The sequence below is a fragment of the Lotus japonicus genome, chromosome 5, assembly GCF_012489685.1.
Source record: "Lotus japonicus ecotype B-129 chromosome 5, LjGifu_v1.2".
Classification (NCBI taxonomy): domain Eukaryota; kingdom Viridiplantae; phylum Streptophyta; class Magnoliopsida; order Fabales; family Fabaceae; genus Lotus; species Lotus japonicus.
The window spans coordinates 58,775,667-58,846,790 of record NC_080045.1 but is presented as its reverse complement, the minus strand read 5'-3'; the positions used below and the strand labels follow the sequence as shown (position 1 = coordinate 58,846,790).

Genomic DNA, 71,124 nt, shown 5'->3' with positions numbered 1-71,124 from the left:
CTCTTACACAAAGTTAGGTTTTAACTAGAGAAAAAATTGCGAGTAATCCGCTTTGAAGCGGGTAGGGTGGGTTGGTTTGCTAGTAAATGAGGGGTTGAAAAAACCAACTCGCTCCACGACGGGTAGTTTCACAAGGAAAATTAAAAGAAAAAGAAATTTTTATGGAATCATTTGTTACTGATTACTGGGTTCACTTGCGATTAAGTCGACCTATTAAAATTCTCCCTCAACACTTAAAATCATTTGAAAATATATTTGTTTCAAAAATAAAATAAAGTTAATAGGCGGATTGGCTAGCTCTGCAATGAACTACCAAATTATATGTGTTAGATTGACGAGTTTAAAAATTGTAATTTGTCTAACTCGCCGAACCCCACTTTGGCAGGTTGGCCGGGGGTTAAGTTTGCTTTACCAACTCTAGTTTCAACTTTCAACGGTAAAATAAAGCCATGTAGTAGTTACATTATTAAGGCAACATAAACTAGATTAATTATTATATGAAGATTGTGCAATTCCTTTGTATAAAGAACCTTCTGGCTCCCTCCACATTAGCAAAAAAAAAAAAAAAACCTTCTGGCTCTGTTTTTCTTTTTGTTACGGAGTGTGTGTTTTCTTTTGAAAAATAAAACTATTTTTGGAAGGAGAGAAAAGAAAAAAGCATAAAGGTTGAGAAATGACAATTCATTATTTAGAGGGCTGGGACAAAGCGAATGATGATAACTGTTTAATCATTGGACTTGCAATGAAATGATTATCTTGCCAGCGATATTCTTATCATAAGATTAATAAAATAAAAACTAAATAATGAGAAGATTATGTTCCGCGTATAGTTAATTAAATGTGATTACGGGATAAGATTGTTCGATTAAAATAGAGCATTTAGTTAGCACGACATATTGATTACTAAAATCAAAAGGAAATTAAATTAATCACTTTGTCCACCAACCATAGCATGTTTTATATGTCTATGTGATTTTCACCAAGAAATTTAGTGTGTGTTTGGTTACGCGTCACACACCTCCAAAATCACGTATGGATGAGCAAACGTGGATCTTCAGCAAAAATTGATGTTTGGGTGCTCTATTTTGGAATCGATTTCAGCAATCAGACGCAGATCTCATTGATGCTGCTCTGAGTTGCTTCTCCGTCACAGAGACGGGATTCTCTCCAGATATGGGTTCCATCTGATTTTTTATTTCGTTTATACCCCTTTCTTCTTGCACCTTGGACTCTGCTTCTCATCCAGGTATGTGGGGATGATTTTAGAAGAGAAGGGACTTGGAGAAAAGAAAAGCTACATGACTTCGTTCTTTACTATTTCTCATCTCACTTCTGTTTCTTTTCCTTTCTATCCTCTGTCTTTTTACTCTGGCAGCTGCATATCTCTTCTTCTTGACTTGTGTGTTGATGACCCTATTTTAGTAGTGTTTTTAGGGTCATTTCTTTGGTTGTTTTGAGTCTTTTTGTTGAGTCTCATGTAGTGTTTCATGCATTCTCATGCATTTTTATTCTTTTCTTTAGTTTTTATTTCGTTTTGGTAATTTGGTAGTTTTATAGGTAGTTTTCTTGCATTTTAAGTAAAGTTTAGGACTTGCATGGTTTTGTTGTGTTTTATGAAGGACTTCTTGTGCTAATGAGCTCTTGGAGCTTCTAGAATCTTCCTTGTCTTGTTGGCTAGGTTTGGAGTGCAGAAACTGAAGGAGAAAGAAGGCCAAGAAGCATGGAATTGATGAAGAACATAAAGAGGATTGAAGAGAGGAGTTTCAGAAGCCAAAAAGTCATTTTCAGGCGAGCTTGAGCGCCTAGGCGCTGGGAATGGGCGCCTAGGCGCCAATAGGGTCAGAGAGCATGTTTTTCAACATGCAATTGGCGCTTAGGCGCTATGAATTGGCGCCTGAGCGCCCAGTTTCGTTCATTTTGCCTATAAATAAGGCTTAGGCCAATTTCTTTGATACATTTTGACATTTCACTCATTTTTGGTCAAGTTTGAGAGCTGAGGAGAACTTTGGGGCCAAGGGAGGCTTCCAACTTGTACTTTTCCTCAGGTTTTATTTACATTTTCTTCATGAATTCACTAGCCATGAGTGGCTAGTTCTCTTTTTGCTTTGGGTTAAGAGATTCTATGAAATTTTAGTTTGTTAAATCTTATCTCTATGCATGAGTCTTGATTCAATCTTGTATTTCAATTCCTTATTGCATGTTTAGCTTTGGTGCACCTTTGCTATAGACTAGATTATAATTGAATGGAAATTTGTTATGATTTAGGGACATGAATTGGAATAGATCCTTCTATACTTGCTTCTAGGAATAGAGTGAGGGTAGGGTTTTGTTGGCCTGAATAACCATGTTTTTTTACCTCTTATGAATGTTTAAGTACACAAGGAATTGGGCTTATCTTTCAATTTGAGAGAATTACTTTTGTGAGGAATCAACTAGTAAGTACATAGGCTATAACAACAAGATATAAATCAAGATATCACATGCATAGGATAGGTGGACTAAAATGGATTAGTTGATCAAAAACCCAAGGCAATTTTCCATCATTGTTATTTACTCACAAACAACCAAAACCAATTTCTGAATTTTACTGCTTTAAGAACTTACAAACTTTGGACTTAAATCAACAATTCTCACTCACAATCCCTGTGGTTCGATATTTTAAAACCCGGAGGTATTCGTACACTTGCGAATTGACCAACAAGTTTTTGGCGCCGTTGCCGGGGATTGTTTGTGGTTTTCGGTTTAAGTGAAAGAGTTTGTTTGTTTGTTTTACTAAGCATTGCATTGAATAGGTGTTACTAACCTTTTCTCTGTTTTTGTGATTTCAGTTTATGCACAGTAGGCTTGGCACGGATCCATTGCTGTTTGATCCGGAGCCTGAACGTACTCTTCGCCGTCGTCGAGCCCAACAAAGGCTCGAAGCCATGGCTGCTCAAATGACGGAAGAGGAGATGCAAGCCCACATTGAAGAAAGAGTGAATGAGGCTCTTGCTCAAAGACTTCAAGAGCAAGAATTGGAGAATACCAATCGTTCTCTCAGAGACCTCACCTCGGCTACCATGAGCTACGATTATCCGGGCAACATAGTTTCCCCCGATGGCACGGGAAACTTTGAGCTGAGGCCAGCATTCATCAACTTGGTGAGCCAAAATCAGTATGGTGGAGGTGCTCTTGAAGATCCTCATGCACACATGGAGCGGTTTATCCGCAATTGCAACACCTACAGAGTTCAGAATGTTTCAGCGGACACCATCCGCTTGAGTTTATTCCCTTTTTCATTGAGGGATACTGCTGAAGAGTGGTTGAATTCACAGCCCCAAGGTAGCATTACATCTTGGGAAGACTTGGCTGAGAAGTTCACCACAAGGTTTGTTCCAAGAGCCCTCTTGAGGAAGCTCAAGAATGACATCATGACTTTTACTCAATCCACCGATGAGAATCTCTATGAAGCTTGGGAGAGGTTCAAGAAGCTCTTGAGGAGGTGTCCTCAACATAACCTTACTCAAGCTGAGCAAGTAGCAAAGTTCTATGATGGTCTCCAATATTCTTCGAGGTTTGGTTTGGATGCGGCTTCAAGTGGAGAGTTCGATGCCTTACTTCCACAAGTGGGGTATGAGTTGATTGAAATGATGGCTATAAGAGCCATGAACTCTAGTAATGATCGCCAAGCCCGAAGAGGAGTCCTTGAGGTTGAAGCTTATGATCAACTTATGGCCTCCAACAAGCAACTCTCCAAGCAAATGAATGAGATTCAAAATCAAATGAAGACTACCAAGATTGGTGGTCGAGTTGCCAAGGTGGAGTGTGTGACTTGTGGAGGGCCACATGACAGCGAAGAATGCACGGAGACTAGACCGGAGGAGGAAGTGAAGGCCATGGGTCAAGCTCGGAATGACCCATTTTCAAATACTTACAATCCAGGATGGAGGAATCACCCTAATTTTTCTTGGAGGCAAGGTAATAATGGGCAAGGAAATGGCTTTCAAAGACAATTTCCTAGCCAAGGATTTCAAGGCCAAAGCTCAAGACAACCTCAAGAGCGAGGGGAAGGTGAAAGTAGTGGTTCCAAGAAGAGCTTAGAAAAGTTGGTGGAAACTTTCATCAACCGGACGGAGAACAATTACAAGAATCAAGAGGCGGCTATCAAGAATCTTGAGAATCAATTTGGCCAGCTGGCCAAGCAAATAGCCGAGAGACCTCAAGGTAAATTTCCTTCCGACACTATCCCCAATCCTAAGCAAGAAAATGCCTGTGTTGTAGCCACTAGAAGTGGGTGAGTGATGAGTGAATTGAAGAAAAAAACAGAGGGAGAAAAGAGAGAGGAGATAGTGGGAGGAGAAGTAGTTGTGCCTATCAAGGTGAGAGAGGAAGTTGATCTTACTCCTGGAACTAGCAAGGTTCCGTTCCCTAAAGCATTGGCAAAGAAGAGCTTAGATAAAAAGTTTTCAAAGTTTGTTGATGTTTTCAAAAAGCTCCACATTAGTATTCCTTTTGCCGATGCTTTGGAACAAATGCCTATTTATGCTAAGTTTATGAAGGATATTCTGCATAAGAGAAGAAGGTTGAAGGGAGTAGATGAGTCGGTGTTAATGACGGAGGAGTGTAGTGCCATTTTGCAGCGGAAGATGCCTAAGAAAAGAAGGGACCCCGGAAGTTTCACTATTCCGGTGGAAATTGAAGGCATGGCGGATGTGGAAGCCTTGTGTGATCTTGGAGCGAGCATCAATTTGATGCCGCTCACCATGTTTGAAAGGCTTAACCTAGGAGAGGTTACTCCAACCATGCTTTCCTTGCAAATGACGGATCGATCCCTCAAGACTCCATATGGGATTGTGGAGGATGTAATGGTGCGGGTGGACAAGTATGTGTTCCCCGTGGACTTTATTGTGCTTGATATGGAGGAGGATGAGAAGATTCCTCTCATTCTTGGTCGACCTTTCTTAGCTACTGGTAGAGCTAAGATTGATGTTGACAAGGGTCACCTCATTCTCCGTGTTGGTAAGGAAAAGGTACGGTTTTCTGTTTTTAATCCTATGATTGAGACTAACCATGATAATGACTTTGTCTGTGATGTGATTAGAAGCAGGTCAAAGGTTTCAGAAGAGATCCCCAAGGTCAATGCCCAAATTGATGAGTTCCATCCGGCTCTCATCAAGCTTGTTAATGGTAACAAGTATGGGGGGTCCAAGTACGAGAACCTACATGCTCATATGGTGAAGTTTACCCAAGCTAGCACCCTTGCTCAGATTGAGGGCGTTTCAAGTGATGAAGTGAAGATTAAACTCTTCCCTCATTCTTTGACAAGGGAGGCTAGAGCTTGGTTTGATGAGCAAGAGGACATTGCCTCATGGGAGGATCTACTCCAGAGGTTTTGTGCAAGGTTTCTTCCTTGCACTTGTGGTAAGTTAATCAATGGAAAGGAATTTCCTTCCTAACACCATCGGAAGGAGAGTCCACCTAGGACTATAACCTAGGGCTAAATGGGAGACAACCCATTCTTTTCATTTTGTTATTTATTATCTTTTAATTTTGTAGTATTTTAGGTGTTTAATTTCAAAAAAAAAAAGAAAAAAGGAAAATTTTTGTGAAAAAACTGGGTTGAGCGCCTAGGCGCCAATTCATGGGCGCCTAGGCGCCAATTAGTGGCAGAGGCACTGCCTCTGTATCTGGCACGAGCGCCTGAGCGTTCCCCTCGAGCGCTCGAGCGCTCCTGTACGTTGTTTCTGCCATATTTTGCGTTTTAAAACCCCAACCTTTCATTTTTCCCACTCTTAACTCCCATTTTCCCATAAAAAACGCACCCCACTCTCTCCATACCCCATTTCCACTTCTCATTTCACACTTGCACACACATTAGCTCTTCCTTTTGCTTCAAAGTTCTGCATTGCATCAAGTCTATTCCACTTGCACCCACTCACTCTCAAGTCAAGATAAGTTCCATTTTCCACTTCCCTTCACCATAGTCATGAGTTTTGCAATGCATGCTTCTTTTGGGTAAGGGTGAGTGAATTTGTGCTAGTGCAAGTTGGGTTTGGGTTGTGTATGTTCATTATGGGTTGGTTTTGTGCTTAATTAGAAAGGGGTTGTAAATTTGTGAGGAATGGGTAGTTAGGATTTTGTGGGTTAGTTTAGTTTAGCTTTTGCTTATAAGGTGTTTGATAGAATGCCTCAATGGGTTCTCTTAGTCGTTTTTTGGCAAGTGCTTGTGGTAGTGTTTCTCTCTTTGCCAAAATCACTAAGAAACTTGTTGGGTGCTCTTAGGTTATCCTATTTTTGTTTTTGTACAAAGTTTCTTATTTCTTTTCTTTTTCTTTTTGAACTAACATTTCTAACGTTTGTGGCTTGTGTATGGGCTAACAACTTTGCAGATGCCTGTGAAAAGAGCAAGAACCAACACAAGAGCTGCAGCTTCTTCCTCCACCTCCCGGAGTTTTGATCGCTCCCGCTTCCTATCAGCGATTAAGGAGGAGTTTTACCGAGCTTACCTAGCACACAAGGAGTGTGTGAAGGAGCGGGGAGTTTTGTATCGGGAGGGAAGGAGAGACCTCTTGGGCATGCAAGAAGCCATGGAGATTAGGAGGTGGAAGAATTGGGTCAACCCCATTCCGTTTGCTTGTGAAGTCATGGTTAGGGAGTTCTACGCGAACACCTACTGTGACAATCAAGAGGACAGGTCCAGGCCACCGGTGAATTCATCTTGGTTCAGGGGAGATGTGATTGACTACAATCCAGCAGTCATTCGCAGGCATCTTGGTCTCCTCACGGAGGACCAAGAGAAGGAGCTTTTCCCCGAGAAGGCCACTTATCATGAGCTCTTAAAGGAGAGGTCACCGGAGATTTTGGAAGACATGAAGGCAGTGATTGTTAGGCCTGGGCGGAACTGGGAAGCAGTTGAAGATGAAATCATTTTTGTGAGAAGGAAGGATATGACACCGCTGGCTAGAGTTTGGGCTGAATTTTTGCAGGATTCCCTCATTCCTAGCTCTAACAAATCTGAAGTTAGGGAGGTTACATTGGTTGCTATCTATTGCATCGTGAGAGGTCATCCTATGGACGTGGCCACCATCATTGCTGGTCGGATTTATTCCCTCTACAACAGGAGTAAAGACAAGCATCGGCCCATCTTTCCTCACTTGATTTGCTCTTTGATTCATGCGGTGAGGGACAGAGCTAGGAGGCCAGTCCATGTTAGTGAGAAGAGGTTGCCTGTGGCACCTCTGCTCAGTAAGGAGAGGATCACTCAACTTTATAAGGAGTGGACAGCAAGGATGCCTCAAGAGGATGAGGAGGAAGAGGATCCTGAGGAGCCAGCGGAGGAAGAAGAAGAAGAGGAAGAAGAGGAAGAAGAAGAGGAGGAAGAAGAAGATGTTGAGGTGGTGAATGAGGTAGTTACTCCACCACGTGCTGACCCTTCTCCTGCTTGGATGGAGGCCGCTTTCGGGCGGATGTTTTTGAGGCAAGATCGCCTACACAGGGATCTTGACCTTCATTGGAGGGGAGGTAGCACATCAGACCCCAGGTATAATGGGCCCTTGGATTTTAATACCTTGGAGCAGGGGATGATAGACTTGAGCTTGATGCATGATGCCGGTGTTCATCCGGATTATGGCGATGGAAGGGGTGATCATGACCCCATGGAGTGCCTATGTTGAGGTATCTCTACTCTTAGTATAGGTCATGCATTTTTTTTAGCATATTTTCAATTTGTAGATTTTGTTTTCTTTTGATCATGCATTGTTTTAGCTGGTTTTGTTTTTATTTTTGGGTCTTTACTTCCCTATACTCATATGCTTTTAGCTATAGTTTTGCTTCCCTACTTGTGCCGTTTTTGAAAATGCTTTTGTGAATACTTGTTGTTGGTTTTGGGGATGAGTGGCTGCATGTTGGGGTAAGAGAGGAGGAGACTTCGGTCTTCCGAGTGTCTCTTGAGAAAGGAGTCGAGGTGAGTCCATTAAGGGTCTATCTTTGACCCTTTACCATAAAAAATTTCTGGAGGATCCTGACTCACTTGCAATTCTTGGTTCTGCGTTAATTTCACTCATAGCATGCTTAGTGATTTCTGTTTTATTCTTGAGACTTGTAGGATTTCTTGAGATTCTGAATTTGTTGTGTGAGCATTGCCCTTAGTGTCCCATTTGAGCCTTATTGGAGAATTTGTTGTAGCCAAGTTTTTGGGGCGGATGTTTGGTTGGAATAGTGGGGAGTGATGGTCCTTGTTGTGTTATATGGAGCTGGAAAAATAAGAAATAGTCTCTTGCCCCAAAGAAAAAAACATTGAAAAAAGAGAAAGAAAAAAAGAGCTCCTAACCAATAGTTGGAGTTGAAAAAAAAAGAAAAAAGAAGAGTTTGAAAAGGGGGTGCAAGAGACTTGTGCTAAAGTGTCTGTTGTGAAGAGCTCCAGGGTTATTAGAAGAGGACCACACTCAATGTGCTTGAAAGCCTAGATTTTCCTTAGGGACCAACCACCATCATGTTTGACCTAGCCAATGTTTCAACCCTTATGGAAGTCTCTTTGAATATTTGCATGTTTGATCTTTGTTGCTATTGAGTGAATGACATTCAGGACCTATGAACTTGCTTGTGTGCTCAGTGCACTAAATTAACATCTCATCCTAGGATTTATAGATCTAAATGCTTCTCATGAATGGACTCTACACTCTTCTCTTTTCAAAGGATGCATGAAGTAGGTTGTTGGGTCTTTCTCTTGGAACTAACTGTGATTACTTTGTCCCCCTGTTTTTGTGAAGTATTCCTTGTTTTGAGCACTTGTGTGGGAGCATTTCTTGCGCTTGAGGGCAAGCGAGTGTTATTTACGCTCGAGGACGAGCTGCCGTTGAGTATAGTGGTGTGATGACCCTATTTTAGTAGTGTTTTTAGGGTCATTTCTTTGGTTGTTTTGAGTCTTTTTGTTGAGTCTCATGTAGTGTTTCATGCATTCTCATGCATTTTTATTCTTTTCTTTAGTTTTTATTTCGTTTTGGTAATTTGGTAGTTTTATAGGTAGTTTTCTTGCATTTTAAGTAAAGTTTAGGACTTGCATGGTTTTGTTGTGTTTTATGAAGGACTTCTTGTGCTAATGAGCTCTTGGAGCTTCTAGAATCTTCCTTGTCTTGTTGGCTAGGTTTGGAGTGCAGAAACTGAAGGAGAAAGAAGGCCAAGAAGCATGGAATTGATGAAGAACATAAAGAGGATTGAAGAGAGGAGTTTCAGAAGCCAAAAAGTCATTTTCAGGCGAGCTTGAGCGCCTAGGCGCCAATAGGGTCAGAGAGCATGTTTTTCAACATGCAATTGGCGCTCAGGCGCTCTGAATTGGCGCCTGAGCGCCCAATTTCGTTCATTTTGCCTATAAATAAGGCTTAGGCCAATTTCTTTAATACATTTTGACATTTCACTCATTTTTGGTCAAGTTTGAGAGCTGAGGAGAACTTTGGGGCCAAGGGAGGCTTCCAACTTGTACTTTTCCTCAGGTTTTATTTACATTTTCTTCATGAATTCACTAGCCATGAGTGGCTAGTTCTCTTTTTGCTTTGGGTTAAGAGATTCTATGAAATTTTAGTTTGTTAAATCCTATCTCTATGCATGAGTCTTGATTCAATCTTGTATTTCAATTCCTTATTGCATGTTTAGCTTTGGTGCACCTTTGCTATAGACTAGATTATAATTGAATGGAAATTTGTTATGATTTAGGGACATGAATTGGAATAGATCCTTCTATACTTGCTTCTAGGAATAGAGTGAGGGTAGGGTTTTGTTGGCTTGAATAACCATGTTTTTTTTTACCTCTTATGAATGTTTAAGTACACAAGGAATTGGGCTTATCTTTCAATTTGAGAGAATTACTTTTGTGAGGAATCAACTAGTAAGTACATAGGCTATAACAACAAGATATAAATCAAGATATCACATGCATAGGATAGGTGGACTAAAATGGATTAGTTGATCAAAAACCCAAGGCAATTTTCCATCATTGTTATTTACATCATTTTCAACATTGCTCTTTTGCAAAACTTTACTCACAAACAACCAAAACCAATTTCTGAATTTTACTGCTTTAAGAACTTACAAACTTTGGACTTAAATCAACAATTCTCACTCACAATCCCTGTGGTTCGATATTTTAAAACCCGGAGGTATTCGTACACTTGCGAATTGACCAACATGTGTGCTTCACTAACTAGGGTTATTGTTTTTTTTCTTGGGACAAACTTAGGGTTAGTGTTAAATTAGATAGTGGTATTGATTGGGCTGAGTGACCCAAGTGCCCAACCGTACAAGGAATTTTTTTCTTCTCATATTCTCATTAAATATGATTCAAATTAATTTATTAATACAAAATTTTAAACACTACGGTGTTTAAATGAAATGAAATTTTAAACACTAAATATTCATTAATTTAGTGAAATGAAATTAACAATTCTCCTAATATTATATTATATATTATTCTTGTTAATTTAGTGAAAGTAAATTAATAAATTAATTCATATACTGTATTCATTATAATATTTATACCCATTTTGGTCATTATACAATCAAAATCAATTCTAATCAAAATTATCCAAACAAAATTCTCTTAGAAGAATCACATTGCTGATAATGTATCCAAACATAAATCACGTCACTCAAACTCATGTTTACCGAATCCAATTCTAGCCAGATTTAATTATAGTCAGATCCAATTATGCTAACGCTGATCTAAACACACACTTATACTATTTTTATGGTGTTATATAGTAGTAATTAACTAGAAATAAAGTATAGAACGCCAAATTTTAAATTCAAGTTAAAACTGCATGCGTCATGCGTGGAAGTGCATCATTTTGTGTCATTTCTTTTCCCAATATAGACTAATTTTTGTGGCATTCCAAATTAGACTGATATGAATATGATATCCGTTCACCATGTGCTCCGGTTAAGACGTAATGGCTAATTTCAAGAAAACTACAAATCCTGAAAATCTGATATGCAAGCTAGACACTCCAACTCAAACCAACCAGGATCCAACGAAGAAACCCTTAAACTTTGGGGTCACATTAATTCACTTGCATTTCTAAGCTTTATCTATTATCCACAATCGTTTTTTCATGAAAGTGATTGGCTTATATTGGCCACATGAATCTTAACGTGCAAAGATTCTTTATTTTATGATTTGTCGATATATGTCATCATAATTCCTAACAGTTTAATCAGCCATACCAATAAGTCCTGATATATATTGCATGCCAAAAAATTAATAACAAATAAAAAATCATATGGATAAGCAGTACTTTGAGGACACATTTCATTTGGCCTTTGGGCTTTGGCACACACAAAAGATTAGCATATTTTAGTTTAATTAATAACAATTTTTTTGTTTCAACTTTCAGCGAATATTCACAGACAACCAATCTTGATTGGGCACTGGGTGCTGAGACAGCAAAGCACATTGAACCTTTCCCTAAACATATATTGCAACGCAGAAGCTACCCTTTACCTGCAGAGTGTTTGTCCTCAACCATTTATTTGTTTATTTATGACATTTATATTTATCAATATCCTTTACTTAAAAAATAAATTTGATCCAAGGTGCATGGCTCAACAATGCTGTACCAATGTATGTTTAATTAAGTCCAAAAAAATCATTAAAGATACCTAGCTAAATTAATAATTTATTGGCATTTCTTTAATATTTTTGTAATGTATATATGTGCGGTAAGTGATATGCATATGGCGCGAGCTTATTTGCACGTCAAGTATTTTTGAAGTGGAGTGTAAATTATTTATAAGAGCATGGTAGTTTAAGATATATAATAATAACTTCAAATATAGTGTGGTATAACTTATAAGGAAAATTCTCCTTCATGAATTGTGGACCAACTTACTAAAAAAGGTTATCAATATGTCAGTGCTGTCAGCATGGCTTTATGTAAGAATATAAATGTATGATGGGAAACAATAGTTTCTGTAGATAAGAGTATTTCACTCCAGAAAGTATATAGTTCAATTTCTTTAGTATATTGATGGAGACGCAAGACTTATTTTAAAGTTTACAAAGGACCTGCGTTTATAATACATATACCTTGTGTAGAGTTTTATTTTATAAGCCAGAAAGTTTATTGAATGAAAGTATAAGAGATTAACTATAAGAGAAAGAGATGCTATTAAGTACTAAACCGCTGATTTATCAAGGGTTTGAACTTTGAAGTGATATGGAAGTTAAATAAAATTAGACAGAAAATAAAAAGAAATGAGACCGAATTAGAGAAAATAAAAGAGCGATACATTAATGACAAATGATAAATAGAGGAAGGAAAAACAGAAATGGTATACGACTCTAAAAATCAGGACTGAAATAAAATTTGTGTTGTGTACACTAGAAACAACACAGTACTCACCAAATCTATTGGGGTCATAAACACTGAGTAGAAAATCAACTATGGCGACTCACACTGAAAAAATAGCTTAATAACCAATGCAATATCACCACGTGTGAGTCACGTCCCATCAGAATCACCGTCCTTACTATCACCATCATCGTGACCCCTTTGATATTCACCGCCCCTCCATTGACTGTCCAAGTTCGATCATGATGCAATTGTTTTATGCAACTTTGTTTGTGTATGAACTGATGATATCAACATATAGTGAGCTAGCTAGGAATTGATGAGAGTGGAGCATGATTTCTATTATTATCACATGAGTTTCATGTGTTCCTGGTTTCAATTTTGAATTGAAAGCAAAGAGACGTGGAATATGTATATAGCTTCGTGCATTATTGTATATATCTTGAGTAGTAGTACTTCAATTTTGCTCAGAAAATGAAACAGATTACACCATGAAGCGCAAAGTAATAAACTAATAATCAACGGATTTGGCTCAGTTATTTATTTTTTGGATTTGGCTGACCATTTTTTTTTTTTGTTAAAATGCAATCTCAATTCTAATTTCTGGTGTGACGAATGCTAAAAATCTCGTTGCGGAACATAGCAATCAAACTTTTAATATAGGGTTAAAACAACAATTTTTTACTTCTGAAACCGACACTTGTTGGACCGACTAAAATAGTTCATCATAGTTCGTACCATTAATAGTATTAATTTATGTAACTTTTTTTTTGAACATATTAATTATATAATTTAAAAAGTCAACAAAAATAAATTAACCAATTATAATAAGTTAATAACTTACTTTGTCCCTAAAAAATGAGTATTGCCCCACTTGGATTCGGGCCATAATCAATTGACACTTAATTAGTTTGAGTAGCAGTTCAAAAAAAAAAGTTTGAGTAGCGCTAGAGAACCAAGAAGGTATATCAATTCAGAACCCATAGTTGTTGTTATCGGGCTTGGGTCCACTAGTTCCTTGGGCTTTAATTTGACCTACAATTCAAGATCCGAAGAAAAACCCATAGCTCTATTTTTTCGTGTTAGGAATCAAATAAAAAAACTTTCTATTCAAAAGCTCTAATCATAATTCAAAGGTGCTGGTTGCGGTGATAAAAAATGATTGTTTGAACTCTAAAGTTGAGAGTTTGAATTTTAGGAGCCGCACTCTTTGAAAAATATTTGGCATTAATCACACTCAGGCGGAATTAAGATAGCAATAAAAAAAAACTCTGATCATAAGCTAGATGTTAATCCAAACTGTTTTTACATTTTACTTTTTACATTCCAACCACAAAAAGGAGATAACCATGTGCCTTAATAAAAAGCCAGCTTGTTTATCCTTTTTTGCACCAAACAGTGTTCATCTATGTCGAAGGCACTGGTCACAAATAATTGATGGTAAAATAGTGTGAACACTCAACTAATCATACAAATTAAACATATCCAAACAACATAAGCATGCCTGCAATTGAGCACAAGATGTGCAATATTCTCTGTATGAGAAGATCACAACAATCAAATAAGACAGCCCAAATTTCCCTTCCACATTCCATCATTTTTCATAAGTAGCTAGTTATATCGACCTCCATTATAAATTGAACCATTCTATGTTTTTAATTCCATGATCTCTTCATTTTAATTGAACCATCCACATTGAGCTTCATCTCCTTTAAAAGAGGTTTATCATCTCTAACAACAATAAAAAAAAAGTTTATCACTAACTTTTAAATTTTAAAATAAAAGATAAATCTCACCAACCTTTCGACTAATCTTTCTATCTACACTACTTAATTAAATCGCTTTAGTTCGAATTTGTTAAAAAAGATAAGAAAAATAAAGCTTCTTCCAAACCACAATATCAATTATCATCTTTACCTGATTTGCAAGTTGTTAATCATTTTAAATATATTTATTTATTCATTAATTTCTTTTACTCATCAAATCCTAGTTGACCATAAATTATGTTTATTATTTCCAACCTAATTCTATTTCACCTAAAATAACAAAAACTATAAGCACTCCTGGTCTCATAGGAACCCAGTTTCGCCATCTTAATCTAAGCAAAACACTCCGTACTGCTTCTTCCGACATATCATCATTCGATTTTCTTCTTCGCTCCAATTCCTGTTCCCACATACACAGGTTCATTCTCAAATCATCTTTTCTTTATTTATTTCTAAATCTACTCAACACTTTTTCTATGTAACATCATTTTCATAGTTTTGGATACTATAATGGTTATCATTGGATTCATCGAAAAACTCATGTACAAGATCAAGTTGTTCATTCCTGTTCAATTTGGCTTAATTTGTTAAACCCCATCTGATATTTTTCCACCATTGATCAATGAATGAGTATTCACCATGACACCATCCTAATTTTCTTTGTGGGTAGCTGTTGTTGACCTGTTACATGTTATTGCTAATTTGGTTTTTGGTTTTCGCTTGATCAGGTAATCGGTTCGGAGAATTCGGTTACAATGCGGAAGAGGCGTGAGAATGCTCCACCAGCATCCAAAGGGTCAAGCAGTGGTGATGCAAGTACTGAAAACTCTACTAGTGGTGGTCCTGAAGTTAACACGGTTGTTCATGTTGGAAACTCAAGGAGGTCTTCATATGTGTGGCTGGCATTGTTCTTCATTATCACTTATTGCTGTTCAGCCATTTATGATTACCAGTTTCAGAACATGCCTGTGCCTCTCACTGTAGAGCAGGCTGGCAAGAGGGGTTTCTCTGAGATTGCAGCATTCAACCATGTCAAGGCCTTGACTCAGGTGGGCCCTCATCCTGTTGGTTCTGAAGCTCTGGATCAAGCTTTGCAGGTTGGTTCCTCAAGTTTGCTGATTTTTACTTTCCTATAGTTTAGTTGCATTTTTTCTGACTCCAAGTTGTTTTCTTTACATTGATGTTAATTTGGACAAGTTCACTTAAGGTTTTATGAAGTGTTGTTTATGAAGACAAGATTAGTGAACTTTAAGCGATTCTTTGGTTCTCAATAAACATGAGTAAGATGTGGTGGAGTACATGAAAAAGAAACAAATAAGAGGAAACTGTCTATCAGTTCACTTTCTCTTGCCAGCATTTTGTAACTTGGAATTGAAATTTCTCAATAGTAAAGCTAGGTGTGCTTATATTCTGGATTTAATGTACAATCTTTTGAGTTCGTAATGGTAGATTATTATATGTGTGAACTGTGAAGTGTGAACTACAGTTCAAGGATCAGGACAATTTAGATAACCTTGCTAATATTATATGTGAATGAATAGGAAAATAATTTGTAGGTTCTGTTGATAAGTTATCTAATAAGTATGATCCTTAGATTAGAAAAATATGATTTAAGAATCTTTAGGAACTTGATTTACTGCATGTTTGGAAGTTCTTCTACAATTGATTCTAAAGTCCGAAATGATTATGGAGAGAAGCTTTTGTGAGTAGCTTCTGTCTGAGGAAAATGAAGCTGATCCAAACATGATACTAACTTTGTTGCTTGTTCCACTTTGTGCCTTTAATTTTGTTCGGCCTGAAGGGTTCAGGGTTTTAAGGCTAAAAGTTAGAACAAATGGGTGTAACAAAAGATTGGCATCTATTGCCATCACCTAAGTTACTTATTTTACTAGGAGACCAATGGGCGTAACAAACAACAAGCTTTGTAACTGATTGTAGTTATTTATTAGTCTGTTGTCTGTTCAATTTACATTTATTTTAACAAGCTTCCAACTGCAGTATGTTTTGGAAGCTTGTCAAACTATTAAGAAAACAGCTCACTGGGAGGTGGATGTTGACGTGGATCTTTTTCATGCAAAATCTGGTGCAAATCGGCTGGTCAGTGGCTTATTTACAGGGAGAACACTTGTTTATTCGGATCTGAGTCATGTTGTTGTAAGAATCGTGCCAAAATATGTATCTGAAGCAAAAGAGGAATCCATTCTTGTGTCGTCTCATATTGATACTGTTTTCTCAACGTATGTTTTCTTCATCTATTTGCTCCCAAATTTCTATTTTATGCAATCATTGGTTTGTCTGTTTTTAATGTGACGCTAGCAGATTACTGGGATGCATTTATCACTGTGACCTGAATTTCTGATATAATTAAGTTGTGCAGGGGATATGTATGTGTGTGTAAGTTATGTCTATCATAGATAGACGACTAAAATAAAACTGTATGTCTTCTTTTGTGATTAAGATCCTCACACCTATCATGAGTTTTAACACGTTCCTGTTGAGGATGATTTCTTCCATCGAATATTTAACTTGTTCACTATTGGAGACATTACTGCACATCTAATATTTTGGCTTTAATATTTCAAAAAAAAAATTGGGTTTAATAATATGGATTATTTTATAGCTTTGGCTGGAACATTGTAGCTATGCATTAAAAGGAAATAGTATTTGTGACTTCCGTTGCATAGGCCAAGAGATAAATTTTACTCGTTACGCAAGCCTTTTGATTTTAGTTACTTTTTTTATTAAAAAATGACGAACTTTTATGTACATGGTCTCATAAATTGAACTTGTAATATCTATACATTGTAAATATGGCTGATTTTATGATATGATTGAACATTGAACTAATATATTGTTTCTTATATGCTAATATGTATCTTTTGGCTTATTATTATTCCTATATGCTAATATTATTTCTTATATACTAATTATTATCTTTTGGCTTATAAATGTGCTAGAAGAGCTTTGCCCCTATCAATGGTTTCTCCCAAGTCTTGACCTGACTAAGATTAGTCTAGGTCTTATGTGGCTTTTAGATACTATGGGCCTTCAACTAAAAAATTATCAGAACTTCAGTTTATAAATAAAAAAATACTTATTATGAATACTTTCTCCCAGGGAAAACTTTCAATTCAAACTTTGATATGATGATTCCGTGTGTCTTGTGCTTGTTTAAGTGGATATTCCTATTGTGGTACATCAAATGTAATTGAATATTACTTAATCTGAGTTTAGTTATTAGTGAGTATAGTTTTACACTAAATACCAACACCCAAGCATGTTTTGCTGCACTAGAGGCCAGACAGTTTCTCTGATCTGGCAACACTGGATGATAGTTTTAATTAGTTTGACTGATAGTGGATCACAATTAAAATGATTAAATAATAATGTTATGATAGTAATAGCATACTGGTCCTGGAAGGAAATGAGGACTGTCATTGTTCTAGACATAAATCACAGTAAGGACATAAATAATAATTATAAGTCATACTGTCATAGAGGGAATCATTTACAGACTCAAGATTTTTCATTCAAGACTATGTAGTTATAATACTTTTTCATCAACTCTTCCTTATGATACTTGGTGCTCTGTTTCTGTAGAGGGACAGCTTTGAATGTTTTTGCTTTTGCAATATTTGACGATTTGAAGTTTTCTGATTAGATAAAGGCACTGTATTATTTGCTGCTAAACATATAGCATTGATTTAACAGAGAAGGGGCCGGAGATTGCAGTTCATGTATAGCTGTTATGCTGGAACTTTCTCGTGGAATTTCACAGTGGGCTCATGGATTGAAGAAAGCTATTATATTCTTATTTAATACTGGTGAGGAGGAGGGTCTTAATGGTGCTCATAGCTTCATAACACAGGTATATAATTATTAATTCATCCTTAAATAGAGTACTTCTCATATTTGCTTCTCAGCTAGTTTGAAGACAGAGATTTCTTTACTGATTATAAAACTGATGTTGGGATTAGAAGAAATCTAAATTATAAAGTTTAAGGGATAAATCTATTACAACGAAGTTCATAGACTATATCCCCATTTTCAATTGAACTCTTCTACTTCATTTCTTTTCAGTCTAGTCTAGTCAAAACTTTTTATTTCCATTTTGATAAAATATAATTTCATTAAATATAAAACGAAAGTCCTTTTGTTTAACCACCATTTAAAATATGCACATGGCAATAACACTTTTAAAGCTAGTTTTTAATTTGGAGGATTTCTTCTCCTCCCAGATGTGTATTCTTTCTTGTCTTGGTTGGTGCCTAATAATATTTTCTTTTGTTTTATAAAAACAACAAAGCTTTGAGTTGTTTACATATTATGTACCGCATCTATATAACATGCACAATGATATTTTTCTTTTTGTATGGTTTTATTTTATTTTCTATTACTTGTTTGAAAAAAATAGTATTCCCCTTACATATATGCAGAGAGGTATTGGGCACCTTTGTTTTATTGATTTTCTGTATTTTCTTTGTTGTTTTTTCTTCCATTAAGAAGGATCGTTTATCCTCCAAATTCCTTGAAATATTGTCCCCTTTGTTAATTCTTTAGGATGATGCTTGAAGCTCAGAAAAGATGTGATTGATTGCAGTTCTCGGACTACTGTGTTTGATTTTATTTGTCTAACTTGGATTTACTGCATTATAGAATAGATGCTAACAAGAGTTTGTATTTCTACCCTTATGCCTGAAATGTGTTACTTTTTGTTCTTTTCTCATTATCTATTAGCATAGGAAGTTCTACCAAGTTATTTGAAATGTTGGAGTATTTTCTTACCGCTATCTGAAATGTTGTTATATAACAATTATCTTACCAATAAAATACATTTTGAATGCAGCACCCTTGGAGTAAAACTGTTCGTATGGCTATTGATCTAGAGGCCATGGGCATTGGAGGGAAGTCTAGTATTTTTCAGGTGTGTAGATGAGTTGTGCCAACAATTGGTCTTTTTCACTTGACTGTACTAATAAAATAAAATGAAAAATGATTTCCATTCTTCAATCGACAACTCACCTAGTTTTTAATGGTGGTCAATCACGGTTACCTTCCCTTCCAGAAAAAGGGGGGGAAGTATATTCACATTAAAAATTATTGTTCACTCTTCATTCACCAAGGTTCTGAAAATATAATTGTTTTTTAGTTATTCCACATCCAAATCTTATTATTTTTGGAATTGGTTAATTCTGATAATAAATTTGTGCGTCTTGCTAATGGCTTTACATTTTAGTAGGCTGGTCCTCATCCATGGGCTATTGAGACCTTTGCGTTAGCAGCGAAGTACCCATCTGGTCAAACTATTGCGCAGGTTTCGCTTTGCTATACCATTGTTCTATAGCAATTTTTCATCAAATGTTTTTCAATTTTTTAACTACTCACTCAAATTAACTTAGGATATTCTGCAGGATCTTTTTTCTTCAGGGGCCATAAAATCTGCAACAGATTTCCAAGTGTACAAAGAGGTTGCTGGCCTTTCCGGGCTTGATTTTGCATATGTTGATAACACTGCTGTATATCACACCAAGGTTTCCTTCTTTTCTTACTGTTTTATGAAAAAGTTGACTTGCTTTATGTTCTGTACTTTATTGCCAATCATGAAATTCATTTTGGGTTGGTCGAATAAACGAGATTTGACGAAGCAACTGTTGAAGAGAGCTCTCATGTAATAATGGATTTAGTATTGTGGTTTAACTGGATCTTGAAGTTACAAGTCAGTATTATCTAAATCAAGCCTAGTTTTATTGCCCATGCCATATGTTTAGTACCAGACCTAGACTTTTCTTACTTTTCTAATTTACTGGACGCGAGATGGTTTGGATTGCATAGCAAGATCATATACTAAAATACAATGCTGTCTTATTTTCTCGGGTTATTCTAGTACTAAATTGTGGGCTACACTGCTTTGCTGCAATGGAAGGTGGAAGCAGAACTTTCTCCTTTTTTTTGGCTGCAGCTTGGCAGAATTTATTTGAATGATTGATAAGGGCTTCTATTTGACTGTTCTTGGTGATAATCAATCATGGATGAATTTATTTCTTTACCGATTTCTATCAATTAACCTAATGGCTTTCTTTACCAATTTCTATTAACAAGCTCATTGAGCTTGAACTGTGGATAATGCACAAGCCTACCCACCTTGGGCTGAAATTCAACATTTCAACTTTTTATTAGAATAATGAGGAGCAACAATGATCAAACTCGAGACCACTTGGTTATAGAGTCTCTGATACCATGTCATGAACTAACTATCCCAAAAGCTTAAGTTGTTTGGTGAAGACTCATGAATGCTTTTACATTATTGTTCTAACAACATGCAACAACATTCGTATAACGCTTTGTTTTTTCATGTGCAGAATGACAAATTAGAGCTTTTGAAGAAAGGATCTCTTCAACATTTGGGGGAGAATATGCTTGCTTTCCTGCTTCATGCTGGTGCATCTAATTTTCCAGAAGTCAACTCAACAGAAACAGAGGAAGATAGGAGCAATAACAATGCCATATATTTTGACATTTTGGTAATCACTGCTGTAAAAACTTCGGTGTTCTTCTTGGTTATGACAACCATATTCCCTTTCTCTGCATTATTGTGTATTTCATGTATTTAACTATTCTGATATATGGTAACTGTGATGATGTTTTCAGGGAACATATATGGTTGTATACCGTCAAAAGTTTGCTAATATACTTCACTATTCAGTGATAATGCAGTCACTTCTAATATGGACTACATCATTGGCTATGGGTGGTATACCAGCTGCCGCTTCATTGGCGTTGTCATGTTTGGGCGTTCTCCTCATGTGGGTGTTTGCCTTAGGTTTCTCCTTTCTTGTTGCCTTTCTTCTACCTTTGATATCTTCATCACCAGTGCCATATGTATCAAGCCCGTGGTTGGTTGTTGGATTATTTGGAGCACCAGCTTTTCTTGGAGCCTTAACTGGTCAACATTTTGGTTATTTTCTACTTCAAAAATATCTCTTGAATTTATATTCAAAGAGAAGGCAGGTTCCCCCCATTCTTCAAGCTGATCTTGTCAAGCTGGAGGCTGAAAGATGGCTCTATAAAGCTGGATCCTTTCAGTGGCTTATTCTTCTCACTTTGGGAAGCTATTTTAAAATTGGGTCTTCTTACTTGGCTCTTGTTTGGTTAGTTTCCCCGGCATTTGCATGTAACAATCACTGCCTCATCTTTGTCCTTGTTAGAACAACTTTTGTTGCCTATTACTAAATTTTGGTTGAAATATCCAGATGGGTTTTTGGAAGCAACACTAGCCCCAGCCAGGTTTCCCAAGCCGCTCAAACTGGCAACCCTACTTCTAGGCCTAGCCACGCCAATTTTAATTTCTGCTGGTACTTTTGTTCGGCTGGCTGCTACTATCATAGGGGGTATGGTACGACTTGATAGGTAAATCTCTTTTTTATTTTTCCAAATTAACATACATAGATGGACCTTTAAAAGAGTCATGTGACTCATGTCTACTGATTCTTATTTGCCTATTTTCTTTTTTGGTGTTACTACCTATTTAAATTTACATATTTATGTTCTTCATGAGGAGCAGCCAAATTCAGGATGTAGAACATTAAAAGAAAATTCTTAAAACTTTTAACCTTTAAATGAACTACATGTTACATACTGAAGCCAAAATGTAGAGTGAAATTTCAATACTCATTTCTTAGTAGTCAATATTTAATTATATGGGAGGCCCTTCTTGTGTAAACTACATATATAGAGCCTTTTTTGCGAAATAGGATTTTTTAATAGTTTTCCCTCATCCCCCAATTGGGTGAAAAAGTAGAAAATAAAGATATAAATTTTATCTAATAAAAGAACAAATAAATTGGGGAATCTTCCATGAATGCCAAAATGAAGTCCAATGAATATTTTTAGAATGTTAGTGATTTAGTATCATTATTGTGTCTGCTATTGTTTCTTCCTTTTAACTTTCTCACTTAAGAAACTTCTTTCTATTGCATCACTCTCTGTTTTCACATAAAGGTCAATTTTAAGTTTTAGGCTTTAGCATAGTCAGCACTCAGCATCTAGTTTACATTTCTTTACTGTGCAGGAATCCTGGTAGTACTCCTGAATGGCTGGGAAATTTTGTGATTGCTGCATATATTGCTGCTGTTTTGTCTTTGACCTTGGTGTATCTTCTTTCATATGTCCATCTATCAGGTTTATTTACTGTATAGCTCTTCTGAAGTAATGTCTATTTGGTTTATTTTCATTTTCTGTTGTCAATTTTAAATTACATAACTGCCACCTTATTTTCAATTTGGTTCCTTTTTTAAAAGTTCTGTACATGTTTTCTCTGTTTCTTGTGTAAAAGTCTTGAAAACAGGAAACAATGAAATGTGCGGACTATGTTAAAATTTAACTTGCTGATGAAAGTGGCCTGATTGAGTTTTTTTATACTTAAGTGAGACTTTTTTTCAAGGGTGGGGTGCTTAGACTTTATTGTTTGTTATTTAGTTTAGGAATTATCAAACTTGTAAGTCTGGAGTATAATTAAACTCGTGTAAAATATAAATGAATATATTTTTGAAGCATACAATGTTTCTATTCCATGTTATTGGTTTTTATTCAATTGAGGTTTTGGTGTCCAGGTGCAAAAGGGACAGTCATCCTAGCTCCTTTGGTTCTGTTCACTTTATCACTGGCACTCGTAATATCAGGTGTTGTTCCACCATTTTCTGATGACACTGCCAGAGCTGTGAATGTAAGTTTCCATCTTTAGTTTCCTATTACACGCCATATAATGAAATCTTATTATTCATAATTTCAACAACTACCTACAGAAACAAGTATAATAAATAAAAACACCCTCTATACTTTCAGGTTGTACATGTTGTGGATGCAACGCAAAGACTTGATGAAAGGCATAGTCCTGTATCATATGTATCATTATTTTCTACTACTCCTGGAAATTTGAATAAGGAGGTAGGACAGATTAATGAAGGTTTTGTATGTGGTAAAGACAAAACCATTGATTTTGTGAGTTTCTCGGTCAAATATGGTTGTTGGACCTATAATAACACTGCGAGTGGCTGGAGTGAGACTGATATTCCTACAATACACGTCGGTGGTGATGCTAAAGAAAATGGAAGAATTACACAAGTGTCAATCAATACAAAGGATTCTATTCGTTGGGTTCTTGCCATCAACACAGAAGAAATAGACGATTTCAAGCTTAAAGGTACTGATTTTTTTAAGTACCTTGATTAGAGTGATTGTTGTTGTTACTTGCTAGTGTTGCCAGTTATATTGATATTTTCCAGCCTGAAGTAGTGTTCTTCCCTGAATTTTCAGATGCAAGCAATTCTGAAGAACTGATTTCAGCTGACAAAAAGAGTAGTGCGGATGGTTGGCACATTATTCAGTTTTCTGGTGGAAAGAATGCACCAACATTGTTTGATCTAACTCTTCACTGGAGGTCTGGTTCAACTCATAGCCCTGAGAGTTCTCTATTGAAACTCAGGACTGATGTGAATAGATTAACACCAGTAACTGAACGAATTCTTGAGAAGCTCCCTAGTTGGTGTTCTTTGTTTGGCAAGTCTACCTCACCTCAGACCTTGGCTTTCTTGACAAATCTTCCTGTTAATTTTTAAGTGTAATCCTTATGGCCAAAACAAATGTGTTAACTTAAATTTTGTAGTCATAGTGTAGGGGGATTCAATCCTGATTAACATTTTTGTCTTGCTTTTTTGTAAAAAGGCAATTATAATTTTATCGTCAATTATGTTGTGTTTCACGTTTTAATTATGGGGTGAGAGCAATTAGATTATTATTGCTGCTTATATATCTTCACTTTCTGCTCATATATTTAAGAAAGAGTGAATATGTTATCAGTTTTGAGATAAGAGAACGTGAAATAGAAAGAGTCATGTTGAACTTGAATCACCAGAGCAGCGGATCCAAATCCCGGTGGTTCACAAGGATTTTGACGGTGTGGTTAGAACCAAAAGTTACTTTTCCTCTTTTATGGGCTCTTCTACAAATAAAGCGATGAAATTTTCTCTTTGGGTTCGTAGCAGTGGTTTAAAAGTGGAATTGGAATTGAAATGAAAAACCAAGAAAACTAATTGACATTTACAAGAATTGAGGTAGTGGTTTACACTTAGAGATAGAAAAGAAACATTGATTCCAAAAGAAGCATTGTATTCCAAAAGCAACATTGTATCTTTGTTTCCCAACATAAGCTCAGCACACAAAAGAAGCATTAGCATGTTGGTGGCGATTGCAAGAGAGTCCAGGCATTTCTCCAAGTTTACTCATAGCTTTTTTAGCAAGATCCAAGTTTGTAACCCAACCATCAGTCTCTTGAATTGCATCTTCAATTACATCGAGTAAGGCTTTGGTAAAAGCCCCATATGATGTGTGGTCAGGAGAAGTGGTGGTTCCCTTTGGTGGGGGGAAGAATAACTCAGATACATAAGAGTCATTCATGGTAAATGAACCCTTTTCAGAGGAAAGTTGGTTTTCCTCTTCGGAATCGGAAAAAAACACTATTGAACCAGTTTTTAAATAATGTTCTTTCTCCTTCCTGGTTAAGTCACATAATATTGCGGGTTCAAATTCCCCATCTTCCTCCTCTTCTTCCTCTTCTTCCTGGTTGGTGGCAGCGTTTTGATCAAACGGAACTTGTTCCTCTTCTACTCCCTTTTCTTCTTCCTCCTTTTCCTGGTCGGTGACGGCGGCATTTTGATCAAAGGAGTCTTCTTCCTCTTCTTCCTGGTTGGTGGCAGCCATTTGATCAAACGGAACTTGTTCCTCTTCTACTTCCTCTTCTTCTTCCTCCTTTTCCTGATCGGTGACGGCGGCGCTTTGATCAAAGGAGTCTTCTTCCTCTATTTCCTGGTTGCTGGCATTTTGATCAAAGGGAACTTCTTCCTCTTCTAATGCTTCTTCCTCTTCTTCTACTTCTTCCTCTTCTTCTAATGCTTCTTCCTGGGTGGTGGTGGTGGTGGTGGCGGCATTCTGATCACGTTGAAAAGGCGTCAACAGAACTATACGTGAAGAACCATGACCAACATCATCATCTTGAGTAGTTTTCTTGTCATCCTCATCAACAGATGATAAATTGGTGGATACCAACATTCCATAGTCTATACGAGGAAATAAGTGATAGTTTTCCGGTATCAAACTCTTTAAGAACATATCCATTTCCTCATAAGTGGCAGAAACAAATGGGGTTATAGGACAGGTACACTTATGAGGTGCAATTAGGCAATCAGATACAAATGTCAGATCACAACCCTTTTTACCCGCATTCCATATCAGTGCCCGGAAATAAGAATCTGTTTCCAAAAAATAAAACATCAAGAATTTTACCAAAGCCGCGGCAACATCATAATTAATCACATAAATTACTTATATGAATATAATCAATGAGGTGGGATGTGATCTTGATCAGAAGTAATCACATAAGTGAACGTACATGCATGCATACATACATGCATACATACCTGGGATGTGATCTTGATCAGAAGTAATAATAACGCCATCAGAACAGCCATAGGCAATGAGGTGGACGAAGAGGATGTCACCTGGATCAGCACGGTCTACCAGCCTGCATAGCTTCACTCGTATGTTGATCTCAGTGGGCTGGTTCTCGTGGTCTTCGTGTTGTTCGTCCTGAATCATGAGAGTGATGTTATCCTCTGAAAACCCACGATGATTTATCAGCAAATCTTTCATCCTCAATATCTGTTCTTTCACATCAATATCATTCATCTGCGGATCCGGGTGCTTCAATCCAATCAACACAGCCTTCTTCTCCTTCTTTTTCTCGCTGGATGTTATCAGATCCATATTCTCCGGCGATATCTTCCTCCTCTTGTTCGATATCAGATCCCTCTCAGCCTCCTCCGCCAATATTAGCAAATCCATCTTAGCTTTCTCCTTCATCATCTTCAGCGATCTTTTCAGATCCATCTTAGCCTTCTTCTTCTTCTTCTGCGATTTTCTCAGATCCATCTTAGCCTTCTTCTTCTTCTGCGATTTTTGCTGATCCATCTCAGCCTTCCTCTTCTTTGACAATTCCATCAGATCCATCTTATCTTGTTCAATCTCCCATCTTCGTAGCGGTATAATAACCCTAATGTGGAGGCGTACGCGCTTTATATGTGGTATAATAACCCTAATGTGGAGGCGTACACGCTTTATATATGGTATAATAACCCTAATGTGGAGGCGTGCGCGCTTTATATATATTAAATAAAATTCAAAATGATGTTAAATGATCATTAATCAAAATTTAGTAATACTCCTATTTAAGGTTTAAATTAAATGAAATTCAAATTAATAATAAATCTTTATTCTTTACCAAAAATATCATGGAAGTTCCATCATATTTATTGCCTCAAATCAAACCAAATTAAATTAAGGGTTAAACATCGTATTAGTCTCTGTCTTTGAGTCGTCGTCTGATCTAAGTTCCTAGCTCGAAAAATTATTGAAAAATATCATTTTATTTGTAAATCGTTTGGAGCAGGTCATCACCGGAGCTTCTAAGCTCCAGGCTCCGGTGAGTGATGAAATGACATGCTGAATGAGTTAATGAAACTGACGTGAATTTTAAAAAAATTAAAAATTAAAAATAAATTATATATCAGATTAAACACACACTTAGGCTATGTTTGACATGTCATTTCAGCTAGCTTATAGTTTATTTGACTAACTTAAAAACTCTTTTAAGTGTTTGGTGAATGAACTTATTTCAGTAGCGTAAAGCTTTAAGTTATAAGCTATCTCAGGTAGCTTAAAGCTTATAACTTATTAAATATATTCTCATTTTTATCCTTATTATTTTATTAAAATTTCACCTTTAGCCTTATATGTTTTATTATATTTAATTTAATAAAAATATAGAAAATTAAATAAATAAAAATTAATATTACATTTTTAAGATGATAAATAATTTAAGTGAAATTAATTTAAAGTTATAATAATTTTAATATTAATATCATATTGGTAATAATGTGAAAATAAAGTAATGTTAAATATAAAAAAAATTATATAAGTATGTCTTTTTATGTCATTTTACAATTTCAGCTTGTTCAACCGTTAGTTTTTCCAAACACTTTTGCTTCAATCACGTAGCTTTTCATGTTTCAGCTAGCTTATAAGCTTTCAGCTAGACGTGCCAAACATAACTTTAAACTAGCTTTTAACAATCCAAAGGACGTAAAGGCTAAAACTAAAAGGAGCGGGGATTCAACCAAATACCTTTCAGCAGCCCAAATTACACACTAAACTCACCAAAGTGGCATTCCATCAAGGCTGAATTGATGGATGCTGATCCCTAATTTAAGGTTTCAAGTCAAATATTATACATGATAAAATGGTCACACTGCTCAATTTTTCCTATAACAGGGCGTAAACGGAGAAAAACACAAAACTAAGGCCAAACATCTCACAGAACTAAGGCCAAACATCTCTACTCAAAATAGAGGTGAAAATGTAGTGTGATTCATTTTGACAGCGGCCATCACAACACCCTAATCATATGCATTTATCAGGCTAGGTTCAAATTCATGAAGACAATATTTGCACACAGCTTGAATAGTTGAATATAATTTACTTTTTATCATTGAAGTCAGGATCAATCTAGCAAATACAAATACCCACTGCAGGTAATACCTCCATCACTAAAATACATGTTTTTGCAAGAAAGGAAAATACAATTCAATGAATTCATTTGACACTTGAAAAGTTGGAATGTTAAACAAGATTATTATTTCCTATGCAATAAATAGGGGTATCAAAGCACTTTTTTGGGGTATAAAATTTGATTCATATACTGTATGTATATATTGTCTCCAAAGCTGAACTGAAGAAATAAATAGCAAGCTGTAAAGTAGTTGACAGACACAAATGAACAAATCACTAGTAATAATAATGTAAAGAGAAAAGAGAGGTCTAAGCTTGGTTGTGATCACTATACATTATACTCGAAAAAAGCATAACCAAAATGAAAAGAATAAAACTCTTGGCAGCAACAAAACTAACATGAAAACAAACCAAAATTCTTGGTAGCCCTGTAGATAACTGTACAGCATAATCAGCTTCCCCTGCAGAGAAGAGAAAATAGTTTTTTTTACTGACATAGTGGCTGGTAAATACTGAAAACCATCTAAGATAATAAATTAAGATGTATATAATTAGGTAAATCTAAAACATCTGCAAAGGATATAAAGCTGAGTTTATATGTGTAAGAAATACAAAGCATAAAGTGCCAACAAAAGTCAGGGTAACCAAGATATTCAAGCCTCTAATTCCTAAACAAAATTGCCAAAAACATGAAAGTTCTGCATTCCTTCCTCCTCAAACTAGACAATTTTCAGTATGTTTCCAAACCAGAAACCCTGCAATTCCTCCCTAGAATGCCCTAACATGAACTTTTTGTGATTAGTTTTTGGGCTTTTATCAGTTCCACCAACTAGCGCCTGCTATCACTGCTTTTTCTTTTGCTTTAGCGGCCGCAAGAACCACTACACTAAACTGCACCGCTACGAAACAACTAGGAGCGGCTAGGGGCCGCTACACACCGCTTACAGCGCCATTGACAACCCTGCTAGTACACGTACATGATAATCAAGTCCAGCAGCAAAGGCAAAGGCAAAGAACATTACCCATTTAACGCCTCTGAGTCTTCCCATTGGAGCGCTTCCCTGAATACAAATGCTTGGGCTTGAGATTAGGTATGACTCTATCCGCTTCTCCACGACGAGCTTCCTTGTTTCTCTTTTTGAGAGATTTCTTTGCAAGTTTAATTGCCTTACTCTTTTGAGCAGAATCTCTGAAGCCTTCTCCAGGCACAACTTCCGTGGACCTGGACCTTGACAGTGATCTACTTAGACACTGCTTCTTGCTAGGTTGTTGTGTGTTACCACCATCCCTATCCATTCCATCTCCACCATCATCAGCACTTATTGTTTCAGGTGATCTTTCCCTTTTCCGACCTGATCTACTACGCGTTCTCTCGGCAGTAATTTTCTTCAGCTTAAGCCTAAGCTGTTGGATGAGCAAGCTTCTCTTTTTACTAGTCTCAGCTATAGTTGCTTCCTGTTCTGGTTGCAATTCAGTTCCAACTATCTCAATTTCAGTATTTTCTTCAGCTTCTGCCTGTCTTAACCCCTCTTCTCTTTCCATCTATCAACCTGCATCAAACATATGATTCCAGATACAAATTTAATAAAAATGGTAGCACTGAATCATAAAAAAAAAACAGTTTCATAGAATAAAACAAGAATCAAGCACTATAGGAAACTTAAATTCAATTACTTTCATTTATAAAACAATAGTTCATCCAAAACAATGTCAAACAATATACATCAAGCATTAGCCACAGTACCAACTACCAACAACACTATAGGAAATAAAAATTCAATGATTGCAAAATCATAGATAATCAATAAATTAAAACGAGGAATATCACCTCTGAACAAAGGTGAATCCGCAAGCTGATTGAGATAAATCTTGCAACCAATGTCACGCACGAAACCCTAATCTGCAAAAGGGTTTAAGGTTTTTTTTTGAGTTTGAAGAAAAGAAATATATTTTTTTTTGGGTAAGCTTGTAATTTCTGAGTCAGTACAACTCGGCCCAGTGACTGTGAGCCCATTGTATCCGAGCATTTCTAGCAATAAAAATGCTGATTTTAGCACCAACCACAATAATTCACACCCTTCTTAATGTTGTAAATTCCTATAATGCTAAAATTAAAAAAAAAAAATCCTACAATGCTATGAGTTTCATTGTTTACCGGGTTTTAAAAAACTCGAAAAACGATTATAGGAATTTACCACATTAAAAATGACGTAAATTGTTGTCCAACCCCAATAAAAAATGAACAAATTACATTTTTTTTGAACGTGGATAAAATGTATTTAAATGGTGGGCATAAAAGTCAATAAGTCATTCTGCAGTAAAACTAATAGCCTCGGAGGACCCTCCTCAACCCAAACAACATCGTTGAGTGGGGAAGCGTTCCGACCCATGTAATGAGCACAAACATTGCCCTCTCTACAAGTAAAAGAAAGATCAACATTATCAAAATAAAAACAAAGATTAAAGCAATCCTGAACAACCATTGCTTGCACTAAAATTTATTATTGTTGCACTCAGTGACGGATCCAGAAAATTTATATCGTGGGGGCAAATCTAGACATGCATATAAAAATTAATAATGAGATACTAACAATGTAATATTTTTACATAGTCATCCAATCAAAATCAATTATTTTATCACATCATAAATAAGTTAAAATAAGTTTAAATGTTTTCCGATGTATCAAAAAATAAATAAGTTACATCAGAAAAATAAGTTACAGTCCTCTAAGGTTTAATCCCTGAACCTTACCCTTCCCAACTTATATGTCCCCTAACTCTGATCATGAGTTATCATTCGGAAGTGATTAAATACATGTATAATTTTTTTGCATTATATGTGCAGATAAATAAAATCCAATGAATTTTTCTATTTAAAAAAATTTAGTTACAATTTATCTTCCTATTTGGCCTCAGATTCTACTCTTGTCAATAATCTACTCTTGTTGAATATTGTAGACGTACAACTAAGCAACACATATATGTACATATCATCAAAAGAAAAACAGGTGGGGGCAAAGTTTATATATAATTCGAAGAAAAACTAAGGATGGTCAAGTATATATACATTCAGAATAAAAATTACGTGGGGGCATTTGACCCCATACTCCCCCTCGTAGATCCGTCTCTGGTTGCACTAGCATTCACTCTATTATTCAATAATAGTGCATTAATCACGCTTATTTTATTAACATTCCTTGAGGTTTATTATTACTACATCAACCTCCCTTAAAGTTTCTTATTCTAACGCTCAAGACATCTCTATTATTCTAATTGATCTACGGAGAAGATGGAACTTTTTATTTAAATATTGTAAAAAAATATATTTATCAAAATATTGTATTTTTATAATATTTACCAATCTATGGTAGTTTTGACCATGTGTGATGCCTAGGTGGTCACCTTTTACAAAAACTCCTTATGTGGAGCGTTTTCTTTATGATAGAGGCGAGTCAATAATCGACTAAAGACTCATAAAATGAGGAGTTATCCAGTCACGCCATACTCCTAGGGCAATGCATCACTATTTTGAGAAAAACTTCTCATGTGAAAAATTCTCTTATCCAATCAATCTCCTCATACGAAGAGTCTCTTTCCACATCTTACAAGGCTAAGGCCCTGTTTGAGTTAACAACTTAATTAAGTGCTTACAACCATAAGTGCTTATGACATAAGGCATTAGCGCTTATTTATAAATAATTTTAAAAAAGTTATTAAAATAAATTGAAAATAAATTATATATAAGCCTAAGCTATTTTTCATAAGTTATCCTGAGTAGCTTATGAAAATAAGCTCACGTCATAAGTTGTTTACATAAGCTCTCTCAAACACTTCTTATGCTATTAGATAAGCTAAAATAAGCTTCTCAAATTGGGATCTAAAAGTAAATCTACATGTAAATTAAGTTAAAAACATGTAATCCTAATTGCTTTTCCATTAAAACCATATCCAAATTACAACATAAAATCATTAAAACATAACACCAAAACCTTTTTTCTAATAGATGACATGGTTAAAATGTATATGCGTGGCAAGAAAATCAAAACCCTTTTCTAATCGATGACATGGTCGGTTAAGATGCGTGCGCGCGCGCGGGAGAAAGAGGATCCGAATCCATCACCGACTCATTGTTTCCTTTTAGGGTTTGCCTCTCCAATCTCAACTGCGTTTGGCTCTGGTAACCGCCATTGAAGATCGAAGATAACACGGATCCGAAAATGTCAAACAAGAAGAAGAACGATGATACGATGGATCTGGAAATCTCGCCGGAGTTGAAGAAGGCGAAGATGGAACTGAAATCACCGCCGTAGAAGAAGGAGAAGGAGATGATCGATCTGATACTATCGAAGATGAAGAAGAGGGATAAGAAGAACAAGAAGGAGGCTGTGTTGATTGGATTGAATCACCCAGACTCCAAGATCAACGACGCCATTGATATCAAAGGCCAGTTACTGAGGATGAAAGATCAACTCATCAAACTGCGAGGGTTTTCAGAGGAGAACATCACTCTCTTCATTGACGATGAAGACGAAGCGATCTACGTCAAGCCCACTGAGATCAACATACGCCTCAAGCTTTGCTCGCTGGTTGACACTGCTGAGCGAGGTGATGTCCTCTTCGTCCATCTCATTGGCTATGGCTGTTCTGATGGATTAATTCTTACATCTGATAAACAACACATCCCAGGTATGAATTGAATTACTGCTTGATTTTGATTTGATTTGATTTGATTTGATTGAATTGATGATGATGATGATTCTGCTTTGGTATAGTTCTTTCTTCATGAATTGATTGAATTGCTGGTTGATTTTGATTTGCATTGATTATAGAAATTCATTCAATTTATGAAATATATATCATTCATGATCATAGCGCGCGATAGCGCCGTCGCGTAGTGGACCACTGCTGCGACTTGATCACAGCCGTGACTTGATCAGCCGCGAAATCGCGCTATTCGCGGCCTTCTCTTGTATGAGATTTCATTTTTGGGGGTCATCCGCGATTGACTACTATGTTCATGATATTGCTGCTGCTTTGGTATAGTTCTTTCTTAATTGTTTTGTTGTATGTGCTTGTTTGTGTGTGTTTGCAAACAGATGGTTTTTTCAGGGCGATTCTTATGATAGCAGTCAGACAGGGTTATCATCTGACATTTGTATCTGATGCCTGATTGAACCTGCTGCTAAGTGTACTTGTTCTGCTCAAATTCCATTAGATGTCAAGAGTCAAGAGGAAAAAGACAAGGAAATGACAGAGTTCTGGGATAATATTGTAAATAATCCAGACGCCTTGGATTCATTTGCCACTGTGGACTTTCCTAATTTGAACCAAACCAAGTTGTCGTATGTCGATATCCTCAACCCCAAAGAGAAGAAAGCTAAAGATAATGGTTCTTCACGGGTAATTCTGTTGATGCCTTTCCGAGATCAAAACGCCACCACCCAGGAAGAAGAAGATTCCCTTGATGATCATGCCTCTGATGATGATTTCTCTTATCAAATCCCCACCATCGAGGAAAACGAGTCCTTTGAGGAAGATGATTTTTTCTACTTCCCACCACCAAAGAAAACTTATACCTATGTTGAAAACACCACCACCAAGAAAGAATATTCAATTGATGTATCTGAACTATTCTTCCCCCCACCAAAGGGAACCACTACTCCTCAGCAAAAATCATATGGGGGTTTTACCAATACCATACTCAATGTAATTGATGACTGATGGCAAAGTTACAAACTTGGAGCTTGCTCAAAAGGCTATGAAAATACTTGGAGAAATACCTAGTATTCGTTGCAGCCACCACAACCACGCTCATGCTTCTTTTGTGTGCTGATCAATCTTATGTTGGGAGACTTTTTGAATCCATGCAGTTCTTTTATTTTTCACCATAGTTTGATTCATGTTTCTTTATGTTTAGTTTACTTTGCATCCAACAAACTATGAGATTTGGAATTGAATTTGAATTGTTTTCTGCTATATAAGTTTCATATCTGAATTATGTGTGCATGTTCTATTATCTGCCTGTTGCAAAGTATGAATGATCTTGAAGATTAGTTTTCCTAAATGTCTCATTGGCGGAATGTGATACATGTCTGGCGACTTGATATTATAGGTGACATGATATACTTATATGTTGATTTCTCGTATAAGATCAAATTTTCTCCTGATTTGATGACCGATGAGATTGAAAGGTTGCATCTTCATGATCGGAATTAAGATATCAAAATATAACTAAACAAGTGCTTGTTTACTATTCATGTCCTTAAACTATATAAGTCTTCCATTATCTCTTTGAAGCAATGTCTTAGTCATATGGTAAGCAATAGCATTGAGAATTGTTAACAGCTTAATAGTTATAACAGTATTTCACTCACAAGTCAATGGACTCATAGGAACAGGTGATAGCAAATCAGATGTAGATTGTATAAAAGTATGTGTTTTTTCCTACTGTAAAGTCACAATATAAAATTAGGAGCATACTAAGTGCAAAAAGTCTGCTTTTCTGGGATGCCATATTCTACATCGATTTTTTTAAAATAATTTTTACTTTAGCATTTGGTAATAGTGTTTATTTTAAGCTTAAAGTGGTGTTGTTTACTGCTAGTTAATTATGTATTTAACTGGGTGTTCTGTGTTACGGATTGTGTTTTTCAGTTATAAGTTTGGCATATTTGGCCAAGTAATATTTTTGCTGTGATAATTGTTAGTCTTCAATATTTTGCTGAATTTGTTGGATGGATTTTGTGCATGTATTTGTGAGTTTGGACCTAACTTCGTTTCTTGTAGTTATTCATTTGAAGCCATGATTCATAATCAAATTTGTTCTTCTAACAAAGTCTACTGATTTAGCTTCTTAGCATGACTTCATATAATTGATTTAGAAGTTGGAAATTCTACTTCTAAATTGTGAGCATGGACGTTTTCAAATTTACAAAATAGGTTGGGTGGATGATTATGATTTATTTTTTTGGGGGAAAGGAAAAGCATTTTATTCTCAAAGAAATCTGAGAACCGTCCTTTAAGATGAGATTTAGATGAAACAAATTCATTCAATCCCAAAGACATCATATAATGATAGAGGATCTCAATCCCCAAGATAGGCACCAATTGCATATTGGACCAAAGAATTCATTGCTACATTTACAGCTTCTTCTATAATGACTTCTTTACTTGGTCCTCTAGAATAGGACAGACCAATGACGAAGATGAAGATCCATGAATGCCAATATCTAAGCTCGGCCCCAAATGGTATGTATCTTCGTGTAGGATAGGGACTGTGTTGTAATATCTTCTGCACAATGAACAGAGGCTTATTGTTGCTCCAATGTCCATGGCACAATTTATTGTCAATTATGAGGTGAAATGAGAACAATTAGATTATTCTTGCTGTTTATTCCTTCACTTTTTGCCATATATTTTATTGCCCTGGAAGAATTTGAACTTGTTACTGTCACGCTCTGGGGGCTGGAACTCACTGTCTCACTGATGGATTCAGCCCTATTATTTTGTTTACCATGCTTGTAAAATTAAATTAAATTATTAAAACAATTGAAGAACTCACCATGTTTTGGATTTGGATTGCTGAACAGGGAACGCGTTAATTAGTTTTATATATAATAAATATTAATTGATCTTGTAACCAAATCATGGTAGGTAAACCGAATACTACATGACAAACTAAAATGCTGTGCTTGGTGATTATGTAGGCCCTTAGTAGAAACCGGCCATGGCTGCACATGATTCCTTATCTCTTGAAATAAAAACTACAAAGTGCTTAAGTCTTGAAAGCAGAAAATGTGGATCCGATTGAAATTTCAAGTTGTAGCTTCTACTTGCATTGGAGTGTCTGGACAACTCATTTTCCCGTTTGGTTACCCATTTCATTTTTTATTAAGTGTGTTTATGTTATTAGTATTAGTGTTGGAAAAATAACTCGGGATATGTTGGATACGTTCCCGTTTTCATTTTTTTGCCTGATCGGTAACTTTACGGGGAAGCTTGGGCCTAAAAATGCATTTAATATTATTCTCGATGGATAATACCTCTTCAATGTGAGATATGAGCATGATTTTGCAACTTGGGTAATCATCACCAAATGGGATTCCTAGTTTGGCGTAATCAAGTGCTGTGTGAACATCCTTTAGGATAAAGAGAATGTCCGGCTCAGCTCGGATCCTCGTAGATAGTTGCGTGGCATAAGATTCAATCATTACCTCAACCTTCTTCTTCATTTTCTTCTTCATTCTATTGGGAAAAACAACACAACAATGTGTCGTCTTAGTTTGGGGTTCTTGTAAGGTGAGACCTAATTGACCAGCAATCTCTTGCTGGATTCGGGCTAGGTCAGGAATCTTCCTTATGGTTGTTGTCACAATGACACCAAATAAGTGATCCTCCCGCCGATTTCTCATCTCAACGACGTCACATAGATAACTCAAATTATTATCAACCACTCCGATCACAGAGTAATATATATGATTATGAGTAATATTATGATAACAAAGTACATATATATACATTAACTTGATGCTACTAACTAACCACAACACCATGGGATGCGCGTACTGGTAAGCTACACATCCAAGAGATTAAAACTAATCAAACATTTGAAGAAAAGGGACTAACAGACTCTATAACAAATAACTCTAGGAGGAAACCAATTGTAAGTTAATTACGATCCTTATGTCCTTATTATCTCCATTAAAACAAACTGTTTGTTATTATGGAGTTAATTAAGCATTTCAAAGACAGAGGAGGAGAATATACGTATTCGCGTTTGGAAAATAATTATGGGATCCACTGCATTATAAACTCTATGATAATTGAAGAGAAAGTCTTACTTTTTTTTTTATAGGCAAGAGAAAGTCTTACTTAATTGCCATTATATTTTACGTTTTCAATTTTGTCTCTATATTATTAAATGTTTAAAATTTACGGTATATATACGTGATAATTGAGCTGAGGTTGGGTAAATCACTAAAAGCAAATATTGTGTAAAATTGCTTTAGTCTTAGGTGACACGATAACATTTTGATGTGTTTAGTTTAGGAACACTTGTGTTCGGTGATTTTATCTAATATAAATCTTGAGTAATTTAGACAACCCTGTAAATATATTAATATTTATGGTAATATTTTCATTTGATATAAAAAGTGAAGTGTTAAATAAATCTTAGTTCTCAAAGTAGAGCGACTTTGTTTCCGTCCATTGTTGGTATTAGTGGCCAATGAGTTTTTGCTGAGTATGTAATGTCGATAGATAATTAGAAAAGAGTGTAAATTCGATAAAGTGAAAGCCAAGCGTCGATCATATCAAGGTGTTGGTTTACAAATAGTTTTGGGACGGTAGTCGTGTGGGTCGGTGAGAAAACCAACGTAACGATTCTCTGGCCAAGTGATTACTCGAGAAAAGGGGCTCTGCTCCTCAATGCGCGTAGGTTCTTAAAACACTTCAAAAAACTCTTAGTCACCGATATTGAGAAGTTTGTACCAATAACAAGACTACTAAACTAATGTAAAACGGAAATAGATAAATAACGACTTAAATCGACTGAAGTAAATGACTGGAAAGCTGAATAGATAAAATGCTTGAATGATAGTAAAGAAACTTAAAGGCCGGAGAGTTAAGGCATAAAAATAAAGGCAAAGAGTAAATACGAGAAATTTGTGATTTGATTGATTGATAAGTTGTGTGTTTGCATAAATGACCCTTCCTTTATTTATAGAGACAAGTTCAACTAACCTATAGCAGTTAACAAACACCTGCCACTACCCACGTTTCTCAATGTTTACAAGCATTTAAAATCGTAGGGTGTTGGTTGCTCTATCTGATCGGCTTGGAAGCTTAGTTTAAGCTGATCTTCCTTGCATGGGTTGGTTCTTAAGCAATAGTCGCTTTCCCTATATTGATGGGATTATCCGCTTAGTGTTCTTTAGCATGTGGGGATCTTCCAGAAGCTTGTAAAATATCTCTATCGTGTATTGAGGTCTGTGTAACTTTCCTCAAATCTTGTCCAAATTCAAACACTTAGCCGTTTCACCATGCCTAATCGGCTAGCTTTACCGCCTCGGCTAACACTCCCCAATGGCTAATTTGCCACGTTGGCCCGAAAAACATTTTAGTTGCCTTAATAGCCGCTACGAACTTTTGGATGCCAACACATTGTCCCTCTGCATTATCGATTTAACTGTTACCTAGTGAATCATAATGCAATCATGACTTTGCATGTTCCAAGGAGAGTGATTTATCTATTACTTAAGTCTTTCCGTAGCAACAAATTTTCGAATTTCTTGATAACTTGTTGCCAATCATTGCGATCAGATTTTCATATTGCTCCTATCTTCACTATTAGAAGTTATCTTTTAAATCAATCTATACAATCTTTCATCCTAACTCACTCAACCACGTCTGACGCTAGCGATTCCTTGAACCAAACTCCTTCACACGAAAATGACCCCTCTTCTGCCACATCCTCATTCTTTCATATAGGCATCTGCCACAACCAGGGTACTTTAGGTTTTTCTGGCAATTTGTTTTGAACTCTCTCTCCATGTCTCCAAGCTTTCCACCCATTTTCTGTCCATGTCATACATTTCAAAATAGCCATTAATAAAAGAGAAATAGACTATCTTTCCAATATATTTTCTTCTTTGTAAGATTCCCCACCCCACTTTCATGTTTCAAGGAGATAAGCAAAGGACACCATCCTTCATTTTCCTTTATAAGAAACATTGACATATGTTTTTCATCTTCTTGAACATCATTTTATCTCTAATTCCAACAATATCCTTCCTCCATTACACCACCCAAAACAAAGCTTCCTCCAACCATTCCTTTCTCCAATAGCCTTTGACATTCTCCATTTTTCCTTCTTAAGCAAAAACCCATAAGCTTGCACTACAAAATACCACACAAACATTCATCAGTCCATTCCCCTATAGACTCAAATAGAATCCTTCCATTAAAGCCACCATGAAACTTCTTTTCTTCACAAAGCTTCCATTACAAAAAAAAAACTTCAGCCTCTATGAAACCTCTTCTTCAAGCCCCACCTCACACGTAAAAATACAATCTTGGCAGATAGCCCTAAAAATTCTATCTTGGATAACGTAAATGATTAACTTCTCCATTTCATTTCAAGCTAATCTTACCATTATCCAATTTTCTTTCAATTCACATTACGTCAAGATGATGTGCTTTAAAGGATCAGCACAACTTTTTCTTGCACACACATGGTACAACCTATATATAAAAAAGGAACAATTTTTGCAGCAGTTGTAGCTAGGGTTGTCCAATTTTTGTTCGCCAGCCCGAAACTGTCCGCCCTGCTACCAAAAAAAGCCATATCGAGCTGAACGGGTCGGTTTTCGGGTTGAACGAGTAGAAAAAACCGATTGAACATGGTTTGGTTTAGTTGAGTTCAGTTTGGTCTCTGAACCGACCGAAGTAACTCTTTTATAAAAAAAGGCCAGGACTAGTTTAGTTACACATTCCAAAAAAAAAATCCTTTCTCTTGCTTAAGTTAACCCAGCAGTTGCACCTGTCATCTCTTCTTCTTCATGACACCTCTCACCGCCGCATGCCACCTTTCTCTCTCAGATCCAAATCACTTCTCCTTTTGGCTCATCTCAGCCCTAGAGTTGTTTGCCCTTCTCTCGATCCAGCGTTTTTCTTCTTTCTCCCATCACTAAGACAAAAAACCCTAGTATGAGTAGCCTCTTCTCTTAATCTTCATTGTGCCTCTCGCCGTCGCAAACAAAAACCTAAGACCTCCGTCGTTCAGCAGCTTCGGATCTGCGATATCGTCTCTTCTTTTGCTGCATCTTCTTCGTGTGGGCTGTCTCCGGTGCATCGTCGACGTTCCATGAGGTCCACCACGCGTCTGATCATCTTCATCTTACCTAGTAAGTTCTTCCCTTTAACCCCAATACCCTAAATTTCTGTTCTTACTTTATCTGATATATTTGATTTTGTTTTTCCTCAGATCTGAGTCTAGCATCTCAAGATCCATTGTTGAAGATCCAATCACGAGAACTTAGGGTTTTTTTGTGATTATCTTCTGTAAATGTCTTGATTAAGACCAATGTTGAATATAATCTGTTATTATTTTTTCTGTATGTACTTTTACTCGAAATCACTTTCTTGTGCCCTCCTTATCTTCATCTTTTTGTTTTTGTTTTTTTTTTTTTTTTTTTTTTTCTGAATATTGAACCCGCAAGAACCCACCCGCCGAAAATGTGAACCGTCGAAACTGAACTCGAACAACCATGACGGTAGTACGGTCGGCGGTGGATCAGATGAATTGGTCATTTTCACCGAATGAAACCGATGTTTTCAGCCTGAAACCGACCGAACCCGGTCAGTGGACATCCCTATTTTGTAGCAGAACAAAAGACAAACGTTGCACCAATTAGGTCGTGCAAAAAAAACACCAAGAGACAAAGTAAAGATGAATTATTTAATGGGATTTCTGAATAAAATATAACAACAAAACCAATGATACAAATTGGCATCGACAAATAGGGTGCTTTAGGGTTTTCTGACCCTTTTTTTTGAACTCGCTCTCCATGTCTCCAAGCTTTCCACCCATTTTCTGTTACGATCATTTTTGTATACCCCAATAGCAACAGTAAAAGAAAAGACGAGAGATGATATATGAAAACAATTCGTATGGATTGAAAAGAAGGAGAACCTTTAATGGCTTTGAGGTATTTGAGCCCTAGTGACCCTAGCCCAGTTTTATCTGATAGTGTTAGTGGTTAAGTTTTATCTTTTAGTTGGTAGTATAAATTTTCTATCTTTATTCCATCCAACAAACAAACACCATCAGATAACACTAGCCCACGGTCACTCAAACACTCCAAGTCAACTCTCTTGGATCCAGACCAGCAGAGTAGACAACACTTCAAAGAATACAAGGAAAACATAAGTAAAATAAATATAATATAAAAGGGTGCATTTCCAACCAAAAATATGTCAATATAAAGGAAAATACAATATGCTAATTAATATTATTAACTTACAACAAACTTAAGGAGGAATTGTAGTGTTGGGAATCTCATATATGCGATGTAGGTTTGGTTGGAACCAACCATTCTACAATGGATTTTTCTAATGGACATTGAAATATCCACTTCAATACCAAAACATTATAGACAACATATTACTTAGATTCGAACATAAAGGTTCGGTAATACGGGATAAAATACAAGTGAAAGCGGCTCACATTATAATCAACTAAATTAGTACCCACCGTTGTCCATTTAGAAACTTTTCCGAGTAAAATGTTGATTATTATAGTCAAAGACAAATGCATATCTTATAGCGGATTTTTTTTCCTGAAATTGATACAACCTGCTTCGGTAACATACGTGAATATATGTATGGACAATTTAATGTGATGGTTATATTAAATAATAATATTAACACTTACCGAGTAGCTTCCTTTAACAATTTCCACGACTGCCTCCACTCTATCCCTTAATAGTTAATACAAAGTTTGCTTCTCTTTGATGTTTTTAAGCAAAGGTGAAAAATTGATTTTATTGGAGAATTAAATGATAGATGAAGACCTATGCAAAAGGCCGTAATTTTCTACAATAACATTGAATACCCAACATATACTTGAGGGAAGATATTAGAGCAGGAAAAAGTGGTCTACCTTCTCTTTAGAATGTCTTGAAGAAGTTTCTACAATATTTAAGAACTCTTCATTTGAGGGACAAACCCGATTTGTTGCTTTTGAAACATCTAAAATCATTGTTTTCGCTTTATAGTCGCATGCCACATCTTGTGTTTCTGAGGAGTTATATTAAAACGAGAATTAATATTTGCACTATAGTAGAATCACCCAAACATAGTTATTAATAATTAAATGAGGTTAGAGGGAGAGAACTTACATTCATAATTTGTGATAAAAATATTAAAATTAACATCACTAAACTCGTTATTATCTATAATATATTCAAAATCCTTGACACCTACCACTGTCACATGCAAAACTGCACCTAACTAAAAAAAAACTCCAAAATGGAATCATATGCACTAATATCCGGATGCAACTTACCAATCTAGATTCAAGGATGTGACAAGATTAAAAGTGATATACAAGGGAAACAATGTGATAGGAACTACTGAGAGAAAAACATAATAAAAAATGTTAATAGAAGTCAAATAAATTACAGAATAGATATAGAAATAACAAAAAAAATCTCAAAATGTAATTTCAAATAAAAATTAGTAACATGAGTTTGACTGTTATAAGATTAAAAATTAAACCGTAATGCTATAAAGAAGCAGAGATTGAACAAGTTAAACCTTCAAAGAGAAAGAAGCAGAGACATTAAAAGTGTGAATCAGGGGAACTAGCATTGAAGAGGAAAAGAGAAACAAATTTCACATGTTGGACAGAAAATCCACACTGAAGAGATCAAACTGATAAAAGAAATACAAAAATAAGAGAGAAAAGTGATTATAAAATGGAGTTGAGAGGAGAAGTTTACAAACAAAGATCATCATCACAAAGAAGAAATACACTTTCCTCTGTCACCTTCTACCTTCACCATTATCTTTTCTCTTCATTTACATCCCACCACTTTACTTCTGCTCCCTCATTTCACAAACAAAATCAAAACATGGTTTCCACCAAATCATCCTCCTACCACATTGTGCAACCATAGAACCTTGGTTCTCTCTTCTTCTCTCAAATCTCTATTTCTGTTTAGTCCCTTTTCTTTTTCAAGTTGGGCTCAAGATCTACTCTTTAGTTTCCATTTCTCATTGTTTATTTAGTTTGTGAATTCAATGAGCTGTGCTTTTGTTAATGAATATCTATATTTGTCAAGTTTTAATTTTAATTTTTTATAAAACAAGCAGGTAGTATGGCTCAAAATAAAGAATTGATAATAGGGATACACTTGAGAATTGATTCTCCCACAACAACTGCACCATGGCACGATGCTTATTTGATAGAAAAGATGTTAGTAACTAAGTATAAATTTCCGCCCCAAAATATAATAAAGCTGAAAGATAAGGATGAAGGTACTTCATCTCCGAACCATCCCACCTCGGTGCGAATCAAAAGCGAGTTGATCAAGCTTAGTAATAATTGTAAAGAAGCAGATAACATCTGCTTGTTTTTTGCTGGCCATTCAATCAATCATTTTTGGAAATTTACATTTCAGGGATCCGATGGAAAAACTGTTCCAGGTATTCATAATTTTGAACTTTTTTAACCTTTATTTTAATTACATCTTTGAACTTTTTGATTCACAATGTATAAGTTGGAAAATAAAATATGGAGAATGTAGAAAATGAGGAATTCAATTATTTGTCACACATGTCCTAGAATATCTATATTGGAGAATGCAGAAATATCTCATAAAAAAGATTGCTTCACTAATTAGTTGTGCCACTAATTTCATTATAGTTTTGCAATGTTGATCATACCTGAAAAACTACTCAATTGTTTACCTTAATTGACAGCCGATTAGGTACTTGATGTTTATTAGTCTAAATAATATATTATTTTTTCTCAACGTTTTTAGTGAAAAAGAGATGCAAAGAACAAATAGTAAATTCCAATTAGATTGAACAAAATAGTAGTTGGTTTCATTAATAATGCGATTTTTTAGCATTGAACATAATTTTATTTTGTTTATATTGCGGTATTAGTCTACTTGTGTTTTATTATTAAAGGTTTTTTTCTTTCTTTCTTTTAGCATAGAATATAATCATATATATTCGTATACTCATAAATCCGTGTTACGTTTATACGATTTTACGATTCCTACGCCCCACTCCATTCTTAAGCATAATGTTTTTGACAAACACATGTTGCATCACTTGGTCCACCATTATAATAGACCAATGCATAATTACCCAACTAAAATTATACAAATAGATATAAAGCTAGATGTAAATGCTTTAGTGGTTACAAAATAAGGAATGGTGTTCGTTAAACACACATAATGACCATTCAAATTAAATCTTTGTAACAAACCAAGCTCTTTCTCTCGTCACTGGAAACCTCGACTTGTTCCCCCTTGCTAAACCACATTTTCACAAGCATCGAAAGGTTGCAATTTAGCCCTAAAATCCTCCTAATGCAACAAATCATATCAAAATTGTAATCCACACAGAAGCATACTTGCTTTGGTTGTTGGATTGGTGGGTCCCAATAGTCACCGATCCATTTGCGGTCGGCCGTGAGCTTCTCTTTGGGAACCAGAAACGTATGTATGGGGTGATTAAAACATATGAAGGACCTGCCATCGTCCATCAGAGGAGGTGGCCGGACCTCGTTAATGTTCACAAAATGTATGCGGGGCTTGGTGCCTTGGTCATGGTAAGCGTACTCCACCATGACATAGTTTCGGGACTTGCAGACGACCTTGCCGATGGACCAAGTGCGAATGTCATCATCTTCGGAACAAATTTCAACCTTAGTGTCAGGTTTCAAGAAGGATGAAACTGCGACGCTGGTTTTGAGTTTGGACGCCATCGCTTTAGGGTTTGACCCGCACAATGCTTTTTTTAATGGGTTGTGGGGATATGAAACTTGTTTTAGGTATGTCTTAGCTTTGCTTGAATTTCATTATTATCTTCATTTCACATTGTTTGTACAAAATTCAAGATAAGTTGCATCAAGACCTTAACAAATGTCGATTTCAATGTTTTTCTGAAGTCATACAAAACACTTGAAATGACATAAATCAATATGGAATAGCATTGCAATGTTTCAATTTGTAAAAAGAAAATTATAATTTTAATGTCAATTTTGTTATGTTTCACGTTTTAATTATAGTGTGAGAGTAATTTACGTTTTAATTATAGTGTGAGAGTAATTTAATTATTATTGCTGCTCATCTTCACTTTCTGCTCATATATTTTGTGAAATAGCATTGCTATTTTTTCTTATGCGGTGAGAGCGATTAGATTATTATTTATTGCTGTTGCAACGAATCTTTTCTTCCTTTTTAAATCTCCTCTCTTGTTGGGTTGTCATCCTCTCTCCAAACCTCTCTATGTCCTTTTTTTCTTCTGATTTGACATTTGACATGTCCTTTCTTACTTCTGATTCAATTTTGGTGACATCATGCATTGATGAAATTTCCTTGAGGCAAGAGATTGGAGTGTTGTCTTTTGTCAAGGACTTTTTTTCATTTTTGTGTTAACTTTCCAGCTTTAATAACTTTCTTCAAAGGAAAATTTTGGAGAGTACGTAGGAATCAAAATAGCAAAACCTGCAAGGGCTAAGTCTGTGGCACGCCCATGTGTAAAATCACCCAAACATAGTTATTAATAATTAAATAAGGTTAAAGAGAGAACTTACATTCATAATTTGTGATAAAATCATTAAAATTAACACCACTAAATTCATCAATATCTACAATATATTCAGAATTCTTGACAGCCACCGCTGTCACATGCAAAACTCTACCTAACTCAAAAATTTCTCTAAAATGGAATCATATGCACTGATATCCAGATGCAACTTACCAATCTAGATTCAAAGATGTGACAAATTAAAAGTGAAGACGAGGGAAACAATGTGATAGGAACTACCGAGAGGAAAACATAATATAAAAATGTTAATAGAAAGCTAATAAATTATAGAATAGATACAAAAATAACATAAAAATATCAAAATTCAATTTCATGTAAAAAGTAATAACATGAGTTCAACTGTTATAAGATTAAAAATTAAATGCTATAAAACTAGAAAAAATTGTAACAATACCAAAATTTAGGAGTGGTTAGTTAAGTAAAAGTGGTAAGTACTACTTAAACATCCAAGAGTCAATAATAATGTCAACTTATTCATGAAAAATAATGCATACTGGTATTATCCTAAACTAAATTCAAACTAAACTAAAAATCGAAGGTTTGGTAGGTTTTGTGAGAAAGCTAGACATATCACCCAAGAAAAGTAATATAAGAAGAAAGTAGCCTACATCGGCAAGCATCAAAAGAATGAAAAAAAAAAAGGGCATGGAAGTGAAAAATGTATCGGTTGTCACATTCTGAGAGAAAGTCTTTTTCTCCTTTTAAAAAGAAAGATCGATTCATTACTGTAAAATTGAAATTGAATGGGGGTTTTGATTTTTCTGTGTCGTAAGAAAGAAGGTTGATACTAATTAATGAGATGTAGCGGCAAGCTACATTGGGAGATTGAACAAGTTAAATCTGCACATGTTGGATATAGACTCCACACTTAAGAGATCAACTAGATCCAAAAAAAAAAGGAAAAAAAAAAGAGAGAACAGTGAGCATAAAAATGAGTAGAGAGGAGAAACCAAACACAAAGAAAGATCATCTTTCTTTCACAGAGAAAACACTCTCCTCTGTCACCTTCCACACCTTCACCACTAGGATTCCACCGAATCATCCTCCCACCTTGGTTCTCTATTCCTTTCTCAATCTTTGTTTCTCGTTTGTCCCTTTTCTTTTTCATTATGTTTTAGGTGTGATAGCAATTTTTGTTTACATGGTTGTGTGTGTGTGTTTTGGGTCGAGAGGTTGTTCGACTCAAGATCTACTTTTTAGTTTCCATTTCATCATTTCTCATTTTTTGTTTAGTTTGTGAATTCAATAAGATGTGCTTTTGTTTGATTTTTTTTTTGAAACTGAATATTCTGTTATTGGTGAATGTAACAGTATGGGTTTACACTATTTATAACATGCAAGTCATAGCTTGCTGAGTAAGCTATTGCTTACTGTATAACAGAAACCTAACTGCCTAACAGACTAACTGTATAACAGAGTGTATACTCTATTAGCCTGTAGTACACATAGACAAAGGCAACATCATTCTCTTGACAGGCACAATACAAAACTCATAAAACTTTCTAGAATCTCATTTGCCACCGTTTCAGGGATAGTTGAAATCGGAAGCTATACACTTGCTGAATATGAAGGTCAACAACCACTCAATCTTTTCTACAAGAAAAGCATACAAAACTCTCATTGACATATTCAGGATTACAATCCCGGTGACTCCACACACCACACGTATCGCACTCAAACATATACTCCCCATCATCATCTATTGCCCCGCAGCGGCAAACGACCTTCCATTCTTCATCTTTTTGAACTCTTAATTGGCGCGTCGAATCTGAAACTTCAACTAACATAGATGCACCGGGCTCAAAATATGAATTTATTTTTGCATCATCATCATGATTCTCAATATCGAAGGAATCATCTGGAAGTATGAACTTTAATTGACCAACATCAGTTAACCTTCTGAAATCATAAGTTTCATGAACAATTTCGGTCTTCAAAGACCTAATAGTAGAATCCCTTGGAACCAATACGCGGTCATCAGGAAGTTTGATGGTCCCATCAACTTGTAAACTAAAAGAAAATGCTGCTGACAGAGGTGGATTAGGAAGCACAAATTTTTTTTTTAACAAATTTGCATTGAAGATCTTATGGACTGAGGAAATTAAGTCCTCGTCCTCATCGATGCCCTTCATTGCGTCCAAGATAGATTTAGTTTGATCAAATTTCCTATCATTGATCAAATGGAGAAGAAGTTCCCTAAAATATTCATTGCCGTCAAAACCCTCGTAATAGTTGCAAATTATTGAATGAACCAATGTCGCTTCATCACAACAAAATTGATCTAGTAAAGATTTGAGGTTCAGATTCTCAAAAACCGCGTCAACAGGCTCATAAGTGGCAATGGTTGTGCCAAAACAACCCTGGGATACATGATATCCAAACTGTTCAAACCAAGTTCTGAAACCACCAAACTTTGATAATCCAAAAAGTACTCTAAGAGGTATATCATTCCGCGTTGAAGTGTCGAGCAAACTCACTTCTCTGACACACAAATTAGAGCAGATATCATCCCAACAATTCATGATAGAGGTCCCTGAAAACTGAGCTGATGCTTTAACCCACAACAGATGACCCATGCCATTTAGATGGACTTTAGCATGTAAAAGGTTGTCATTACTGTCAATTTGAAGGAGGCTGCTTTCACTTGCTTTTACTATGAAATGGAATGTCTTTATAGAGCGTAGATGATTACTCCATCCTGAATAGGAGCAATCTTGGCAGAAATCTCCTGAACAGTCTTGAACAATGAAGTAGGTTATCTCTTTGGTAGTCATTTCATCATAATAAGTGTTGGACCAGACCCTATGATCTATGATCGGTGGTTGTTCATTTGCCTCTTCTGTTTGATTTTGTTAATCTATATGTATATGTAAAGTTTAAAATTCATTTTTTCAATAAAACAAACAGGTAGGTAGTATAACTGAATAAAAAACATTGATAATATGGATACATTTGGGAATTAAAACTCCCACAAAAACATCACCATCACTGGGTATGACATGAGATCTGATAAAAAATTCTTAATAACCAAGTTTAAATTTCATTCTAAAAACATAACGAAATGAAAGATAGCGATGAAGGTACTTCGTCTCTAAACAATTCCACCTCGAAGAGAATCCAAAGGGAGTTGCTCAAGCTTGCTGAAAATTGTGACAAAGCAAATAATATATGCATATTTTTTGTTGGCATTCAACTAACTACGCATTGAGGGATCCGAAGAAAGAGCCCTCTAAAACGTATTATCCTAAACTAAATTCAAAATAAACTAAAAATCGAAGGTTTAGTAGGTTTCATGAGAATGCTAGACATATCACAAGAAAAGTACTATAAAAAGAAAGTAGGATGTATAACTCAACTACAAACAATTTTTTGAAGGAAATATCTTACCTTTATACCTTCTTGTCCATCATAAAATAATCCTGAATATATGTTGTATCTTTTGAAACACTGACATACTAGAAACCCCCTTATTCCATTACACCACCCAAAACAAAGCTTCCTCCAACCATCATGATTAGTACCAAGATCTCATTATCGCAGTATTCTAGCAGGTATGGTTATATCTGAGCTAAGCTAGTTTGCATATTAAATGAGATAAGCAATTTGGTTGCCTTGGTTAACAAGTGTTGTTTAACTTTTACTTTGTAGAAAATCTTGAACATAAGGTTACATAGTTACAATTAAGGCTCATGATAAAACAGAAAACTTTATTCAGGTCTTTGGCTATGTAGTTGAGATTGGAGCATTCATTTTTCCCATGAAAGTTATCCTAGTTGTGTCTAGAAAAATCTCTAAGTAGCATATGAATAGGATTTTTGATTAGTCGTATACATGTTTATTGGGTTAACCATTTCAGTTATGTTCAAAAGAAAAATCACTTCTTTCAAAGCTGGATCTTCCATATTTGTCCAAATCCTTACTCATCATTAGAGTTGGAGCTATTGACTTGAGAAGCTATGTCCCATCCACCGTCAACCCAGTCGTAATGTCGCCTCAAGTAGGAGAGCTCGAAGTACACCAATGATTTTCCGTCTCTCTTGAAGTAAATGTTTTATGTGTTGATGCTATTAACCTTAGTAATCATACCACCAATCCTCCAACCATCAAGGACAAGAGCATCTACTTTGTCAAGGAGTTTAAATTTAGCATCAGTAAATGGCGGAGAAGGTCTTATGTGTTTGTCATCAATATCCTCTTCAATAAGCACTTTGTTATCATCATGCAGCTCCTGGTACCGAATAAGGAACTTCCCTTGTTCCCTTACCTCAAAAATATTGGCAACAAACCAAGCTCTTTCTCTCGTCACTAGAAACCTCGACTTGTTCCCCCTTCCTAAACCACTTCTTCACAAACATCGAAAGGTTGCGATTTAGCCCTAAAATCCTCCTAATGCAACAAATCATATCAAAATTGTAATCCACACAGAAGCATACCTGCTTTGGTTGTTGGATTGGTGGGTCCCAATAGTCACTGATCCATTCGCGGTGGGCCGTGAGCTTCTCTTTGAGAACCATAAACTTTTGTATGGGGTCATTAAAACATACAAAGGACCTGTCATCATCTAATGTTTTGGTTGCGTGGCCCTCCGACCAGATGTCCATGTCGTTGTAGGCGTCCACCTTGTCGCTGGGCTTGAAGTCACGGTGGGTCTCCAGCGAAGGAGGTGTCGAACCTCGTTCATGTTCACGAAATGTAACCGAGGCTTGGCGCCTTGCTCATGGTAAGCGTACTCCACCATGACATAGTTGCGGGCCCTACGGACGACCTCGTCGATGGACCAGGTGCAGATGTCGTTGTCTTTGGAATAGATTTCAACCTTAGGGTCAGGTTTCAGGAAGGATGAAGCTGAGGCGTTAGCCTTGAGTTTAGATGCCAACGCTTTAGAGCTTGAACCACACAATGCTTTTTTTAATGGGTTGCGGAATGTGAAACTTGTTCTAGCATGATTTAACTTTGCTTGAATTTCGTTTCTCTCTTCTTTTCACATTTTCTGTACAAAATTCAAGATAAGTTGCATCAAGACCTTAACAAATGTCAATTTCAATGTTTTTTTTAGCCATACAAAGCACTTGAAATGACAGAAATCAATACGACACCATTTCACTTAAAGAAATTATATTATTCTATACAAACCTACGCAAGCAATCACATAATTTGAAAAGTAGCCAACAGGTGTTGTTGAGAATAGATGAGCTGAAAACAACAATGGCACATGTGTGAGTGACAACAACAGCCAATTACAGAGAAAGAAACACTTTCCAGAATCCCCATAAGCAGCATTCACGTTACGTAGCAACATTCGAATGTACACCGATGATGGTGCAGTCTCCACGCCATGTATACTCATGTTCTATTCTATTACTCCTCACAGTAACTTTCTTTTGATGGACTCCCCACAATAACTTTGATAGAAGAATAAGTCAACTTATTGGAAAACTTATTCATCACTAAAAGGAAAGCTTACTTATATTTCGCTCCGATTTTTGTAAAAATAATATTTTTACTTAAGTCTGATTTTGAAAATAACTTTAGGTTATACTTTAAAAAACATTATGTAAATACATAAGAAATTTTAAAAACAGTCTTATCTAAAATAAGGTTTTCTGACTATTTATTTTGAAATCTCTCTCCATGTCTCCAAGCTTTCAATAGGTTTCGGAATCTCCATTAAGAAAATAGAAAGAGACTACATTTCCACTATAACCATTTTCTTCTTCATAAGAGTCTCCACCCTATTTGCATACTATATTTTCATTAAGTTACTAGTATTTGTGTTGTCAAATTAACCCATGATGTGTCATAAATGTTCTCGTTTACTTTTTTTCTTCTTGATTGACAACCTTACGGGGAAGCTTAGGAGGCCTAAAAATGTGTTCATCATTATTCTGGACGGATAGTACCTCTTCAATGTGAGATATGAGCATGGGTGATTCTCACCAAATGGGATTCCTATTTTTGCAAAATCAAGTGTTGTGTGAACTTCCTTTAGGATGAAGAGAGTGTTAGGCTCAGTTTGGATCCTAACAGATAGTTGCGTGGCATAATATTTAGTCATCGCCTCAACCTTCTTCTTCATCTTCTTCTCCATTATGTTGGGAAAGGCGACACAACAATGTGTCGTCTTAGTTTGAGGTTCTTGTTGGTGAGACCTAACTAACAAGCAATCTCCTGCTGGAATTTGGTCAAGTCAGGGATCTTTCTCATGGTTGTTGTCACAATGGCACCAAACAAGTGATCCGCCCACTGATTTCTCATCTCAACAACGTTGTATAAATAGCTCAAATTATTACCAACCACTCCAATCACAGAAATTTTAGGATTTGCTAACGCCACCATCATTGCATTCAAGTTTATAAGCATTAATTGGCATTCCATAATGATATGTCAAGGGCAGTGAAACAAAGGTAGGATGCTCCATCTAAGGTTTCGAGGTTGAGAGCACAGAGGAAAACGATGATTGGTAATGAATTGAAGGAAGGAATTGTTTTATTCATCCATATATATATATATAAAAGGATGGATCCAGAAATTTGATATAGTGAGAGCAATATATACATATAAATTTCTAACAAAAAAAATAACATATACTATTAGAAGTGATGACATTTTTTTTACCAAAAAGACACAGGTGAGGACATTTTTTTACCAAAGGGGTCATAAAAATACTACTTACTTTTACCACTCAAGTGATGACATTTAGGAATGTGAGACACAAGTGAGCCCATTTAGCAATGTGGAACGTAAGTGAGAAAATTTTTTATCAAATGGACCATAAAAAACCTCATATTTTTACTACTCAAATTTTTTTCTAATGTTTTTTCTAAATTTAAGTGAGGGGCACTTGCTCTCATACTAGTACCAAATACATTAACATGATGCTACCAAAGTGAAGTGACCACAACAACATGGGATGCGCTTACTCGTAGCTTCACATCCAAGAGATTATAATCACAAACTTGATTAATAAAAGGGACTAACAGACTATAACAAATTATCTAACATTAGGATTCTTACGCCCTTATTATCCCAATCTCCATTAAAACAAACTGTGTTATTATGGGGTTAGGCATTTCAAATTACAGAGACGAGACTATGCGTATTCGCGTTTGGAAAATAATTGTGGGATCCGCTGCATTATGAACTCTATGATAATCGAAGAGAAAGTCTCACTTCAGTCACTTGATTGCCATTATATTTTACGTTTTCAATTTTGTCTTTTTATTATAAAATGTTTAAATTTTCGGTGTACATGCATGATAAATGAGTTTGTCTGGATCACTCAAAGTAAATATTGTATTTTTTTTACTTGACTCTTGACTGCCTACTGTGATGCAAATTGGGGTTCTGACCCGGATGATCGACGGTTAACTTCTGGCTCATGTGTGTTCTTTGGCCCCAATTTAGTGTCTTGGTCAGCTAAGAAGCAAACTTTGGTTGCTCGCTCAAGCACAGAAGCAGAACATAGGAGTCTGGCCAACATTGCAGCTGAGATTCTTTGGATTCAATCCTTGTTGACTGAGCTGCATATTCCCTTCCAAACACCAACAATTTTCTGTGATAACCTGAGCACCGTAGCCTTGACTCTTAATCCGGTCCTTCACACTAGAACTAAGCATATGGAAATGGATCTTTTCTTTATGAGAGAGAAGGTTCTCAATAAGACTCTTATTGTTCAGCATGTTCCTTCTCTTTTACAGAAAGCGGATATCTTTACTAAAGTCCTCTCTTCAGAAAGGTTTCATGAGCTTAAGGACAAACTCAATGTGGTTGACAAATTTTCATTTGTCAAACCACCTTGAGTTTGAGGGGGTATGTTAGAGTATATTGTGTTTGTAATTACTATGCTGCTGCATCAGCCTTTGAGTAGTTATGACAGCTGACATATGCAGCTGTTTGTATTCTCCTATTTATGTTAGCTGTTGGTATTCTCCTATTCTTTTATATAAGGATATCACATCTTCTGTAATCTCTCAGATTATCAATAATACATTTTCTATTACATTTCTCTTTCTCTCTTCTCTCTCTCATTGCTTCTCTTATTTTAACAACACTTTCTAAAAATTGATCGCTGGATCTCCTCAACCTAACCCACATGTCCCCTAGTTCTTACCACTTGAGTTATCCCAATAAATAAATTTTTGATGCGTTTAACTCATGCCACATGTCCAAATAGTATTGTTAAGTTATAGTGATTTTACCTGGAGTAAATCTTGATGATGTATACAACCCTATAAATATATTAATATCAATGGTAATATTTTCACACTTGATATTACTTATGTTCTTATTTAACTGTTCAGAGAGGAGAAATACACATATTAAGCGGCGCAATTAATATTGTTAATTTTCAGAAAAGTAATATTTATTTTCCTAGTTTACCTTTTGTAATATATTTTATATTTCCTCATTTATTACAACAAAGATATTATCTGAAAAAATATCATTTAATATTTTCTTAAAATGCTAAATAAACAAATATATATGAACAATTTTTTTTCCTCACAGTGGATAATTAATAAAAAAATGAAAGTAATATAAACCATTAAGTAAGTTCTTAATGAACGAGTTTTGGTTTACATCAATCACTATACTATTCTAGTATTGTTGGTCAAATGAAATTTTCCGATTTGGATAAAAAAGGAAGTCATTGTTGAACGGTTAGCAGTTGTTACTGAAGGTTTAAAAAAAATTACTTTTATTTATCTTACCAGGAACATGAATGAAAGTATGAAACTGATGAAATGGAAAAAAAATCTGAAGAAGTGGACAGAGATTTAAGACAAATATTTAACTCTGGTCTCTTAGGTTGTCAATGTCAGGTGACCCACAATTTTGGAAACGACACAATTTAACCAAACATGTAAGATGGAGTTGAACTTGTGATATTAGCTTAGCTAACTCAACTTGTAACCCTTCTTCTTATGTAATGATTCACTCTTCCTCACAGAGAATCTCAGGATTCTTTTCAGTGAGCTGAAAGATAGATAGATAGATAGATAATAGACCAAGACACCCTCCACGAAATGCGGTCAATTCCTCTTGGAACCTCAGTATCTCCAACTCCTATAAACACTCCAAAAATCTCATGTTTCAATATTAGTTTTAAGAAACCAACCACTTTTCCTTCTTGGGTTTCATCTCCCTCTCATGAACAAGGTACCCTTTATTTGTTTTGCATAATTTGGTTGTTCTGTTGTTCACACTGATGGATCATGGATGGGTTGTGTGTATTTATGTATTTTCTTTGCTTGATTGTTAGTTATTTTCTTTTGAAGGAATTCAGTAGATGGGGTTGTTGAATTTGTTGTCAAACCCTTTAATTGATATATGATGGAGTGGATTAATGCCTGGCTATTTGAAATTTATCCAATTCTTGGAAGGTGATGAATGATGTCTGAGAAATTTGAAAGCGGTGGTCAACTTGTCCTCTTAGGAAGAGTGGCTAGAGAAAATTGAGGGAAAAATAAAGGTTAGATGATTGGTGGAGAATTTAACAAGACAGTTTTCAATGAGTGTTGCTGGGAGGCAACAATTGTACATGAGTTTCTGGAATAATATTTACTGTCATTTAAGCTATTTTCATCATCAGAAAATGGTAATGGCATTCCTCAAAATCATTTAGAAACACACATAATTCACTTCTTAATTCTAAACCTTTTCATATTTATCTTAGTCATCAATGATGAGCATCTTATACAAGCAAAGTCAAACTCATTGTCTAAGTTTCCATTTTCATTATTATGGAATTAGATTTCACATAGTACAAAAGCATAATCATTTTGGCCATGTTTATTCATGGAAACCTACTGTAAATGGGAGTAGAAGTCAAGGGGTGAACTGGATGAGGAGCGGTGGAACATTTCTTATTTAGGGTGCGTTTGAATAAACAACTTCAATAAGCATGTATAGCATTAAACGCTTAGCGCAGAAGCACTTATTTATAAGTTTATTGAAATAAGCCCAACATAGATTATAGGTAGTTATAAACGCTTATTGATGAGCTAATTTGACAGCTTGTGAAAATAAACTCAAACAAGCTCATAGGTAGGTTATTAGCTATTTATTAGGCTCTCTCAATCCCAAATACTTGCATAAATGTTTCTGCTATATAAGCTCTTCCAAATGGCGCCTTATTATACTTTGACATGTTAACTTGGCTAGGAACTAAAGCTATGGTGTATGGATGTAGGACTATGCAGAGCCAGTCAAGTTGTTGATTTATTCCCAACTACGTCTCCTGAAATTATTGTCCGAGAGGCCAGGTTAGAGGACTGTTGGGAAGTGGCAGAGACTCACTGCAGCTCCTTCTTCCCAGAATATTCCTTCCCATTAGATTTTGTGATGAGGATGGACAGATTGGTGGCAATGTTAGCGGGATTCTCTATACCGAACGGCTGCAAAAGAACATGTTTGGTTGCTGTTATTGGCAGCTCTCTTGACGAAACTTTTTTATTTGGAACTGAAGATTTCAAGATTGGTGGCTTTGATGGGAAATTGAGCCTCAACAAGGGATATGTGGCTGGCATATTGACAGTCGATACCGTTGCGGATTTTCTTCCTAGAAGGGCACCACTACGACAGAGAAGGTGAGTTAAAGTTTGTTTCTGGAATATGGATTAGTGAAGATTACTGAATATTTATGTGTCTTTCTGATTTATGACATAAATCTGACCTGTAGGATGTTGTGAACTTTATATTCTTTTGTGTCTTCATGTGGCTCCATCATCCTTAAGAATGGCTTCTAAGACATTTATCATTCTAAGTGATTAAATAATTTCAATATCATCTTAGGGCTTTGATTAGTTGTGTGCCTAATAAACACATACTCATGCAAGAATTATTCAGATAAAGAGCAGGATTGTGTGAAAAGAATATATGCATATATTGACTGTTATACCAAACATCAGAAATGTTATCTGGAAATAGTTTTTTGCACCAGCAGATGAAAATGTTTCCTGAAAAGCATTTATTACACTGAAAACATAAACCTCAATATTTTTCAGATAGTTAAGTTCTGTTAAATCAATCATACATACCCTAAGTATCTAGAGGCCTATCTTAAGTAGCCATATGATATCTTTGTTTAGCATAAAACCTCTTGCGTTTGTGCTACGCTGCAAAAATAACCAATTAAATGTTCTTTCGCTGCACATCCATAGTTTATTGGTCAATTTGTTGCCTTTCACTTGGTTAAAATTGAAGTTCAGATCTCCATGGTAAAATTGGACTTGCCTTAAACAAAATTTGCCAAAAATCTTATTTGGTGTTGACCTAGAATCTTATCTTTTATGAATACTTTTGACTCCTCTTCAAAATGGTTAACTTCTTATTTTTCTAATTCTGTAGTGTGTGGGCCATGTTGTGTTTTAACATTCTTAGTTTACATTTCATTATGTAGGACTGGAATCGCATACATATCAAATGTGGCGGTAAGGGAAAAATTTAGGCAAAAGGGAATAGCTAAACTATTGGTGGCTAAGGCAGAATCACAGGCCAGAAGTTGGGGTTGTCGTGCCATTGCATTACACTGTGATTTGAAAAATCCTGCAGCCACAAAGTTATATAAAGGCCAAGGTTTCAAATGTATCAAGGTTCCAGAAGGAGCTAACTGGCCTCAACCAAAGACTTCACCGGATATTAATTTCCACTTCATGATGAAGCTTCTCAACAAACCAGTTGCTTCTAAATCTAATTAGATGCTAAATTGGACAGATTATCTGTGTTGTAATACACAACAAATTTAAGAGGGGAAAAAAGTAATTACAACTAAGGGGACTGTCTGTTATTGAAGTGCATATTGTAAGTAAACCAAGAAATTAGAGGAAAAATCATTTGAGAACCTTTTAGATTGCACCAGTAGCAAGCATTTGTACAGTTACTGGCATTCACTTTACCCCAGTGCATGCAGACAAACAGCTTCGTGCAGAATTGGAGTTAGAATTGCTGAGAGATACTAATTTGTAAAAAAGAGTTGATTTTTCACATTTTTTACACCTATATTTCACCCTTTTTTTTTCTTATACCTCTTTCCCATACCAGGATTCTCTCATGTAAGGATTGACTTTATCATATTAGAATTTTATCTCTTAATATAAAGAGAGATAGACACAATCTCTTAGATGACCATATTATGTGACACGATACTTAACTCCTACCCATAATTTTTATGAAGGATTAGCCCTAGTTCTTGGAGTTCTACTGATTTTGGATTGAAATTCTGTAGCTGCTATTCTCTCAGCAAATGGAAAGGGCACTCGTATGAGTTGAGCATCTTGAATTTAGATGAAAGTTATCTCTACTCCAAATGTTAGCTCATAAAGTGAAGACTACCCAAGTTTTATAAGCTCCACTTTGTCCATATTTTTAGTCAACGGATGATCTCAACATCTCAACATGTCCTTGGATGCCAAGGACTAGATATATAGGGTTGAGAGACTTAACATCTCAACATGTCCTCAGATGCCAATGACTAGATATCTAGGGTTAAGAGACTGTAGGACTTTATTTATAAATTGCACGTGGAAAGTCGCAAGGCGAAATTGATTCCACTAGAAATCTGCAAGTACAAGTTGGTCTAATCCATGACAAACTCGAATACCATATTGATTAGAGACTAGATCTAACTCTACTTTAAAAGCTAGCTAATAAGATGAATATTGTCCGTATTTATAAACTTTACTTTGAATGTGTCTCTAGTTGATGCAGGATCTCAAGATAGAATGAGTCCACACATATCAGGAAAAAGCCAATAAATTATAAATCAGGCAAGTACAACAAAATTACACAACAGATACTGATGACACTGCTCTCAAAATGGGATGTTTTAATGAAATTCCATCGCGGAGATTTCCGATATTCCTATTCCTGGACAACTGACCACACTCTTTACAGCCACATGGTAATAATACTGGTCCACTACTACTAGGTGTTCACCAAACACTCAGGATTCTAAACCTTGAACTCACCCCCTCTTGCTGCTGTCGAGTAAAGAGAGCCTCTTGGTATAATGCAAAAATAGAAGCAAAACCATTCCCAGTCCCCAATTCAATTCTTGTACAAAGCACCAAATTATGATGATCCTGCAAATGTGTGCAAGGCTGATATGTCTAAACCTGCAAAATCCTTTACAGCTGCAAGCACAGCCACTGCAAGCTTCACAGCATCATCATTACTCTGTGCCTACAATAACGAGGATGTTCATTTTGTATTAGTTGCAAAGTTTTAATATTGCATCCAAAAACTCCAATACAAGCTGTGAGGAGACTTACCTCAATGTTAAGGGGAAGTACAGGATCATGGAGTGATAGTCTAAGAAGGAACCATCCACCATAACCAGAAACTCGGACCTGATTGAAGACAAGATCAACAAGGTATAAGTTTAATTTAATGGAAACTGAGAAACTCCGCAAACCAATAATTTCAGGTTGGAAGTTTGCACACTGATCTCATATTGTATGCTGTTTCTAGTGCAGGAACACATGTTGATCATAATTGTTTCCATAATTTCTCACTGAAAATTCTATGGTCAATTCTGATTAGACAGACTTAAAATCCAGCAATATTCATACCCCTTCGTAGTTTACAGGTGCCTTTTGCAGGTTTGGATCAGAGCCAATTGAGTTCTCCAATTGCTTGAGCACAGCTTCTCCATATTCTCGAAAAGACCTGAAATCTCGGCATTTCAGTGAATTCATAACATTCAAACAGGGATACATGAAAACAGAGAATCTTTCTACAATATACACCAGCTTACCCTCCTTTAAGATCTGGATGGATTTGGTTTATCTTTAATCTCAGCTCAACAGCAAAAGCTGGTTCCTGGAGTTCTTCTATTATGTCAGTCAAAACCTTGCTTCCACCACCCATTCCAGAAGCTCTTGCGGAAGCAAGTTTGTTTAAGACCTTGACCTGCAAAATACATGGTCACATACAGACTTGTTAAGTAGTTCTAATCATTAAAACTAGTCACTTGACCCTGCTTATGTTATGCTTTAAGTTGAGTAGATCTTTAACTTAATATAAGAACCTCTTTGATTCAATGATCTATTCTTTCATTATAATTGAGTGGTTTTTCAATTTCCTTATTAGTACATTAATGTTAGTTTCAAAAAAAAACATTAATGTCATATAAATTTTATGACTTGATTATTGGAGAATGATTAATTTGGTGATTATTTGCTATATCCAACATCACAATAAAAGCCTACCATTAGGTATGCACCATCATCAAGCCAATTATTCTCCTTGAGAGCTCCATGTCCACTGGTTTCAATTGCCAAATGTGACTCCTCTCCAACAGAGTTCTGTCAACAGTATTGCATCCATAAGTCAAATATTTAACTTACATTGTGACAGTAAAAAAATTTAAAACCAAATATTATCTAAAGAAACATGATGAAAAATACATGACAGCAGCTAAGAAAAATACATGACAGCAGCTAAGAAAAATACATGACAGCAGCTAAGTATCTTATTGTGCATATCTTTTGTAAAATTGCTGCTGTTTTGCAATTTAGCCAGGTATTACTTCTAGGGCACATTTGAATAAATTTGGCCAAAGAGTACAAGGTTCAAATTTGAAATAATGGTAAAAGCAAGAACTCAGATGAAAGACTCTTCTTGGTTAACTAACTGATGTATAATTTATTGAATTATAGGAAAACACTAATCATACCAAACGAATAGCTTCATCAATCACATTTTTGTAGCCTCTTTTGAACCGATGGTGTTTGCCACCTGAGAGAAAATAGCATAAGTTACAATATTTCTGAACTCAATGAAATTTGCAGTTCAAATCAAATTAAGGAAAATAGATCATAACTTAATATAAACTCTTTAAGGAAGAAGGTGGGAGGGGTAGATTAAAGTTCATGCTAGTTTAGATTTGTCCATACCAAGTTTCTTCTCAATAAATGTGGAGAGGCCATCAGAAGTCACACTGTCTGTGACAATGGTTGTTCCAGGATGCTAGGGAAGACATTTGAAGGAAATAATTAAGAGTTATTATACAGAGAAGTGTAAAATTTAAAAAGAAAAAAAAAACTAGGTCTGAAATAGCTAAACATAAGAGTCTTACTTCCTCAAGAACAATAGCCGCCATTAAGGCAATCAAACGATTCCGGTTAAATTCACGGCCAGTGGAATCCACAGCAGCAGATCTAGATGAAAGATATTGATGTATGACAAATCTAAAAACATCATGCATGTCAGTTAAACCGATTAGTAAGAAGATCCTTACCTGTCCACATCAGTATCGAAGATAATTCCAAGATCAGCTTTGTTCTCGAGGACTGCTTGGGTTATGGCTTTCATTGCTGTCTTGTCCTCAGGGTTGGGAATATGATTTGGAAACAAGCCTGAAAAAAGAAGCCATGTGTCAAAATAACCACTTAATCCCAAAAGCTTAAGCTATTGGGTAAGGGCCACATTAATGGTTTTATATTATATTCCAACACGCCCCCTCACGCAAGAACCCTTTTTGGGCTTGAAGCGTGGATAAAGTCCAAGTACCACTGCTGAAATCATTCCTCCAAATAAAATAATTACCGTCGGGCTCCAAAAATTGACTTCCAGAAGTTCTTGCCCCCAGAGGTTCCAGCACCTTTGCCTATAATTCAATAAAATTGAATATCAAGTTCAATGGAATGGAAGAGCCAAAACATCTTAACAACAAAAACATGTTTTAAGATTTTATATGATTTCAAATCAAAGACAAAAAACCTAAATATTTGAACGAAGGATAAGTGATGCAGCAGAGGGAAGGACGCAAGATAGCTATATAAAATGAATCTTAGTTATGGTACCTTTAAGCAATTTGACTTTTGGACAAGGTGTTGTATCATAATAAGAACACAAAAATCTATATCTAAATGTCAGAATTTACAGGAGACTTTTCATTAAGGCATACGATCAATGTGTAACTGAACGGAATAAAAGAGTTGCAAGAGATGTTTGAATGAGATGTTTTACATCGTTAAAAAATCTGTAATTTGAAAACTAAAAACAGAAACAGAAAACATCTCAAAGATTTTTTGAGATTTTATTTTTAGGAACTGTTTTTAAAAACATCTTTCAGAAAACAAACAAGTTTTCAAGTTTTTCATTTTTTAAAAACAGAAAACTGTTTTCAGCCCCACTGAAAAACAAGAAAACAAAACAAATCAGTCAGTATTTTGTTTATCTAGTATACTAATACACAGTTCTTTTAGACATTTATTGTGAAAATGCCTCATGCAAAAGAGCTGTTTAGAGAACAATAAAAGTTAAGAAGTTATAAATAAAACTTACTGCAAAAAAACCACCTGCTCCATTGCCTGCATCAACAACTATGTGGAAACCCTCCAATGGTTTCTCTGTGGGCAGATAATGTGCAAAGCATTCAGAAAATGAATGATAACTGGAAGAGTTCTAAATTCTACCATTAAAAAAATGACATAATCATAAAGACATAATTAATGCCTCTCAATAAAGTTCCATTGTTCCTCCACTTCATTCAAAGAGCAACCCATTAATTATATCTCTAAACACACTGATTATTATCATAATACGTCAGTGAAGTCATACCTATGTTTCCAGCTGCCTTGCGAACTGCTTTCACTAGATCAGATGTATAAACAGCCATGTAATCAACTCGCTTAGTAGATAATGAAGCCTTTTTCTCTGAATTTAACAAACTTTCTGTCGTAAATTGATTGTATATGTCTGCTGCTCGCTCTAGGATGTCTTTGATGTCAGCCTTCCCAAGCCCACCAGCATTTGTGAAAAATTTAAATCCATTCCTATTGAAAGGCAGATGACTTGCTGTTCACAGATAAGGGAATTTAATAATTAATAGATGAATTAATATCCAAAATTATTTATCAATAAGAATAATATTATAAATTACCAGAATTAAATTGAAATTCACTTAAAATCGTCATTCACAATCCATGGACATTAATGAAGCAATAAAATTAATATACATGAATAATGTAAAATATAAAAATGGCTAAAAGAGAAAACCGTGCAACCTAATAATTTAGACTTTCAGTATAAATAGTTCTTGAGATAGAATCTCAGCTTTCATGTGCTAGTGCTCTTGTGTTAGATCCTTGCTAGCTAAATTCACCATGATTCATTACAGTTTAGTAAAAAGGAAGCTGTACTGCTATGTTCACAACCTCCACAGAATCATCCAAAGGGCTTTTGCATAAAGGGATTGTTAAGAAACAAAACCCAAAGCTTGTAGGATGAAATTAAGACAAGATTTTCAACAACTATGAACTATGACATCTCAAAGGTTAGAATAATGTCATTTAACTTTTTTTTTTTTGGAAAGTGTCATTTAACTACAAATTCATAATGTACCTGTTATCATAATAGACCCATCAACAGGGCACAAAAATGCTTCATCCTTCGTGAGTGTGCTATTGAACATGGCTGGTGTTGATGCTAATCTATAAAGAAAACAATGTAAAAATCAGTGTTTCACATGTGAACCAATGATTTAGTTATCGTCAAAACTATTGAAACACTAAAAGTTTTGAAGAGAACTAATGCTAGCCTAGAATATATATTTTATCTTAAAAATCAGTGTCAATGTAAAGGCATCTGCCAGGTGATTTCTGTCATTAAGGTTCAAAACCACTGACTTTACCAGTCCTCATGCAAATCAAGAAAATAAAAATAATTGATACAAAAACATAAATTTAAAATATCACCCACCCATATAGGACAACTTCAAGGCCAGCACCAGAAAGACCTCGAGAAACCGCATTCTGTAATTGGATAAGTTATATAGTCAGTTCTAAATATAGTATCAAATAGTAAGCTATTGAAATATATCCATGCTCTCAAACTAGGAAGGTTGTAAACAAAGATCTCTTTCAGAACAATACTTTCCACTTAATTCAAATTGGAGATGGCAATGCGTATTGAGTAAAGTACTATTACTATTATAGCACTCATCCCTACACCCACATTTTAAAAAGATAACCATATCTTGACTCATACTAAATGGTGCTTTCCATGAAATGAAATGTTGAACCTCTTTTGAAAAGTTTATGCATTGTGCAAAGTCTTCAAAGAGGTTCAACACTATTCCAAGAAGGAAATATCTAGACTCAAAAGACTAACTAGACTCAGACATTGAAAAGTTTATGTATTGGTCCAAGTCAAAGACGTTCAACATTATTCAAAGAGGTTCAACTCTCAAATACCATATCTAGACTCATACTACATACTAACTTAAAAAGTTTATGCATTGTGCAAAGTCTTCAAAGAACGAAATATAGTAAAAATGAAATGTTGAACCTCTTTTGACCCAAAGACTAACAAGTAGCAAGAAGCAACAAAAAAAATGTCATAGGATTTTCAAATTAGTATTGTCCATTTCGACTTTCATGTTATCACAAAAATGCATTTCATTGGGACTGCGACTTCTATTAAATTATATTTAGTTTACTCGAGCAATATTCGATAAAACTTTTACATGATAAAGCTAGACAGCAGAAAACTTAACCCAATGATATAAGAAATCATCTAGACCTGTAATAGTTTGGCTGATATCCGGGAATCATGGCCAATAGAAACTCTCAAATGCTGAGAAGCATCAGCTTTCTTTTTCTCAACTAACCATGCAGCAAAAGCAGCTCCTATAGCTTCAGCAACAGGTTCAGTGAGGTTTACTGTCTCTCCCTCAACACCATCAAGAGCCACGCCACGTATATCACTGTTTACAATTAATACCATTTATGAGTTATACCCTAGTTAATTTGCAGGAAGACCCAACAAATGCAGGCCATCTAAATAAAATGGAAGAAAATATGGGCTTCTACAACTGGAAGCTTTCCTACTGTCTACTATATACAGTCATACTCATTATTATAGGGAAAGAAAAAAGATTATATTGCCTATATCAATGAATAGTACATGAAATGGAATATGATACTTTATTACAGTTAATCTTTTATATTTGTGTTAAGTGGTAAACTACACTCTTAATTATTAGATAGAATATGATACATTATTGTTTCCCATCTGTCTAAAAGCTACCATACCATATAAATTGAGCACAGCAATAAACAAGGTGATGGGAAGGAAAAGATCAGAGAGGTTTCTACTCTATGCTTTATCCAGCTTGTTTCCACTTTTAAGTTTTAACCATCCAGAACATTTGCAGAGTATATTTATTCCGTTTCTCGTCTCTTCTTTTTCACTCAGACTGTCTCTATTCAGTATTCACGTGTATAACATAGACACCCCATCAGACCAAAATAAGTTTCAGAAAACTACAGGGCAGGAACAAATTGCTATAAAGATGAAAATTTTCAATCAATTGTGCTAACATAAGATAAAATTATTAGCGTTCTTGTCGTCAACCGGTCCTAACCTGCCATTTTGAAGCTTTAGAAAATCAATCTTGTCCAGATATGGTTCTGTGGTAGCAGATGCAGAAGCTGCAACAAAGGTCCAAATGGATGGTAGAAAATAAAGTGGTTAAAAACTGCCAAAAGGAAAAGAATAAAAGCATTTCTGTTAAAAATACAAAGGGAATGTATGCCCTAATTCAGATTTTGATATGTTCATACATGTTCATATAATAAGCTTTGGAAGGAAGAGCTCAAGAGAGCAATATCTTATATTCTTATGTGTTGAAAAATATGAGTTTTTCACTTCATGTCAACCTGTATAATAAGAGTCTAGAACAGACCATTGCATTGAATATTTCTCTTAGGTTTTGAGAAAGTGCGCAATTGCATGGAAGAGATGCCAGTCCATGCTAACTTCCCTTGAGGAGAGGGAAGCGAGTTGCGCATATAAGGGGCAAAACAGTCCCTTCGACTCTGTGAACCGAACGGTCTATTCTGTTGGTAGCTCTGTGACACAAAAACATTTTGGACAATCTTCCCTGATGTTGCTGCATATATAAACATTTAGACCTTAATCAGATCCCAGATTTCCTTATTTCATAAAATGTGTCAAATCACTCTCTACCTATCTAATAAGCTTCTTCAATTTAATGACTTTCTCTTATCTGGCCATCATGTATTGTGTGGATTGAATGATACAAAGTTACAAACACAGTTAAATTTCTATCAATACCCACTAGCTCAAAATTCAATTTTTCTTCAATCAAAGTGATATTTAACCAACCCCATAACAATGATTAGTCTTTTAAACTTCTTTCAAAAAAAAGATTAGTCTTTTAAACTTGTCTTAAGTAAAAAATTCAATTTTTAACTTTTCAAATATTGAAGGTTGGTCCTGCCCTCAATTCAGCAGGGGGGAAATTACATCAATTCTACTGAAGCGCATGAAGTATGGGGGAAAACATGCTCCTGAGCAATAATCATAGAGTGTAGTGGAAAGCACAATTGCATTGAAAGAAAGGAAAACTGAATGTTGAAGGGTTGAATTGGATGGAAAGTACAAATAGAAGCAGAGAGTGAGAATTGACCTGCCATCAATGTGATCGAAGTTGCAGAGAGAAAGCTTGGATTGCCGCGACGGAGAAACTGAGGTAGTGTGGCTTTTCTGCGAACTGGTATGGTTTTCTCCGAACTTGTTGTTACACACCAACCAAACCAGACAACAACCCACACACGTGTTACCTCACGTGAATATTCTTGTGGGAGGAGAAGGTACCCTATGAATCAATGAGAATATTATTATTATTATTATTAACAATGTTGCGCTAAGACATCCTTACAATCGTCGGTACTAAGTAGTTATGAAATTAATTTCATCGAGACTTTGATATCACATTAAGTAGTAGATCACTACCAACAAATTTTTCATCAACGAGATGCTTTACGATATGTGATTCATGTTGTGAGGCTAATCATCAAACTATCATTAATCACGCCTTCATTTGTCATTTGTCTTATCATCAAGATGAAGCGGCCTAAGCATACTCGAGATTTTCTTCCTATATATCTCTCTATGTAATGTGATCTTTCAATTGGTGGTTAAAGCTATCTTGTCAGCCGTCTCAAGTTGATGTCTTTTGTGATGGGATATTTTCCATCACATGCGAGGTAATTGAGGTTATGTTGGACTAAGATAGATATGGCTAGCTTAAGGCTCTGTTGGACTATGATAGATATGGCTAATGTTTATAATAGTGAACATTATTTGTGATCGACTTGAGGTTTCTAGGAAGCCCTAATGAAAAGACTTATGAGATAATGGTTATATTTGTATTTTTTTTTTTATGTTTCATTAATCATGTCGGCTATGTCGGCTCGGCTAGTGTCTTGAGAGAATTTTTCTTACTTTAGCTATCTCGATCAACCAACATAATGTGCACTTGGTTGTAAGACTCGTGGGTTGACTAAGATGCTATTGAGTTTTATGACTATTTGAGTTGATCAGGTCATTATATATAAGATGTGGGAGTTAGACATGTAGTTTTGCCCCAGAGTGAGAGACAAGAATCAAGGATTTTTTTTTGTCAAAAGAATCAAGGATTTTAAGTCCATTAATGAACTTATGGGCAACCATAGCCTTTTTCTTTGCTATCGCAATCGTGAGCATTTTTTTTTTGCCAACACAATCATAGGCCTAAAAACAAAGACCCTGATCATTCTGACTTTTGGGGTCCAAGTGCATTTAAAGCCCATTTTGTGGGTCAAAAAACAATCATTCCCGCAAAACTACCACTGAAATTAAGCCAGTTTTCCAATAGTTGAAGTTCTTCCAGTCATATACAGAATCCTACCACTGAAAATAATTGCTTAAAGAGAGTCAACTCTTTAGACAAATGACAACCTAGATAAACCAAATTAACGTCAATTTTTTTGGACAAAATTCAGGTTGAAGTTTGAAAATGGTGCTTTTGACTTTTTTGGGAACCAATATTAACTTTGACTCAACCAATATGAACAGGCTTGTTCACTTCTATTTAATTGTTTTTTTTACCAATTAAAAATGAATATTTGAAGCAGACATGGAGCCAGGTGTAGAAGTTGAGAATTGACAATCCCAAGTGGGAAATCTGAAATCTTCAATTGACTTGTGATCGAAGATGTCCATGAAAACAAACATCTTGGGATCTGTGTTTGATCCCAGAAAATAACATGGCAGTGTTATTAGCCAACTAATTCCAGCCCTTATAATAAAATAAATACATATATTAGCATTCACGTGCAAACCATATAAACTTCATAATTCAGATATTAAAGAAATAAACAAATGCACATAGCATAATCTTTGTCCAACACTATAACATAGCTTGTGCCGATGTCGGGGCATGGAATAGTTGAATTGAGCTGTGTGTTTCTTGACCTTTGTATATATATCTTTGCTTAAGTTCCACCACATTTGATTAATAGTTAGACTAGCACTTAAAGCTTTTAATTCAAAGTTTAATCTATATGTCCGTATAAAGAATGATTAGTTATGAAAGACTAATCTATACTCACATATAATGTGATCATAACCTCAAGAACAATAATATCATGATTGTCGGTTATATAGAAATAACTTTGTAAATATAGAAAAAAGAAATATTATATCGATCTTTGTTTGCTCGGATAACACATTCTTTCTAATGATACATTAAAATATATATTTATTATAATTGATTTTCTTTTTAAAAAAAAATCATCTAATTTCTCACACTTCTTAAAATGTATTGATTTTCTTAAAAAATAAAACAATCATAAATGAGTGTGTGTTAGAATGTGTCATTAAAAAAATGGGTACTCAGCCTTTCGAGCACTAAAAATGGATACATCCTATATAAGATTTTTTCCTCCTCACCCAAAAAAAAAGAGTATTATCAATAACGTTATACATGTACACACACCCACGCAATGAAGGCATTAATCATAATCTGAAATATACATGCATGTGGGATGGAAAACGATACAAGTGAGATCCCAAGGGATCGTTTACTATTTTTTTCCTGTAACTGCGGCATACTTGGGGATCTAAATGTGGATCACAAAGCTGTTGGTTTCCGCCATTTCTTAGGTAGAAGGAAGAGTAGCTCGTATTGAGTTGCAATTATAGCAATTACATTTTGTATATATATATTGCCATTTGTATATATTGTTTTACCCCTTTCCCTTTTTATATTGGAACCGAGAGAAAACGTCTTCAAACTACCAGATAATGCGCTAGTGATATATTGCTGAAGAGACCAGCATAGACTCCTTTATAGGTAGGAATGCTAGGGGATTTCCAATAGTTAAGATTTTATTGAACGCAGGAGAATTCAAACCCTCAACATATGTGGAGGTGGTAGTTAAACCTAAAACCTGTAGTCAGTTGTGTCAACCTATTTTTTTTTTTCTATAACTACTTAGTTATAAGTTGCAATAAGGGAAAATTTTAATATAGTTGATTATGTTAAAAGTTATTCCAGCCGAGAATAATGCTTTTACTTATTATGGTATTACCCCCGTTCCTAATTAGTTAGTACTATAAAGATAATGAATACGCTTATTTCTCAGTGAATTAGTGAATTAGTTTTACAGCTGTGAGAATACCTTCAACGACCAAAAAACAATTGTGGTTTAATGGTTTCCACCTCTTGCATATTGTGAATTAGCTACATGCATAGCAAATTCGCAGCTCTTTTCAACAACTAATTTATCGTTCACAATTTTACTGCAATTTTTCTAGTTGCAAATTATATTTCGCATGATTACAAATCTTCTATTTACAAATTATAGGTGTCGTAGCCTAAATAACCCTATTTTGAAGTCCAGCTGATTGAATCATGTTACACATGCATGTTCAAATTGGACCAATTATGAGTCCAATTCAAATATAGTTGAACCGGTTTAACCGGCTGATTCGGGCCAATTTTTGCGACTGTTAACAAATTCACTAAGAGGAATGTTAAGTGGAGTTTATCTCCAAGGGGATTCTTCATGCTAGCTGAAATGCACAAGGGATTGAGGGGATTTGATTCCTCTCATAAATTGTTTGTTTGGGGATTATTTGGTCAGAAACCACCATTGTACAAATCATGTGATCTTGAACATGCAGAGTGACTTGAAGTTAGTGTTGACAATCATGCGACACAGTAATTAATTGTGTTGCCAATTTTGGCAAGGTTCCTTTCTTGAAAATGTTTGGATTGTTAGATCTGTGATGATTAGGAATCTCAATATTGTCCATCACAATCAACCTAGCTAGCTAATGCTAACAAAAGATTAGGAAATTAGATGCAAGTTGCTTCACATGGTAACAGTAGAAGGATTAGTTATTGCATTGCATCTCCTATAGAAAAAGAAGACCAAAGTATCAATTATTTGATGGCAATTTTTGGCATATTAAAATGGTGATAAGAGAAAGCACACGCATGATTGTTTTTTAGTGGAAACAGCAAATAGCATATTCATATGATATGGATAACACATGTGAAGGTGCTAGCAGAGTTGGATTGCAGAGAAATTGTAATGGAAACAATAACAGAGAAAAGATTATGAAAATAAAGAGGCTAAAAAACACTTTTGGCCCCTGATGTTTCAAGTTTGTGCAAATTCTGCCCCTACTCTATTTTTGTCGATGTTTCTACCCCTCATGTTTTCAAACAGTGCATCGTCTACCCCTCATGTTTTCAAACAGTGCACCGTCTACCCCTCCGTCTAGATAGGGGCAGAATTTGCACAAACTTGAAACATCAGGGGCCAAAAATGCTTTTTAGCCAAATAAAGAAAAGAGTATAAGAGATAAGTTTTAAGGTTATACGACACAATCACACAACCTATTATGTATGTAAACCATTTCAAAAGAACTTACTGTAGAATTATTAGGTGTTATGTGATGGTTTTTATGAGAAGAGTAAGCGGCGGAGGGAGAACTTTGGGTTGGGTGGGGCCAATATGAGCCAACATGGTTAGGCTATTTGAAAATACAAAAAAAATGAGGTAAACAAGTAATTTTATACCACAAATTTCTAAAGACATTGTTAATTAAGGGGGTGGCCATGGCCACTGCCTCCGCCATGAAAATATATATTTTATGACACAAAAGAGGATAATTAGAGAATGTGAATATTGGAATTTTCATTGAATTTAACGTTGATCTATATATATTTAAGAGTGTTTTGGAAAACTTTGAGTCACGGTTTGTTCCGCTCTGAGAAAAATTAATGGAAAAACACAATTCACAAGAAAAAAATATGGAAGCAACACCTAAGTTTCTTAAGTTAATGTTGTAAAATCTTACTAATTAACTGTTGATACATTGAAATTAGGATTTCAGTTTTTCTTATGCAAACAGAAAACCAAACAATCACTAAACTCGTGCCATTAAATGATGACAAAAAACAATTTATACCAAACAATTAAACATCAAAATCAAACTATTACATCAAGGTATTTTTCCAAACCTACTCGTTTGTACAGTGTTATATCCAAGCAACTGAATAGATTTTCATCATATAAGAGACAACTGTCTTCTTTTTAAAATTGGTACCTAACATATATAATTGATGTTGGCAATTATTTGATTTGGTACTTGTTATTATATATATAACATGATTATATTTGTTTTGTGACTTGTGAGAGACAAAGGTTTAGGAAGAATCTTATTAAACTAGATACTCTTGCAACTAAGGCACACGGTTTATTGTCCAGTTGTGGGGTGAAAAGGAAAAACGGCCATCGGAGTCTACAACAAGTTTTTGTACACTTCAAATCATGCTACTTACTAAATCCTCAAGTTGTTGTCCACACTATATATCATGCTCTAGTTGCCTGCATTGTGATGATTTTAAAATTTAACTTAATTCACTGCTACAGAAAACACCGATTACTGCCGTGTTAGCATTAACCGCAGTTAAATCATTACATAGCGAGCAAGTTTGAATCGGCTTCTATTTTTTTAGCATTAATTTTGAGAATTAGAAGCCACATGAACATTACTTCTCATACTAATTGTTTAAAGTTAATAATAGAAAAATTTACAGAATATGCACTCACTTATTTATTCACTCAGCCAATCTATGTGAATTACTTTACCATTTTATATTGAGAGTTGATATCCATGTCTTAATGCTCCAATTCCTAGAAAGCTTTGTTTGAAGTGTGTCCCCATGAGCCTGTGATCACTGATCACCAATACGTGGGCCATGCCTC

The 71,124-nt window shown here is 35.5% G+C and overlaps 5 protein-coding genes, 1 long non-coding RNA gene and 1 other non-coding gene across 9 annotated transcripts; 3 read left to right on the top strand and 4 right to left on the bottom strand.

Moving 5' to 3' along the window:
* Positions 1–3,392: 3,392 nt before the first annotated feature.
* Positions 3,393–3,499, bottom strand: LOC130721606 (small nucleolar RNA R71). The gene has a single exon (XR_009013533.1). It is a non-coding gene; the product is annotated as a small nucleolar RNA R71 (small nucleolar RNA).
* Positions 3,500–14,365: 10,866 nt separating this feature from the next.
* LOC130717664 (uncharacterized) lies at positions 14,366–23,843 on the top strand. The gene is made up of 14 exons (XM_057567990.1): positions 14,366–14,504; positions 14,815–15,183; positions 16,085–16,323; positions 17,798–17,954; positions 18,933–19,010; positions 19,326–19,400; positions 19,498–19,617; positions 20,446–20,607; positions 20,735–21,257; positions 21,337–21,493; positions 22,155–22,264; positions 22,696–22,808; positions 22,928–23,285; positions 23,399–23,843. Exons 2-14 carry the CDS (start codon positions 14,842–14,844, stop codon positions 23,698–23,700), a joined length of 2,736 nt encoding a protein of 911 aa, XP_057423973.1. The 5' UTR covers positions 14,366–14,504; positions 14,815–14,841; the 3' UTR covers positions 23,701–23,843.
* A 280-nt stretch (positions 23,844–24,123) lies between these two features.
* Positions 24,124–26,193, bottom strand: LOC130717665 (metacaspase-4-like). Its single transcript, XM_057567991.1, has 2 exons — positions 25,558–26,193; positions 24,124–25,389 (listed from the first exon to the last, which is right to left on the bottom strand). The coding sequence occupies exons 1-2, from the start codon at positions 26,144–26,146 to the stop codon at positions 24,293–24,295; spliced, it is 1,686 nt and encodes a 561-aa protein (XP_057423974.1). The 5' UTR covers positions 26,147–26,193; the 3' UTR covers positions 24,124–24,292.
* Positions 26,194–27,880: 1,687 nt separating this feature from the next.
* Positions 27,881–29,679, bottom strand: LOC130718103 (uncharacterized). The gene is made up of 3 exons (XR_009012522.1): positions 29,532–29,679; positions 28,726–29,253; positions 27,881–28,164 (listed from the first exon to the last, which is right to left on the bottom strand). It is a non-coding gene; the product is annotated as an uncharacterized LOC130718103 (long non-coding RNA).
* Positions 29,680–31,751: 2,072 nt separating this feature from the next.
* Positions 31,752–35,028, top strand: LOC130716692 (metacaspase-4-like). The gene is made up of 2 exons (XM_057566694.1): positions 31,752–32,389; positions 32,800–35,028. Exons 1-2 carry the CDS (start codon positions 32,029–32,031, stop codon positions 32,871–32,873), a joined length of 435 nt encoding a protein of 144 aa, XP_057422677.1. The 5' UTR covers positions 31,752–32,028; the 3' UTR covers positions 32,874–35,028.
* Positions 35,029–53,900: 18,872 nt separating this feature from the next.
* Positions 53,901–57,175, top strand: LOC130716966 (GCN5-related N-acetyltransferase 4, chloroplastic-like). Of its 2 annotated transcripts, none has more exons than XM_057567037.1 (3): positions 53,901–54,205; positions 55,239–55,635; positions 56,448–57,175. In XM_057567037.1, the coding sequence occupies exons 1-3, from the start codon at positions 54,073–54,075 to the stop codon at positions 56,743–56,745; spliced, it is 828 nt and encodes a 275-aa protein (XP_057423020.1). In that variant the 5' UTR covers positions 53,901–54,072; the 3' UTR covers positions 56,746–57,175. The 2 variants fall into 2 exon arrangements, with proteins under 2 accessions (XP_057423020.1, XP_057423021.1); XM_057567038.1 differs by having other exon boundaries at positions 54,063–54,205; positions 55,211–55,635.
* A 519-nt stretch (positions 57,176–57,694) lies between these two features.
* LOC130716965 (uncharacterized) lies at positions 57,695–65,655 on the bottom strand. 2 transcript variants are annotated; one of them, XM_057567035.1, is made up of 18 exons: positions 65,487–65,655; positions 64,740–64,946; positions 64,419–64,485; positions 63,575–63,758; positions 62,753–62,805; positions 62,396–62,484; positions 61,613–61,849; positions 61,337–61,401; positions 60,596–60,656; positions 60,288–60,405; positions 60,126–60,207; positions 59,944–60,016; positions 59,724–59,785; positions 59,257–59,352; positions 58,803–58,957; positions 58,618–58,714; positions 58,318–58,395; positions 57,695–58,228 (listed from the first exon to the last, which is right to left on the bottom strand). In XM_057567035.1, the coding sequence occupies exons 1-18, from the start codon at positions 65,491–65,493 to the stop codon at positions 58,118–58,120; spliced, it is 1,842 nt and encodes a 613-aa protein (XP_057423018.1). In that variant the 5' UTR covers positions 65,494–65,655; the 3' UTR covers positions 57,695–58,117. The 2 variants fall into 2 exon arrangements, with proteins under 2 accessions (XP_057423018.1, XP_057423019.1); XM_057567036.1 differs by lacking the exon at positions 64,740–64,946 and having other exon boundaries at positions 65,487–65,654.
* Positions 65,656–71,124: the final 5,469 nt, after the last annotated feature.

What these genes read in the sequence shown, in the direction of transcription:
- LOC130717664 (XM_057567990.1), top strand. Translation starts at nt 14,842, where the DNA reads ATGCGGAAGAGGCGTGAGAATGCTCCACCAGCATCCAAAGGGTCAAGC. An exon ending in AGTTTCCCCGGCATTTGCAT is followed by an intron (nt 21,258 to 21,336) that starts GTAACAATCACT and finishes TGAAATATCCAG; the next exon opens with ATGGGTTTTTGGAAGCAACA. An exon ending in GGTATGGTACGACTTGATAG is followed by an intron (nt 21,494 to 22,154) that starts GTAAATCTCTTT and finishes TTTACTGTGCAG; the next exon opens with GAATCCTGGTAGTACTCCTG.
- LOC130717665 (XM_057567991.1), bottom strand. Translation starts at nt 26,146, where the DNA reads ATGGATCTGATGGAATTGTCAAAGAAGAGGAAGGCTGAGATGGATCAG. An exon ending in TGATCAAGATCACATCCCAG is followed by an intron (nt 25,390 to 25,557) that starts GTATGTATGCAT and finishes TTTTGGAAACAG; the next exon opens with ATTCTTATTTCCGGGCACTG.
- LOC130716692 (XM_057566694.1), top strand. Translation starts at nt 32,029, where the DNA reads ATGATCGATCTGATACTATCGAAGATGAAGAAGAGGGATAAGAAGAAC. An exon ending in TGATAAACAACACATCCCAG is followed by an intron (nt 32,390 to 32,799) that starts GTATGAATTGAA and finishes GTTTGCAAACAG; the next exon opens with ATGGTTTTTTCAGGGCGATT.
- LOC130716966 (XM_057567037.1), top strand. Translation starts at nt 54,073, where the DNA reads ATGCGGTCAATTCCTCTTGGAACCTCAGTATCTCCAACTCCTATAAAC. An exon ending in ATCTCCCTCTCATGAACAAG is followed by an intron (nt 54,206 to 55,238) that starts GTACCCTTTATT and finishes GTATGGATGTAG; the next exon opens with GACTATGCAGAGCCAGTCAA. An exon ending in GCACCACTACGACAGAGAAG is followed by an intron (nt 55,636 to 56,447) that starts GTGAGTTAAAGT and finishes TTCATTATGTAG; the next exon opens with GACTGGAATCGCATACATAT.
- LOC130716965 (XM_057567035.1), bottom strand. An exon ending in GAGAAATATTCAATGCAATG is followed by an intron (nt 64,486 to 64,739) that starts GTCTGTTCTAGA and finishes CCTTTGTTGCAG; the next exon opens with CTTCTGCATCTGCTACCACA. An exon ending in TCAATTTTTGGAGCCCGACG is followed by an intron (nt 60,406 to 60,595) that starts GTAATTATTTTA and finishes TTCTTTTTTCAG; the next exon opens with GCTTGTTTCCAAATCATATT.